Source organism: Ceratotherium simum, chromosome 22 (genome assembly GCF_057802395.1).
Source record: "Ceratotherium simum simum isolate JZ-2026a chromosome 22, ASM5780239v1, whole genome shotgun sequence".
Lineage (NCBI taxonomy): Eukaryota > Metazoa > Chordata > Mammalia > Perissodactyla > Rhinocerotidae > Ceratotherium > Ceratotherium simum.
This window is the reverse complement of record NC_141921.1, coordinates 22780037-22850741: the sequence shown is the minus strand read 5'-3', so window position 1 is coordinate 22850741 and position 70705 is coordinate 22780037. Positions and strand designations below refer to the sequence as shown.

Sequence of the window (70705 nt, the reverse complement as noted above, 5' to 3'; positions counted from 1 at the left end):
CTAATGCTGCTGGTATGGAGGCCGCGCTTTGAGAACCAAGGGTTTAGAACATACCTGGCTCATGGTAGGGAAACTGATCAATATTTGTTGAACTAATTAATTCCATCACTTGACAAGTCTATTCTTCTTCTTGAACCCCCTCTAGAAGTGAATAAATGAGATAGTCCTGATAGTAACATTTTCAGAACGAATTAGCATTTTCCTCTCTTTGGGGAGCACCTCTTCAGTCACCAGAGAAACTAAGAGAGAGAGCTCTGATTTGAACAATGGGTGGAAGGGGTGAGCTAGGAAAGAGAAACCTTTTATTCTATATTTTAATTTGTGCCATGCTAAAGCAAGTCTGTATTTGGAATTAGCAGTCTGTATTCTCAATTGTGGTGAGAGAATGGCGCCATAATCCATCACTCACCAATTCAGAAACCTGGGAGTCACCTTGACTCCTCTCTGTCTCTTGACTCTCAAGGTTAATCACCCAACAAGCTCTGTTTATGAAGTTGATAGATGGCAGCGAGGGGAAGATCTGGAGTGTTCACTTTATAGGAATTAGCTTGAACCTCTCCTGTAAGTGGCGTTGTGAACTTCGGTAAGTCATTTAGCTTCTCAGAGCCTTAGTTTCCTTGTTTGTAATTAGAACACATTGGTTCAGAACGGGCCGGCCCCATGGCTTAGCGGTTAAGTGCACGCACTCCGCTGCTGGCGGCCTGGGTTCGGATCCCGGGCGCGCACCGACGCACCGCTTCTGAGGCCATGCTGAGGCTGCCTCCCACATACAGCAACTAGAGGGATGTGCAGCTATGTCATACAACTATCTACTGGGGCTTTGGGGGAAAAAATAAATAAATAAAATTATTAAAAAAAAAAAGAAAACATTGGTTCAGATCATGATTCTCAAAAGAGTTCAATTGGCAGAGCACCTAGAAGTATGGTACTCTACAGGAAATACTTTGCAGTACTGACACACTTAATCTGGTCATATAAATTAGGAAATGTTTTCACTAGTAGGATCTATTATTATATCACACATAATCAATATAAAAAAGCAAATCTGAGATTACATATCTATGAAAAAGTAAACCATGGAATTTAACATGCTCAGCCCATTCCAAAGTTCTATTTATTTGTTTGCTGGCAGGCAAACAAAAGCAGATTCCAAAGGCTTACGGAAGTTTGGAGGGAGAAAGTTGGCTAAGTTATATCTTTTACTTCATCTTTTCTGCAAATTGAGAAAGGCTACCATATTAAATTTTATTACAGTACTACTATTCCTCTGGAGGAAAGTGTGAGAACTGCTTGCTTTTCCGGAGTCCTAGGCCACTAAATCTCCATCCCTGGAGAAGCACTGCCACCATGTGGCAGAGCTTAATCATATCAGTCTATTGCCTGTAGCCACTCTATCCTAAAACCTTTTTTGTTTTTCATTTTAAAATTATTCGAAGAGTTGTTTAAACTTCCCTTTGGAAGGGTGAAATAATTGCATCTCCCAGAATCTGCTTTCAAAAATAACTTCAGTACTGTAATTCCGTACAGTTATAAAGCTTCTCTTGGAGAGTGCCCTCCTTGAAGGCCTTAATGTTTTTTCTTGCTTAATGTAGTACCCCCGACCTTTAAAAATGGCCCAGGATATGACACATAGTGGGTGCTTAATAAATAATTGTTGAGTGAATGATTAAAATACCATGGCCTAAAAAAACAAAAACAAAAAATACCAGGGTCTTTTCCCAAGGCATGACAGCACATACACCATCAGCTATTTTGTATGCAGAAGTTCCTTTACCACAACTTTTGGCAACCTAAAGTACCTATCAAATATTCATCCAGTCATTCAAAAAACCTTGAGTACCAATTTTAAGTTGCTAGATATGGAGAATATAAAGATAAATAAAATACAGTCTTGTTCTCAGAGACCTTCCCATTGCTGATTGGCAACAGGCAAGTAAATAAGTGTGTGTAATAGTGGAAGTGTGTACAAGTATCTCTGGGGCCCTGAGAGAGGGGAAACTGACTTTGCCTAGGGTAAGTCAGGGGGTGATGACTCCTGAACTGAGTTTCAAAGATGGGTTGGAATTCTCCAGGCTGGCCCGGGGAGGAGAAGGTATGTGTAGGGGCTTGATAGTGCATGTTGTATTTGGGGAACTGAAAGGAGGTCAGTATGACTAGAGCATAGGGTGTGTGTTTGGGTGGGGGTGGGGGAGAAATGGCCAGAACGAAGGCTGAAAGTTAAACAGGGAACAAAAAGTCTGGAATGCTGTGCTTAGAGTTTAGTTTTTAGACAGTATGAACTGGGCAGCTGGGGGTTGGGAGGTTGTTAAGAAGGAGAGCAGGGCCGGCCCGGTTGCTTAGCGGTTAAGCGCGCGCGCTGAGGGCGCGTCCCACATACAGCAACTAGGAGGATGTGCAACTATGACATACAACTATCTACTGGGGCTTTGGGGCAGGGGGAAAAAAGGAGGAGGATTGGCAATAGATGTTAGCTCAGAGCCGGTCTTCCTCAGCAAAAAGAGGAGGATTAGCATGGATGTTAGCTCAGGGCTGATCTTCCTCACCAAAAAAAAAAAAAAAAAGAAGAAGGAGAGCAACATGGTTAAGATACATGTTTGAGAAAGATTATTCTGGCAGCGTATAAAGGATGGATTGGAAGGGGATTAGACTTGAGGCAGGAAGATCAGTTGTCTCGGTGGGAGATGATAGGGACCTGAACTAGGTCAATGGTAGTAACAATGGAGACGAGGAGATGGGTTGGAAAAAGGAGGCAAAATTGACAGGGCTTGTTGGATGATTAACCTTGAGGGGTGAGGGACAGTAGATTCCATGTGATTCTAGTGACTCTCAGGTTTCTGGATTGGTGAGTAATGGATTATGGTGCCATTCACCAAAATTGAGAAGATAGGTCACTAATTCCAAATACAGACTCACTTTAGCTTGGCACAAGTTAATATGTAGAATAAAAGGTTTCCCCTTCCTAACTCACCCCTGTCTGCACATTGTCCAGCTCTCTTTCTCTTAGCTTTTCTGGTGGCTGAAGAGGTGTTCCCCTCTTCATTCATTTACTCCACAAACCTTTATTGAGCACTGTGATAGAATGTTAGAATAATCACAGCTCTCTGTGTCCTTCCCCTTTTTCAATGTGATTTTGCTGCACCTCCCATCTAATTCTTAATCTCTTAAATCTGGGCTGTCCTTGTTACTTGCACTGATGAACAGAATATAATGAAAGTTACATTGTATACATAGCTTCTGAGGCTAAGCCTTAAGCTTTCACTTTCATTATCTTAGAACACTGCTGCCACCATTTAAGAAGAAACTCAAGGTATCTTTTTGGATGAGCCACATAGAGGAGAATCAAGGCATTTCAGCCAACAGCTAACTGCAAGACTTGACCATCTTGGACTATCCAGCCCAATGAGCCTCCAGATGAATGCAACCATGTGAGTGACTAAAAGTGAGACCAAGAGAAGAACTGACCAACTAACCCTAGCCAAATTACAGAATTGTGGGCAAATAAATGAGCCACTAACTATTAGTATGGTTTCTTATGCAGTGATAGACAACTGAAACAAGCTCCTACCATGAGTCAGGCATAGAGGATACAGTTTTTTAAAAAGTTTCTGCTCTCATGGAGATTATATTCTTGTAGCAGAAGATAGACAATAAACAAATAAGTAAATAAATATACAGTCATGCAGTGCATAATGACGTTTCAGTCAACGATGGACCACATATATGACGGTGGTCCCGTAAGATTAGTACCATATAGCCTAGGTGTGTAGTAAGCTATACCATCTAGGTTTGTGGAAATATACTATGATGTTTGCAAAACAATGAAATGATGTAACAAGGCATTTCTCAGAACATATCGCCTCATTAAGCAACATTTGTCTGTATAATGTCAGGTAGTGATAAATGTTTTGAGAAAAATAAAGGATGATAAGGGGTTAGAGGGTAGACCCCAAACAGCCAAAGCAATCTTGAGAAAGAAGAACAAGGTGGAGGCATCAGACTCCCTAATTTCAAATATATTACAAAGCTGTAGTAATCAAAACAGTGTGGTATTGGCACAAAAACAGACACATATATCAATGGAATAAAATAGAGAGCCCCAAAATAAACCCATGCATACATGGTCAATTAATTTACAGCAAAGGAGCCAAGAATATACAATGGGGAAAGGACAGTCTCTTCAATAAACGGTGTTGGGAAAACTGGACAGCCACATGCAAAAGAATGAAACTGGGCCACAATCTTACACCATACGCAAAAATTAACTCAAAATGGATCAAAGACTTAAACGTAAAAACTGAAACCATAGAACTCCCAGAAGAAAACATAAGCAGTAAGCTTCTTGATATTGGTCTTGGTGATGATTTTTTGGATCTGGCACCAAAAGCAAAGGCAACAAAAGCAAAAATCAACAAGTGGGACTACATCAAACTAAAAAGCTTCTGCACAGCAAAGGAAACCATCAACAAAATGAAAAGGCAACCTACTAAATAGGAGACTATATTTGCAAATCTTATGTCTGATAAGGGGTTAATATCCAAAATATATAAAGAATTTATACAACTCAATAGCAAAAAAAAAAAATCAATTAAAAAATGAGCAGAGGATCTGAATAGACATTTTTCCAAAGAAGACATACAGATGGCCAACAGGTACATGAAAAAATGCTCAACATCACTAATCATCAGGGAAATGCAAATCAAAACCACAATGAGATATCACCTCACACTTATAAGAATGGGTATTATCAAAAGACAAGAAATAACAAGTGTTGGTGAGGATGTGGAGAAAAGGGAACCCCTATGCACTGTTGGTGGGAATGTAAATTGGTGCAGCCACTATGGAAAACAGTATGGAGGTTCCTCAAAAAATTAAAAATAGAGCTACCATGTGATCCAGCAATTCCACTTCTGGGTATTTATCCAAAGAAAATGAAAACACTAACTTGAAAAGATATATGCACCCCCATGTTCACTTCAGCATTATTTATAATAGCCTAGATATGGAAACAACCTAAGTATCCATCGATGGATGAGTAGATAAAGAAGACGTGGTATATATATATATATATATATACAGTGGAATGTTATTTAGTCATAAAAAAAGAATGAAATCTTGCCATTTGTGACAACATGGATGGACCTTGAGGGCGTTTTGCTAAATGAACTAAGTCAGGCAGAGAAAAACAAACACTGTATGATCTTATTTATACGTGAAATCTAAAAAATAAACCAAGTTCATAGATACGGAGAACAGATTGGTGTTTGCTGGAGGCAGGGGGTGGTGTGAAGTGGGTGAAGGGTGTCAAAAGGTACAAAATTCCAGTTATAAAATGAGGAAGTCATGGGGATGTAATGTACAGCATGGTGACTATAGTTAATAATACTGTATTGCATATTTGAAAGTTGCTAAGAGAGTGGATCTTAAAAGTTCTCATCACAAGAAAAAAAATTTTGTAACTATGCATGGTGATAGATGTTATCTAGACTTATTGTGGTGATCATTTCACAATATATACAAATACCAAATTATTATGTTTTATACCTGAAACTAATATAATGTTATATGTCAATTATACCTCAAGCATAAGAAAATGTTTATTAAAAAAGGAGGGGTTAGACGATGACAGTTACGGTTAGGGGCTAAGGAGAAGAGCTGCTCTTTTATTTTATTTTTTTTTTTTTATTTTTTATTTTTTTAAAGATTTTACTTTTATTTATTTTTTCCCCCCAAAGCCCCAGTAGATAGTTGTGTGTCATAGCTGCACATCCTTCTAGTTGCTGTATGTGGGACGCGGCCTCAGCATGGCCGGAGAAGCAGCACGTCGGTGCGAGCCCGGGATCCGAACCCGGGTCGCCAGCAGTGGAGCGCGCTCACTTAACCACTAAGCCACGGGGCCGGCCCAAGAGCTGCTCTTTTAGAAAAATAAGTCCTTTGAAGAAAATAGGAGTGTTCTAGAAAAGACGTTTTCATGCTTGATGACCCTCTACCAACCATCAGTAAGTTTTTCCATGATCCTAACTCGGATCCTTCTAACTGCATTAAAGTCCATTTACAGAATCATGGAAGAAACTTTAGAAGTCAGTTCATCCTATCTCCTCACATAAACAAACTGAACCCTAGAGAAGATATTATGTTGTTGGTAATTTACTTATATTAAATATTATAGTATATCATATAAAATATATGATATATTTATCATATATTTTATATGATATACTATACAACATATTAATATTTTAAAATGTTTCAGGCTAGAAAGTTTGATATACGCGTATATTAACTAGTTTTAGTGTAAACTTTGGAGGCTATTAGTTAACTTTTGAAGTACCCTAATAAGAAATATATACTCTAGGAGTGGTTAGTTAGTATCTGAAAAACTCAAATCAGTAGTTCACATTCTAGTAGCAGTTACAACAAGAACTTCAACTATTTTTATCTCCAATCAGCACTAGAAGGCTGTTAAATATAGTTAGATGTTAGATATGGTTTTTCATGGATGAAATGAATGGTGTCAATACATGTGATTTAGCTAGAAGTACTGTATTGTACAGGCACCTCCTACCTTTGACCAAGATATAAAAATCTAGTAAGCCCAGCAACTAAGTTCTTCAGAGTGATTTATGGGCTAGAATCTATTCAGTCCTTTCTCCTCGTTTAGTGGAGGATCCTGTTACCTGATTCTGACTAGCAGGTTAGATGAATCCTGCTGCTGGAATAATGTCTTATTTACCTAAAGTAAACCTTTCATGCAAGGTGCTTGGCAAAGTGTCTAAAAGGATCAAGAGCGGGGAGTTCATTGAGCTTATAAGTTGTACGACTGGTTTTGCCTGCTTGTTAATAAATATTTTGAGCACGTGGCAGATTGCAGTCTGAGACTTGCTTTCATCATAACACACCACTTGGTAGTAAGGTTTGAAGAAAGAACATGTGACCCATCTCTCACCATTGGAGGCTACTGATATCTGCCCCTCACCCCTGCAATAAAAACAACAACAAAAACCACTCAATAATTAGCAAATAAATATTTATAAATTCACATAATATATAATATAATTAATAAAAGGGCAAATTGGCTTGGGTCATTTTGCAACAGAAGATGATTTTCCCAAGGTCACATAACAAATTGATTCTTGCCACCATTAAATGCCAAACAAACAATTTGAACCCATGCTACCAAAGAGAAGCTAACCAATGTTGAGTCAAGGTAAACAATGCAGTGTTTTAGGAAGTTCAGCTTGCTGCAGTCCGGAGAATGGGTTGGGAAGAAAAACACTGGAGACAGGCATACCAGTGAGGGGATTGTTGCTATAGCCCAGGTGAGGCAAGAGTCAGAGGTGCAGATGGTGCAATGGAACAAGCCTGGGCACTGGCATCAGAGAGAACCTCGTTCAGATGCTGGCTCTGCCACTTATCAGCCATGTAACTGTGGGGAAGTCACTTCTCCTTTCTCAGATTCAATTTTCCCCAAACGAAATAATGGTTAAACGAGATGGTATATGTTAAGACCCCTAATTCACTGATTGGCATGCAGTAGGCACTAAATAAATGCTCATTCCTTTCACCGCCATTAAACCATAAGAGGTAGCGATGGAATGGATGCAGAAAGACTAGTCAGTCTAGGGCTTAACTTCTTGCCTGTCACCAAATGTTAGAAGCAACATTTGGGCTATAATTTGCTAGAACTCTCTTACTCTTCTTGCCTGATAAGATCATTTCAAATCAACAAACTTTTGCTAAGCAGGGAACTTAGTTATATTCAAAGTACAGAGATGATAAAGAAATAAAGAAAATGTCTGATTTCAAGGAGATTTCAGTCTTAATATTCTTTTTGTGTCTATCAATGCTTTGATTTTCCCCCTCTGAGCTAGCACTGGCTTTCCAAATACTATGACATCAGTTTCAACTATTATTTTTGAGAATGAACTGATAAGTCAGGCACTAGACTAGACCCTTCATAGACATTATTTAATCAACACAACAAACCTACAAGTCGGTACAATTATTATCCCATTTTTATAGATGGAAACCAAGACCAAGAGACAGAAAGAGGGTTTATTATTCAGGATCACATAGCTAATTAATAGCTTAGCTAGGATTTGAATCTAGTCTCTCTAACTTCAAGTCCAATGCTCTTTTCACTGCTCCAGGGTGTTTCGTTTCAGTGTTTATGGATGCATGACCAAGTTATCTCATTAAAAGATAGACATCAACTCTGTTAGAAATGCCAAGTTTTTAGGAGGCTGTTAGATATAAGTGTTCCCAATATAAAGATACGTATTTGATCAATAAGCCCAGATGCTACCGCTATTACTTGGAAAAATCACCAAATGAAATGTCTGGCACAGCAATGCTATAATTTTTCCTTCTCATGGAAGCAAATGAGACTCATACATTGTGACAATTAATTACGGTATGGCTATCACAACCCCTCTGCAATTTCTTACAAGAGATCTGCATGTATGAATTAAGAGAGAAAGATGAACAAATGCAAATACCCCTTCTTTTTTTTTTTTTTTTTGTGAGGAAGATCAGCCCTGAGCTAACATCCGTTGCCAATCTTCCTCTTTTTGCTGAGAAAGATTAGCCCTGAGCTAATGTCTGTGCCCATCTTCCTCTATTTTGTATATGAGATGCCTCCACAGCATGGCTTGATGAACGGTGCGTAGGTCTACAGCCCGGATCCAAACCCGCAAACCCTGGGCTGCTGAAGCTGAGCATGCAAACTTAACCGCTATGCCACCGGGCCAGCCCCTGCAAATACCCTTCTTAAAGCTCCTTTATTTAGAAAGCCTTCTTGCTTGTTCTTTTTTTTTCCAGTATGAAAATCTTTATTAATTGGTGTGCTTGATCCATTTACATTTAATATAATTATTAATGTGCTTGAATTTAAGTCTACCATCTTGGTATTTGTTTTCTCTTGGTCTCGTCGGTTCCTCATTCCCTGCTTTCTTTTGGGTGAATTTAATATCCCATTTATTTCCTCTACTTTTATTTTTCATTTCTATTTCTTTTTTTTAAGCTGAGCTAACATCCACTGCCAATCTTCCTCTTTTTTTTGTACGTGAGCCACCACCACAGCATGACCACTAACAGATCAATAGTGTAGGTCCACGCCCGGGAATGGAACCCGGGCCGCCAAAGTGGAGCACGTGAAACTTAATCAGTAGGCCACCAGGGCTGGCCCTATTTCCTCTAATTTTAGCTATCCTTCTTTTAACGTGCATTTTTAACTTATCACAGTCTACCTTCAAATAATATTGTACTCATTTATGAATAAGGTAAGAAATCTTACGATAGTATAATTTCATTTTCTCACCTCTGCCTTTTGAATCCTTTTGTTATATGTTTATAAATCCTACAATACATTATACACACACACACATAACATTTATGCATATCTAAATTTAATCAGAGATCATTTTCGAAAAGGTCTTTTATATTTATCCTGATATTTACCGTTTCTGGTGCTCTTCATTTCTTTCTGCAGATCTGAATTTCCATCTGGTATCATTTCACATCAGCTTCTAGAACTTCTTTTTAGCATTTCTTGTAATGCAGGCCTGCCGTAAACAAATTCTCTCAGCTTTTGTCTACCCGTGAATGTTTTTATTTCATCTTCATTTTTGAAGGATATTTTTGTTTTTTTCTTCTAGCACTTTAAAGGTGTCATCCATTGTCTTTTGGCCTCCGTTTCTAATAAGTCATCCATCCTTTGTATTATTACTCTCCTGTATATAATATGTCTTTTTTTCTCTTGCTCCTTTTAAAATGTTGTCTTTATCTTTGGTTTTCAGTAGTTGGACTAGGATTTGTTTAGGTGTGGTTTTATGGATTTGCTAAGCTTCCTGGATCTGTGCATTTTATTTTTCATCTATTTTAGAAAAAAATCTCAGCTATTATCTCTTCAAATACTTTTTTTGTCATTGATTTTCTCTCCCCTCTCTGTATGGGGCTCCAATTACACATATGTTAGAACATTTAATGTTGTCTCAGTTCTTGGACACTCTGTTCCATACTTTTCACTATTTTAGTTTGGAAAATTTTACTGACCTGTCTTCAAGCATCTGATTCTTTCCTCTGCTGTTCAGTCTACTGTTAAGCCTATTGAAAAATATTCTTCATTTCTTACATATTTTTCATTTCTAGCACTTCCATTTGGTTCTTTTCTATAGTTCCCACCTCTCTGCTGAAATTTCCCATCTGTTCATACATTTTATCCACCTTTTCCACTAGAACTTTTACATATCTATCGTAGCTATTTTAAAGTTCTCGTCTAATCATTTTAAATCTGAGCTATCACTTCATCTGCTTCTAACACTATTTCCACTCTTGACCAGGGGTCATTTTTTTTTTTTTTTTTTTTTGGTTCTTCATGTGTCTCATAATTTTTAATTATGTTTTTGTGTAAAAGAACTGTAGAAACCAACATAAATAGAAAAGGGTAAACTCCTTTTCGTCAGGTCACCAGTGTGGGGGAAATTAGTCAATCTAACCTGTAGTTGAGCTGGATCTGAGCTTTGTTGCAGCCCTAGTTAGATTCAGTTCACTGCTGGTTTCAAATATTTTGAGGATGGATCAGGACTTTCCCTTCAGCAGAGCTTGGACTCTGAGCATCAGTAATAGTCTAATAAACTCTGTATGCTTTAAATCAGTTCCCAGATTTCTGAACTGTAGGACATCTCTTTCTACTTTACTGTTTAGCTGCTAGATTTGGGAGTTGCTGGAGATTTAGTCTCATGTCTAATTTTCTGTGCCTCAGCAGATCTCTCTCCACCCTGCGGCCTTGCCTCCAGCTTTTGCAAGATGGCTATGGTATCCTAGCTTAAGGCTGCAGTGCCCCTGCTCATCTTTTCTTTTTTCTTTGTTTATTTTTTCCCCCCAAAGCCCCAGTAGATAGTTGTATGTCATAGCTGCACATCCTTCTAGCTGCTGTATGTGGGACGTGGCCTCAGCATGGCCAGAGAAGCAGTGCATCGGTGCACGCCTGGGATCTGAACCCCGGCCGCCAGCAGCAGAGCGCGCGCACTTAACCACTAAGCCACGGGGCTGGCCCTCATCTTTTATTTTTTAATGGATGCATCCACAAATAGATTAAGAAAAGACTTTTACCTTTATATCCCAAATAAGAAAAAAAGAAATTGTAATTGAATTTCACTATGGGCCCACAAACTCTGCTATTTTTGATCAGAATGACCCTTCCTTCTTGCTGGAACTGCAACCTAGACCAAGCTTTTAAGTACTCAGAGACTCTGTTGTAATGTTGCAGACATCTACCCCATCCTGACCCCAACTATAGAGAAGCAGTACCACCTCAGGGTCTAGGACTATTCAGATGGTTGAAGACTCCCATTTTTAAACAGAAGGCTAAAATCAGTGATGGTACCATCAAGATAGGGTCCGGGTGTTAAATATAATAAGAAATAAATAGTATGGAAAGACTTTGAGGGCCGGCCCTGTGGCTTAGCGGTTAAGTACTCGTGCTCCGCTGCTGGCGGCCCGGGTTCGGATCCCGGGTATGCACCGACGCACTGCTTCTCCGGCCATGCTGAGGCTGCATCCCACATAGAGCAACTAGAAGGATGTGCAACTGTGACATACAACTATCTACTGGGGCTTTGGGGGAAAAATAAATAAATAAAATTATAAAAAAAAAAAAAAAGAAAGACTTTGATTGGTTTCTGAGACTTGGTATCCTAAAATTTTCAATTAGTGAGTTAAAGAAAGCAAAATACAATCCAGCCCTAAGAAGAGAGGCAGCATTGCCTAGTGGTTAAGTATCTGGGCTCTGGAGTTAGAATGCCTAGATTCAATTCCATTCACCTTAGTCTTGTATTTAACTCCTTTGTGCTTTAGTTTCTTTAGTAGTAAATTGGAGATAATAACAGCAGCTGCCTCATAGGGTTGTTGAGGATTATGTAGTTAATATCTAATTATTTACCTTGTAAGTTAATACATAAACACTTTGAATAGCACTAGCTCATAACAAGCATTACAAAAATGTTTTCAATTATGATTAGCACAAACTTTGGCAGATTCAGAAACACCAGGATGTGTGGACAGTGATATAAATAAAAACTTGTGGCTCAAGTCACCCCTACCTACTCCATATACATACTCTTAGCCCAAAGTTTCCAAATATTTCCCCCCTATAACTTGGAGATTCCTTTTCAGAACTACCATCACTTTCAGGACTTAATACAGTTGTGCACATATCCTCCTGTGTGGATATCAAGGATGTATAAGGCTTGACAACAGGTAGGAGTCAACCTTCCTTGGCAAGTAGGAAATGCCTCCACAGTCAGGTAGCTGGAAAATAGATGGATGGACCAGGCAGAAATCCTTCTGGCTCAGTTCTAGCCTCTGGGAAAAAGAAAACAAGAGATACTTTGGAAGACCAGAGACACCAAGAACTCTAAGGAATGTGGCTTCTCCAGGGAAGAACTCACATCTCTCCTGAAATTCTGGTCCCAGAACCTAGAAAATTGCTATACATTTGATGGTCTCAAAATATTATCGTTGAGAAGGAAAAATGGTAGTTTGAACACATATGTTTATCTCTTCTCCTTCTTGGAGCCCCGGAAAAGTGATAGCAAGTAAATAAAACTATAATAAACCCACAAGGATAAAGAGTGGGAGAGGAGACATCAGAGGATGAGAAGATGGAAAGCCAAGTGGAATAATTAGCAGGGCTGAGAAAGCTGCATACCAAGTGTCTGCAGAGGTGGTGCTAATGAGAAGCAAGCCATTTCCTGCCACAGAACTCCAGCTAAGCTCAAGTACTAGAGGACCCAGAAACCCAGGAAGAAAGACCCAAGGAGAAGAATGGGTTGAAGACAAGAGGATTGGATGAAAGTCTCTATAAGGATCCGTTAGCCGTCAACTCCCCTCTACAATCTTGCACCTGGCAGAGGACTACTTCTCCCTGGCAGGAGTCTGGAGGTTTAGTTTGTACAGCAATTGAACCAGAGAGGTGCCTTACTAGAAAAAGGGAGATTCATTGGAAGTCTACATACTGAACAAAGAGCAAACACACTTCTCTGTCCACCCTCACTCTATCCCCCACAGACTCCTTATTTGGTGGCTAGGGTATTCCCTCCCTAGGTATGAAAATGGGGAATTTTTCTCTGGAGAAACTGAACAGCCTCAGAGAAATGACCTAAAGTTGTAGCTTCTATTATGAAAGCCACCAAATGACAAACTCCACACATGGATACAGAATTCAAATCAACCTTATAATACCTGACTTCTCAATGTGAATGGACAAAAAAAGATCACCAGACATTTGATGAAAGCCTCCAGAATAAAGGAAGGAGACTAAAACAAACGAAAACAAGGGACTCATAGAACACTTGCCTCCCTTAGTTTCTGGGATTTCATATACTCTTCTTTTCCTCCTACCTCCTTAGCTATTTCTTCTCAATTTCCTTTGCTGGATCTTCCTCATTTCCTTGATCTTTAAATGTTACAGTGCCCAGGACCCTCCCAATTCCAGGACCTCTTTTCTTCTCCACCTACACTCATTGCTTTAGAGATCTCATCCAGCCTCATGGCTTTAAGTATTATCTATATGGTACTAACTCCCAAATGTCTATTTCTAGATCAATCTTACCCCTGACTCCAGACTGTATATCTTACGCTTACTCAAACTCTCCAGTCGGTGACCTAATAGGTATCTCAAAACTAATGTGTTCAAAATGTCCTAATGATTTCCCCCCAAGAATCTGCACCTGCCAAAGTCTTCTCTATCTTAATAAATGTCAATTTATTAAGAAGCAAATACTAATAAATGTCTTGCCAGTTGCTCAAGCTGAAAACCTTGTGTATTAGTTTGGGTTTCCCCCAAAGCAGACTCTGAGATAAGGATTCAAGTACAAATAGTTTATTTTAGAGAAGCAGAGGCCACTAGTAAGAGAGTGGGGAAGTGATATATGGAAGAGAAAGCAGCCGATAAAGATGTGTTGTTAAGCCAGCTACCACTGGTTGACTGGAGCTTCATCTTGTGGGAAATATTGTAAAACACATGTGTCAGAATTATCCCATCTGAGGGACAAGGGAGCTGGGGTATTTATATACCAACTCCTGAGAATCACTGGTTGAGGGTTTCCCCTAGGCGGGGTTAATTTCCCAACACTTCCAGGCTAAGGTAGGAATTGTTAGAGTGGCTTTCCTTTTGCACTTCTGGGAAAGGCCTCAGGCACAGAGATGCAGACACCTGGGGCACTAACAGCACTGAAACTTTGGAATTATCCTTAATGTCTCTCCTTTTCTTATATCCCATATTCAGTCCATCAGCAAATTCTGTCTTCAAAACATATCCAGAGTCTACAACTACCACCTTCACTCAGGCCACCATCAACATTCACCTGGATCATTGCAATAGCTTGCTTCTTGGTCTCCCTGTTTCCGCCTTTGTTTCCTGTATTAGTTTCCTAGGGCAACTGTTAACAAAATACCAAAAACTGGGTGGCTTAAAACAACAGACATTTACTGTCTCACAGTTCTGGAGGCTAGAAGTCCAAAATCAAGGTGTCAGCAGGGCTATGCTCCCTCTGAAACCTGTAGGAGAATCCATCGTTGCCTCTTCCTAGCTTCAGGTGGTTTCTAGGCAACCTTTGGTGTTCCTTAGCTTGTAGATGCATCACTCCAATCCTCCAACTTTACATGATGTTTTCCCTGTGTCTCTTTACATAGTCTTTCCTCTATGCATGTCTGTGTATGTGTCCAAATTTCTCCTTTTCATAAGGACATCAGTTGTATTGGATTAGCGCCCACCCTAATGACTTCATCTTAACTTTACTACATCTGCAAAAACCCTATTTCCAAATAAAGTCACATTCTGAGGTGCTGGGGGTTAGGATTTCAACATATCTTTTTGGAGAGATACAATTCAACCCATAACACTCTCACTCCCCATAGTCTCTTGTGATCCTTTTAAAGCTCGAAGTTATATTACTCCCGCTCAGCATGCTTTAATGGTTTTCCAACTAATTCAGAGTAAAAGCCCCAGTTCCTAAAATGGTCTACAAAGCCTTAATTATCAGCATGCCCATCACCTCTTCTCTGCCTTCATCTCTTATCATTCACCTTGTTCAATCAATTTCAGCCCACTATCCTCCTTACTGTTCCTTGCAATCCTATGGTGAACTATATTCCAACAGAAGATTAAGTGAGAGTCTGTATACTGAATGGTGATACTCTCTGCCTCCTTTCCTCACTCAGTTCTGAGAATACTAGCAGCCAAGTTTATATCTCCCAGTTTGGAGACTGGAAGATCTTCCCTAGTGAAACTGAACTGGCTAAGAGAAAAGCCTATGTGGGAGATCAAGATTTGGCCACCCTGAAATATATCTCTTCACCTTGATTGTTTTCTCTGAGGGACATTTGACCTCCCCCACTAACTGCCTAAAGAATTTGACATGGTGGCTCCTTCCTGGAACAGATCTTCTATCATGATGGCTGCAAAGATAATGTAGGATAGAGGTTATAATAGCAAAGGCACCAAGCCTCTTTTATCAAAAACTTTGTCTCTCCCTGACCACATTATCTATAGATGACCCTGAAAAGAATTGTCCTCCTGCCCTCTGAAGTCCCAGGCCACTACCCACCCCCAACACGTTCCTCGCCTTTAGCTGCAATACTTAAGCAAGCAGCTTAGACAGAGGGGCGAGTTGCTCATTTCTGAGTTTCTCCCATGTATACATGTTATTAAACTTGGTATTATTTTCTCCTGCTAACCTGTCTTGTTGATTATTTGGCCAGCCATAAGAACCTTAAGGAAAAGGGCAGAGGGAGATTCTCCCTCTTCCCCCGACACCTACAAATTCAGATAGTTGGGGGTCCTCCAATGAAAAGACCCAGATAGATCACCTTATAAGTGAAGCCCACCAGAAAGTAAGCCATGGCTATATACACAAAAATTCCAGTCAACTTTTTAATGCCCCACTCTAAAATTTGAATGGATAATCAAAATCTATAGTCGAGGTCCTCATAAATAAAAGAAGATATTATATCAATTTAAAAGCTACATGAAACTATGAAAGAGCTCTTGGAAGTTAAAGAATATAATGGCTAAAATTTTAAAAATTCATTAGACGTGATATAGAAAATATAAGAAAATGAAGAATATCAGTCTAGCACATTGAATAATCAATTAACAGGAGATCCAGAAAGGGGAAAAAGAGAAATTATCAAGAGAAATTTCAGAACTTAAGAACAGGATTTTTAGGGCCGGCCCCGTGGCTTAGCGGTTAAGTGCGCGCGCTCCACTGCGGGCGGCCCGGGTTCGGATTCTGGGCGCGCACCGATGCACCGCTTCTCCGGCCATGCTGAGGCCGCGTCCCACATACAGCAACTAGAAGGATGTGCAGCTATGACATACAACTATCTACTGGGGCTTTGGGGGGAAAAATAATAAATAAATAAAATCTTAAAAAAAAAAAAAAAAGAACAGGATTTTTAGAATAAAAGGGTGCACTGAGTGCATGATGACTTAAAAAAAAAAAAGCCACAACCACGTATATTATTTTGAAATTCCAGAACACCAGAGATAAAGAGAAGATTCTATAAAAAGTTCCAGAGAGGAAAACAGCTCACTTACAAAGGATCGGGAATCAGAATGGCATGTTTTCTCAGCAGCAACACTGGGAAACAATGGAGAAATGTCTTCAATATTCTGAAGAAAAATTATGTCTAACCCAGAATTCAATATCCAGATTTGGGCAGGAAGACAGAGACCTTCAAGGAAGTTGCCTCCTAGAAAAAAATTGTATTGATAATTATCTGATGTGTTTGGCCAAGAGGGAATAGTATTGCAAGGTATTGTTAATACTGTGAATGTACTAAATGCCACAGAATTGTCCACTTTAAAATGGCTAATTTTATGTTATGTGAACTTCTCCTTGATAAATTATTTTTTAAAAATAGATATTTTATAATTATGTCAGACAGTTGGGAGGAATAAGAAATATTGACTCATAGAACTCAATAGCAAAAAAAAAAAAATCCGATTAAAAAATGGGCAGAGGATCTGAATAGACATTTTTCCAAAGAAGACATACAAATGGCCAACAGATACATGAAAAGAGTGCTCAACATCATTAATCATCATGGAAATGCAAATCAAAACCACAACGAGATATCACTTCACACCTGTTAGAATGGCTATCATCAACAAGACAAGAGATAACAAGTGTTGGCCAGCAAGTGGAGAAAAGGGAACCTTTGTGCCCTGTTGGTGGGAATGTAAATTACTGCAGCTATTATGGAAAACAGTATGGAGGTTCCTCAAAAAATTAAAAATAGAACTACCATATGATCCAGCAATCCCACTTCTGGGTATATATCCAAAGGAAATGAAGACAGGCTATCAAAAAAATATCTGCCCTCCTGTTTTCATTGCAGCATTATTCACAATAGCCAAAATATAAAAACAACCTAAGTATCCATTAAAGGACAAATGGATAAAGATGTCATATATATACACACAACAAAATGTTATTCAGCCACGAGGAAAAAGAAAATCCTGCCATTTGTGACAATATGAATATACCTTGAGGCCATTATGCTCAGGGAAAAAAGCCAGACAGAGAAGAACAAATACCACATGGTATCACTTATATGTGGAATCTAAAAAATAAAAGTCAAACTCATAGAAACAGAGAGTAGAAAGTGGTTCCAGGGACTAGGGGTGGGGGAACTAGGGAGAGGTTGGTAAAAGGGCACGAACTTTCAGCTATAAGATGAATAAAGTCTAAGGATAATGTAACATGGCGACTATAGTTAACTATAGTTAACAATTATATAATTGAAATTTGCTAAGAGAGTAGAACTTAAATGTTCTCATAAAAAAAAAGATAAGTAAGTGAGGGTGATGGATGTGTTAATTAACTAGATGGTGGGAATCCTTTCACAATGTATACATATATCAAATCACCACGCCATACACTTTAAATATCTTACAATTTTATTTGTCAATTATAAATAAAGCTGGGGGAAAAAAAGAAATAGTCACATTGAAAACTATTTGAAAAAGAAAAACAAAGCAATTATGAACTCTAAGAAGAACAAAAAAGTTAAACAAGAAAGGAAGTATAATCATAGTAGGTAGGTAATTATACTAATGTAATAAAAATAAGGCAAAATTTTAACAAAAAATGTGATATAACTATATTGGGAAAATGGAGGGAAGGGGATAGGTTAACTGTTAAATTCACATCTTCCACAATAGTCATTAGATAGTGTTAGTAATTAATCAAACACTATCATAAGCACATTACTTCAAAATATGGCAGTAAATATCAAAAAAACACCCAAAAGAACGGAAAATGGTTGCCTTTGGGGAGCAAAACTCTGGGATGTAGGGGTATGGGGCATTTAATAATGTGTTATGTACTACTTTGATAAAACTGCTGTTCTGATTTTAGATGAGAGATTACTAAGGATGTTTCTCTTTATTTTCCAAACTTTCTATAACTAATTCTCTTACGTTTTATTACTCTTTATTTTAGTTTTATGCAAATACTATATGAATACATTACCTTTATTTTAAACATTTTATGAAAACAGGTGTATATATAGAATAAAATGGATAGTCCCCTTTCGCTGCCTTTCAATTCCATTAGAGGTAACCACTACTAATATTTTATGTGTATAATCTCTGACCTTTTTCAATGCATTTATAGTTGCACACATACAAGTACATACTGTGTTTATATCAATGAGATCATATTGTGCATCTTATCCTACAACTGGATTTTTCACTCTAACAATATATTTTAGAGATCCTTCCATGTCAGTACATGTCTGATACATTTCAACTGTTACTTATTATAACATAATATGAATATAACATACTTTTTTAACCATTCCCTTTGATGAATGTTAAGGTCATTTCTATTTTTTCCTATTGCAATCAATGCTATAATGAAGAAACATCCTTGTATACGTTATGTGTGGAGAGAAGTTCAAGTTTCTCAAGAATAAGACCAAAAATGGAATTGAGTCCAAGGGGAGCCACAATTAAATTTTTCATAGACACTGACAGACTACCTTCCAAAAAAGTTGTCCCAAATTACAATCCTACTAATGTTTGAGAGTATTAATTTCCCTCACTCTTACCAACTGGACGTAGTCAATTTTTTAAATGTTTTTCAAGCTATGAATTTTTAAAATATCTCCTTTTTGTATTTTGCTCTTCCAATTACTAATGATTGCACATTTTTTCATGTTTGTTAGCATTTGTATTTCTTCTGTGATTTGCCAGTTTTTCTACTGGATTGTTAATCTTTTACTTACGGATTTGCAGGAGCTCTTTACAGTTAATTTTATGGTGATTTTTGTGAGAAGTTTTAATTTTTCACATAATTAAATCTATCGGTCTTTTTCTTTATGGTTTCTGAATTTTGTGTCTTGTTTAAGAATGCCTTTCCTACCGCCCACCCCTCAATTTGGAAATATTCTATATTTTCTACTATTACTTTGTTTTTGGAGTTTATCCATTTTATTTTATTTTATTATTTTTTGTGTGTGTGAGGAAGATCAGTCCTGTGCTAACATCTGCCAATCCTCCTCTTTTTTTGCTGAGGAAGTCTGGCCCTGGGCTAACATCTGTGCCCATCTTCCTCCACTTTATATGGGACGCCACCACAGCATGGCTTACCAAACGGTGTGTCGGTGCATGCCCGGGATCCGAACCGGCGAACCCCGGGCCGCCCCAGCGGAGTGCGCGCACTTAACCACTTTCACCACCGGGCCAGCCCCGAGTGTATCTATTTTAATCAAACTGGAATTTATTTTGTGTGTGGTGTGAAGAATGGTTGGAACATATTATTTTTCCCAATTGGAGAGCCAGTTGTCTCCACAACATTTGTTATAGCCATTATATTCCCCTCTAATTTGAAACGCCATATTTTTCTTGTACTAAATTCTAATAGATAGATAGATAGATAGACAGACAGACAGAGATAGATAGATGAAAGAGAGAGAATCTGGTCTTGGACTCTCAATTCTGTTGTTTTTCTAATGTTCATCTATCCTTGGGCCAATAATGTTCTATTTGAATAATTATAGCTTTATAGCACATTTTGATATCTGATAGGGCAAGTCCTTCCTCTTACTTGGTCAACATTTTTGGCTATGCTCACATTTTTGGTCAACTTGCCAAATTTCATTTAAAAAAATAGATTAATTTGAATAGAAAGACATCTTTAAAATAAGTGGAATCCCACATGTCTTTATTTGTTTGGATCTTCTATATCTTAGAATAAAACCTCATAATTTTATTCATATAGGACTTGCACATTTCTTGCTAAGCTTATTTCTTGGTTCTTTACAGATTTTGCAGCAATTGTGAATTGATTCTTTTCTATGACATATTCTAGTAAGTTATCACCTGTCTATAGGAAAGCTACTGATTTCTATATGGTAATTTTATATTTAACCATTTTATTAACTTTCTTATTCATTCTAATAATTTTTCAGTTGGTTCACTTAGATTTTCTAGAGAGTATCTTTCATCTTCCAATAATGCTTATATTGTCTCTTTTTTTCCCAATATTTATACCTCATCTCCTTTTCTTGTCTCTCAGTAATAGTTAACTACTCCAATGTGATGCTGACTAGTAGAGATGATAATTGTCATGCTTTCCTTGTTCTTTTAGTGGGGTTTGTAGTTTGCCATTTTTATTGTAGCAGGTAATTTGGTAGATAGACTCTCAATTATCAGAAGCATGAATGCTTTTCTACTATTACTTTGTTTTTGGAGTTTATCTATTTTAATCAAACTGGAATTTATTTTTGTGTGTGGTGTGAAGAATGGTTGGAACATATTATTTTTCCCAAATGGATAGCCAGTTGTCTCAACAACATTTCTAACAAATTGTTTACTTAGAGTTACTTCATTCAGCAGACAGTGAGACATCATGGAAGAGATATTCTGCAGCTGACCTCCCTTGGTCCCATAGAAATATCCTGACCAGGGGACCAAGATGTTAACAGTTTATATGAGGTGATTTTCACGATGACTAAAGAGCTGCCCAAATACTTTCTCAGTTACTCTTTATACCCCTTCCTTGCATGGGTAGCACAGCTTGTGCATATTACAGTAACATGTTCAACTTAACAGGATACATCTGTATTTACCTTTTTTTTTTTTTTTTGTGAGGAAGATCAGCCCTGAGCTACCATCCATGCCAATCCTCCTCTTTTTGCTGAGGAAGACCGGCCCTGAACTAACATCTATTGCCAATCCTCCTCCTTTTTTTCCCTTTTTCTCCCCAAAGCCCCAGTAGATAGTTGTATGTCATAGATGCACATCCTTCTAGTTGCTGTATGTGGGACGCGGCCTCAGCATGGCCGGACAAGCGGTGCGTCGGTGCGCGCCTGGATCCAAACCCATGCCGCCAGTAGCGGAGCGTGTGCACTTAACCGCTAAGCCATGGGGCGGGCCCCACATCTGTATTTAATATGAAGTATTTAATTTAATAGAATACATCTGTATACAACATTTACATATTTATTTAGCTCTGGATGCTTGCCTTTATGGGGGTCATAGTGTGGGCATCTCCCTATGGGGAACCTCCACTACAAGTACAATGTTTGCCTTTGGTTTCTGGTAGATACTTTTTATTACATTATGGAAAGATAGTAGTAATAATAACAACAATTGCAAAAGTTATGTTTACCTTGTGCTAGTTACTGTTGAGAGTGCTTCATATATATTAACTCATTTAGTTATATGTATTAACTCATTTAGAAAATTCCTTTCTATTCACAGCTTACTAAATAGTTGTGTTTGTGTGTGTGGTGTGTGTGTGTGTGTCTGTGCATGTATGTTAACAGGAATGAAAGTGGGATTTTACGAAATGCTTTTTCAGCATCTATTGGGATAAGTGTATTATTTTTCTCCTTTATTCTGCTACTGTTGAGAATGATACGAATAAATCTCCTAGTGTTGAATCAGAACCTCACGGAGTCCTCTAATCCACCAATGTCATCACTTTTCACTAATTATCCCACCCTCCTCATGTTCTCGTTTTTTTTCTTTCCCAGTCTAGATTCCATGGTACATCATTGTAATTACCATATGGCAAATATTCTTAATTCTCTTGTCACCTTCTCTTCATTACAATCACTGACAAAACTCTAAATCCTCCTAAACCCAATTACCTGAGTAGTCCATGTCTGCATCTGAGCGGTTGGACATGGCTAGAGAAAATCACACAACGGTGCTGTCTCAACTGAAATTTCTGACTGCAAACCCTAAACGAGCACTCAATGTTGCCCAGCGATCTTGCTATACTCCCCAGTAGTTTTGTTTTCCCACTGTCCAATATGACCTTTTCTTCTCCCTTCAAATCTCCAATGTACTTCCCCGCCTTCACTCTCATATGACCTCAATTTAAAATTCATTGAGAAAATAGAAGCATTCAGATTCATCTTCCTCCAACCCAATCTACCAACTTTTCTGATCTGCATCAGGATCCATATTCTCTGCTTTTTCACCTGGGTCTGGACTATATCCCATATTTTTCTGCATTCCCAAGAATCAAATTCCTTCTTTCTGCTACATCATCAACTTCTCCTCTACTGAATCATTCCCATCACCAAACACACATGCCTTAGTATCTCTCATCTTAAAACACACACACACAAGCAAAACCCTCCCTTGACACCATATCTCTCTTCAGCTACCATTCCTCTTACTCCTACTCCTTGCAAAACTTATGGAAGGGTTGTCTGTGTTTCCTTTCTCTGCTTCTTAACCTTCCATCATCTCAGCACACTCCCACCAACCTTTTAACCTCTTCACTCCACTGAAACTGCTCTTGTCAAAGCTACCATTGACCTTTAGTTTACCCAATTCACTTCTTTGTACTCATCTTATTTGACCTCTAGGAAGCTTTCAACATGATTAACCACTTCCTTCTTGAAACACTTTCTTTTCTTAGCTTTGGTAGTATACCACTCTCCCTGTTTTCTTCCACCTCATTGGCTGATCTTTCTCAGTCTCCTTTGCTGGCTTCTCTTTGTCAAGCCAACCTCCAAACGTTGGAGTGACTCAGGACTCCATTTTCTGCCCCCATGTCTTCTCACTCCTTTGGTGATCTCATCCACTTCCAGTGGTTTTGAACACCTGATGGCTGACAAAGACTTTCTCCGTGACCAAACTTTAGACAGGCTCCTCTGAGCTCTCTTTCAACAAGGCCTCATCATTGGGCCCTGTCCTCAGCCTGCCTAGTCCATTTTAGCAAGAATTCTACTAAGTCAGTTTAGTGAGAATCCTCCCACCCTTAATATCTGATCAAGTTCTTTATCTCTCACTTTTGTTGTCTAAGTTCTTGGCTTGCCTTTAGCTAGAATCCTGTTAGGCCAGTTTAGCAAGAATCCCCCTACCCTTGATGTCTTCTCTTAGTAATTTTCCATTAACTGACCCCCTCACTCTGCTCATTAGCTATAAATCTCCAGCTGTCTTCAGAGTTGAACTCATGCTCTCTCTCCTGTTGCAAAAATCTTGAATAAAATCTGTCCTGCCATCTTTAACAAATGTCTGGTGAATAATACTCTTGGTTTCCAAGTTTATATCTCCAGCCCAGACAAGGCCTCTGAACTCCAGACTTATATATACTATTGTCTATTTGATAGACCCTTTCAGATAGCTAATAGGCATTTCAAACTAAACAGATCCAAAATAGAACTTTTGATTTTCCCCTCTCACTTCAGTAGAATATCTCCTTCTACCAGACAGGCTGGCTAGAAGAGAAGGTAGGAACTGAAAAGTTTGCAAATCTCCTAGCTTTCAGTTTTCAGGCTTCTTCCTCTCCCTCCAAGCTTCTTAACCATAGCAACTGTGGTGGTTTTAAAGTATGGCAATAAATTTTTTGACATCCCTTTCATGAAGAGGTAGGGTCTACATCCCCTCCACTTGAATATGGGTGGGTTTGTGTATGCTTTGACCAACAGAAAATGATGGAAGTGATACTATATGACTTCTGAGGCTAGGTCATAAAAGGCCATGCAGCCTCCACTTTGCTCACTGCAACACTTTGTGGGAGCTTTGAGCAGCTATGTATGAAGTCTGATTACCCTGGGGCCACCATGCTGGAGATGCCATGTGTAGATGATCCAGTTAACTGTCCCAGCTTGCAAGTACAAAGGTCCTTTTCTCCATACTAAATATTAGGGCTGCAGAAATAAAGGAGGCAGGTTCCCTGCTTTCAAGACTTTCCACTAGCTACAACCCCAAGAAGAGAATCTAATTGTCTTCTCCCACATACACACATTGCTTTAGTATCATGGAGACTTACTTCTCATTCTCCTACTCCTTCTCCTCCTCATGCTCTTCCTCCTCAAGCTCCTTCTCAACCTCTTCCTCCACCTTTTCTATCTCCTCCTGCTCTGCTTTCCCTTTATTGCCTTCCTTTTCCTCTTTCTCTTTACAACCTTTAGGTCATTCATACTTGCAGGAGGGAGATTCAGAATTGGGAATGGAAAGGAAAAGAAACTTACCTGTTGCTGTTATAGTTTTCTATTGCTGGATATCAAATCACCCTCAAAATTAGTGGCATAAAGAAACAACCATTTTGTAACAAGCATTGGCGAGGATGTGGAGAAAAGAGAACCTGTGTGCACTGTTGGTGGGAATGTAAATCGGTGCAGCCACTATGGAAAACAGTACAGAGGTTCCTTTAAAAATTAAAGATATAACTACCATATGATCCAGCAATTCCACTTCTGGGTATTTATCCAAAGGAAACAAAAACACTAACTCAAAAAGATATATGTACCCCCCCCATATTCACTGCAGCATTATATATAATAGTCAAGACATGGAAGCAACCTAAGTGTCCATCAATGAATGAATGGATAAAGCAAATGTGGTATATATATATACAATGGAGTATTATTCAGTCCATAAAAAAGAAGGAAATCTTGCCATTTGCGACATGGGTAGACCATGAGGGCACTATGCTAAGTGAAATAAGTCAGACAGAGAAAGACAAATACCATATGATCTCACTTATATGTGGAATCTAAAAAAAACAAAAACAAAAACTGAACTAGATACAGAGAACAGACTGATGGCTGCCAGAGGTGGGGGATTGGGGTGGGCAAAATGGATAAAGGGGGTCAAAAGATACAAATTTCCAGTTATAAAATAAATAAGCCCTGGGGATGTAATGTACAGCATAGTGACAATGGTTAATAATACTGCGTTGTATATTTGAAAGTTGCTAAGAAAGTAGATCTTCAAAGTTCTCATCACAAGAAAAAGATATTTGTAACTACGTGTGGTAAAGGATGTTAACTAGATTTATTGTGGTGATTATTTCACAATATATACAAATATCAAATCATTATGTTGTACACCTGAAACTAATATAACATTTATGTCACCTATATCTCAATAAAAAAAAAAAGGAGGGGCTAGCCCGGTGGCATAGTGGTTAAGTTTGAGCACTCCAATTTGGCAGCCCGGGCTTTGCAGGTTTGAATCCTGGGCATGGACCTACGCACTGCTCATCAAGCCATGCTGTGGCGGCGTCCCACATACAAAATAGAGGAAGATTGGCACAGATGTTAGCTCAGGGCTAATCTTCCTCAGCAAAAAGAGGAAGATTGGCAATGGATGTTAGCTCAGGGCCAATCTTCCTCACCAAAAAAAAAGGAAACAACCATTTTATTATGCTCATGAATTCTGTGGGTCAGGAATTCAGAAAAATAATAGTGGAAAGGGTTTGTCCCTGTTCAGCAATGTTTGGAGCCTCAGCTAGCAAGACTCAAATAGATGGGGGTGACTCAAATGGCTGGTGGCTGGAATCATCTAGAGGCTTTTTTACTCATGTGTGTGGCACCTTAGCAGGAACAGCTGGAAAGCTGGTCTTAGCTGGTATGGCCAACTGGAGCAACTACACATGACCTCTCTAACGTGGCGGCCCCAAGGTAGTCAGGCTTCTTATATGGCAGCTTTGGGCTCCCAGAGAGAGGGCTCCAGCAAGCAAGGTAAACACTACATGACCTTTATGGCCTAGCTGTGGAAGTCACATGGCATCAATTCTGCAGTTTTCTATGGGTCAAAGAGGCCACAAGCCCACTCATATTCAAAGGGAGGGGACATAGACCCCACCTCTTAATGGGTGAAATGTCAAAGAATTCGTGGCCATGTTTAAAACCACCACAAGTTCTCAGCTCAAATGTCACTGTATCAGAGAGGCCTTTCTGCTATTCCCAGAAGTGCCCCCCCTAGGTACTCTATCCCATTTTGTTTATTTATTCTACAACTCTCATCACAGTTTATAATTACCTTATTCTTTCATTTTGGTTTGTTTTCTTTTTATTGTTAGTCTCACTTCAAGACTGTGAACTCCATGAGGACAGGAACTCAGCTTCTCTGGCTCACTCTTGTATTCCCATTACCTAGCACAGGGTCTGGCACATGGTAGATACTCAATAAACAGTTGCTGAAAAAAATTTGAATAACACATAAGTCAATAAATATTTTCACATAACTTAATAGACTCTAAGGAACCACAAAAATCATCTGACCTTACCTTTTTGTCATCTCAAAGACGCTTGAACACCCCCTGGAGCCTGGAGCTCACTACTTCCCTAGAACCCTTCCTTTATTAAACTACTCTGGGTATTAGAAAAGTCTTTTTAAAATTCGTTATTTTCTCCAACCTACAAATAAAGGAGGCTTATTCAGGGCTGGAGAGGAAGTCAACAGGATTGGGCATTTTTTGAGCCCTTTCTAAGTGCCAGGCACTGTGTTAGGTGTTTTCCATTCATTATCTTCTTTGATCCTCTCAATAACCCTATGAAGCAGTTAGTGTCATCTCTGTTTTACGGATGAGGAAGCTGAGGTTCAGAGAGGTGAGGTGACTTACTCAATGTCACATGGCCTCTAGAATTGAAATTTGAGAATTACAATATAGAATTGGAATTCAAGTCCAGGTTTATCTCATTCCCTAATTCATTCCCTTTGCTTCATCTTGAAGAAGAGAAAGAAAAATCAATTGTCCTGGTTAAAATGTGTAGTAGAAATAAAGGCTGAAAGTAAAAACAAACATATTAATTGATTTGTTTATCAAGCCTCATGCATTGCTTTCCTTGCTAGCCATGCTGTCTCATTGACAGAGATGGCAAAATCAAATATAGTTGCCAAGTCTCTCCATTTCTGGCCCCTAGACCATGAATATGTAGAAAACTACCTGCAAAATACAAAAACAGGGCCACTTCTATTCAACATTGTACTGGAAGTTCTAGCCAGGGCAATTAAACAAGAATATAAAAGAGAAAGCATCCATATTGGAAAAGAAGAAGTAAAACTATCTCTATTTGCAGATAACATGATCTTATATATAGAAAACACTAAAAAATCCACACAAACAAAACTGCTAGAGGTAATAAGCAAATTCAGTAAAGTTATGGATACAAGATTAATGTAAAAAATCAGTTGTATTTCTATACATTAGCAATGAACAATCCAAAAACGAAATGAAGAAAATAAATTCCATTTGCAATAGCACTAAAAAAAATAAAATACTTAGGAATAAATTTAACCAAAGAACTGTAAGATTTGTACCCTGAAAACTACAAAAAATTGTTGAAAGGAATTTAAAAAGACCTTAATAAATGCAAGGATATCCCATGTTCATGGATTGGAATACTTCATATTGTTAAGATGGCAATACTCCAGAAATTGATCTACAGATTCAATGCAATCCCTATCAAAATTCCAACTGCCTTTTTTTTTTTTGCAGAAATGGACAAGCTGATCCTAAAATTCATACAGAAATGTAAGAGACCCAAAACAGCCAGAACAACCTTGAAAAAGAAGAACAAAGTTGGAAGACTTACACTTCCTGATTTCAAAACTTACTACAAACCTACAGTAATCAAGACAGTGTGATACTAGCATAACAACAGACGTAAGATTGAGAGAATAGAATTGAGCATCCAGAAATAAACATTTATATTTACAGTAGATTGATTTTAACAAGGGTACTAGACTATTCATTGGGAGAAAGAATAGTCTTCAACAAATGGTGCTTGAACAACTGGGTATTCACATGCAAAAGAACGAATTTGAACCACTTCCTCACATCATGTATAAAAGTTAACTCATAATAGATCAAAGACCTAAATGTAAGAGCTAAAACTATAAACCTCTTAGAAGACAACACAGGAATAAATCTTCATAACCTTGAATTAGGTTTCTTAGATATGATAACAAAAAAGCACAAGCAATCAAAGAAAAATTGGACTTCTTCTAAATTAAAAACTTCTGTGCTTCAAAGACACCATAAAGAAAGTGAAAGGACATCCCACAATATGGGAGAAAAGTTTTGCACATCATATATCTGATAAGGGACTTAATATCTACAACGTATAAAGTATTCCTACAACCGAATAATAAAAAAGATAACCCAATTTTTAAAAGGGCAGAGGATTTATTTATTTATTTATTTTTTTGTGAGGAGATCAGCCCTGTGCTAACATCCGCCAATCCTCCTCTTTTTTTGCCGAGGAAGACGGCCCTGGGCTAACATCCGTGCCCATCCTCCTCCACTTTATATGGGACGCCGCCACAGCATGGCTTGCCAAAGCAGTGCATCGGTGCGCGCCCGGGATCCGAACCAGCGAACCCCGGGCCGCCACAGCGGAGCGCGAGCACCCAACCGCTTACGCCACCGGGCCGGCCCCAGGGCAGAGGATTTAAATCAACATTTCTTCAAAGAAAATATACAAATGGCCAATAGGTACATCAATAGATGCTCAACATCCTTAGTCCTTAGGGAAATGCAAACCAAATCCACAGTGAGATACCATTTCATACCCACGAGGATAGCTACAATTTTTTTTTAAATCTGAAAAGAACAAGTGTTGGTGAGAATGAGGAGAAATTAGAACCCTCATACACTGCTGATGAGAATGTAAAATAGTGTAGCCATTGTGGAAAACAGTTCCTCAATAAGTTGAGTTACCATATAATCCAGCAATTCTACTCCCAGGTATATACCCAAAAGAATTGAAAACTTATATCTACACAAAAACTGGTACAGAAATGTTCATAGCAGGGGCCGGCCCTGTGGGGTAGCGGTTAAGTGCGTGCACTCCACTGCTGGCAACCCGGGTTCGGATCCCGGGCGGGCACTGATGCACCGCTTGTCAGGCCATGCTGTGGCAGCGTCCCATATAAAGTGGAGGAAGATGGCCATGGATGTTAGCCCAGGGCCAGTCTTCCTGAGCAAAAAGAGGAGGATTGGCATGGATGTTATAGCTCAGGGCTGAGCCTCCTCACCAAAAAAAGAAAAAAAGAAAGAGAGAAATGTTCATAGCAGCATTATTATAGCCCAAAAGTGGAAACAACCCAAATGTCTATCAATGAATGGATAAATAAAATATGATGTATACATACAATGGAATGTTATTCAGCCATAAAAAGCAAGAAAGTATTGATACCTGCTGCAACAAGGATGAACCTTGAAAACATTATGCTAAGTGAAAGAAAGTAGATACAAAAGACCACATATTGTATGATTCCATTTTTATGAAATGTCCAGAATAGGCAAATCCATACAGAGAAAATGTAAATTAGTGGTTGCCGGGGGCTGGGGAGAAGAAGGAATGGGGAGTGACTGCTTGTTAATGGGTACAAGTTTCTTTTTGGAGTGATGAAAATGTTTTGGAATTAGATAGTGGTGGTGATTGCACAGCCTTGTGAATACACTAAAAACCACTAAATTTTACACTTTAAAATGGTGAATTTTATGGTATGTGAATCATGTCTCAATTAAAAAAATGCAAAAGGGAGGCCAGCCCCGTGGCTTAGCAGTTAGGTGCGTGCGCTCTGCTACTGGCGGCCTGGGTTCGGATCCCGGGCGAGCACCGACGCACTGCTTCTCCAGTCATGCTGAGGCGGCGTCCCATATACAGCAACTAGAAGGATGTGCAACGATGACATACAACTATCTACTGGGGCTTTGGAGAGAAAAAGGGGAAAAAAAAGGAGGAGGATTGGCAACAGATGTTAGCTCAGGGCCGGTCTTCCTCAGCAAAAAAAAAAAAAATGCAAAAGAGCAAGGCTGTCGATGGAGTAGGAGCAGGTGGGCAGAAATTCTGTTTGGATGCCAGGTGGTGTCTCTAGTTCAGTAGTGTTAATGCAGGTCCCTGTCCTTCTCAGCCAGAATGGCTCTACTTCAGCTCCCACTTAAGATTTTTGTTTGAATAAGGGGTTCCCCAGCTAAAGAAGAGTGAAAGCCCCTGGCCCAATTGATTAATTGCAAAGAAGCTCCTCCTCTACTTCTAAGCTTCAGACTTGCGGAACTTTAGTAGGTGAGGTGAGGCCGGGGAGTCAAAACACCAACACAGACCAGTGGCCCAGAGGAGGGTTGGAATAAAGCAGTGTGGGTGGCTGGAGGCCTGCCTTCTGGCACGGTGTCCACTAGCGAGGCTCTCTCTGGCTCGATCTGGTCTCAGGCGAGAATTGACACATTCAAGAAGTTCAGTTTCATTCATAAACCTTGAGTATGTTCTGGCTCTCATCCTCAGATGGGTGAGCCAAGTCCCTGTCCTCAGGTGGCTCAGGCACAGGGCATGTAAACATGCCCAGTCCCTGAAGGCCCTGCGCCCCTCTCTTGGACTGAGCTGAGACCTTGAACTCACTGTCTCTCAAGGGACAGCAAGACAGAGGCAGAGGAGCAGCTTTTAGCTGGGAAAAAAGAGTGAAGGGAGGGGAATTAGTAAGTATTGGGTACTTACTCCGTGCCAGACACACAGGAATATGCACATATATGATTTAACTTCCTCCTCACAACATCTTTGAGCAGTTAAGTGAAGGGACTTGTCCCAGGTACTTAGAGCTAGTATGTTGTAGAACTGGGATTTGAACCAGGACCATCTGATTCGAAAGTATGCCCTGGAGAAGCTGAAAGTTCACCAAGAGTTTTTCACCTAGGCCCTTCCACTAGACCATTTCTAGCTCCCACTATTTATACATTACTTGCTCATTCATTCATTCATTCATTCCATAAATTTCCATGAATAGACATTTGGTGCCAGGTAATGTGTTAGGCAACAGAAACACAAAGCTGAAGACCTGAACAAGGCATAAGCCCTCTCCTCAAGGATTTATAATGCAAAGGGAGCCAGGCCTGGACTGAGACATAAGACCAGGAGCTGAGTTAATTATACCACCAAGGAAGGCCCTGTGGTGGTTTGGCCAGATGGCAAGTGGTTTTAATAGGAGAATGAGAATTCAAGGTTTGGTGCAATGGGGGCAAATATATTGCTGATTCTCTACCCACCCCCCACCCTATCCTGTAGATGTGTGGGGTGTGGGGGAATGAGCAACCACCATCAGAGAGAACTGAGGGGGAAGTGGTATTCTGGGGCATGGCTTCTCAGCCACAGCAGGAAGTAGAGGGAGGGCTTGCTGCACAGGCTGAGGTTTAGGGGAGTTTATTGACTATAGAACTTAGGTTTGGGAGGGTTCAGTCAGAAGGGTCTTTGGGAAGGGGGCCGTGGGTGCCTGAGTGGAAGTGAGTTTTGGAATGAGAATGTAGGTGATCAGAGTTTGAGATGATCAGGGATTGAGGCAATGCAATCTCGACTGAAACTGTGGGGTAAATACATTTCATACTCAGGTTTCTGAGGCTATTTTCAGTACAGGAAACAAGCTACGGTCTCTGCACAGGGTAGCAAATAGAATATGGGGAAAATTTGTCAGGAAGTAAGAGTGGGAAAGTCAGCTTCAAACCAGGCTGGAAGCACCAGCACTGTTTCAACTGTGAGAAGAGTTTAGCCTGGAGTGGAGAAGAAGGGAAGTGGCTACTAGGTTTAACTCAAAACTTGACCTCTAGTTGTTTTTTCTTAGCCTTTTAGCTGTAAACCAGTCTGTTCAGTTAGTGAATACTTCCTCCCCTTCAAACTTTCTGTCTCCTATTATTGTTTCCAGTTTATATCTGGTTTAATGGAGAAGTAGCATGGTGCTATGGAACGAACTTGGACTATGGTATCAGTAGACTAGAATATACACTTCATTAAAAGTCTCAATGATGTGCGCGCTCCGCTGCTGGCGGCCCAGGGTTCGAATCCCAGGCGCGCACCGACGCACCGCTTCTCCGGCCAAGCTGAGGCCGCGCCCCACATGCAGCGACTAGAGGGATGTGCAGCTGTGACATACAACTATCTCCTGGGGCTTTGGGGGGAAAAATAAATAAATAAAACTTAAAAAAAAAAAAAGTCTCAGTGCCATAGCCCATCAGGGATGGAATTGGCCAAGACTGGAATGCAAGATTTAGAACTCCAATTTTTCCATGCTTCACTGCTGTATCATATAATGCGTGCTGACTTCCTTAGCTTCCCCGAGCTTCAGTTTCTTCATCTTTACAAATACCTTTCTTAATAATATCTACCTTATAGGTGGCTGTGAAGATTAAATGACATGTGAAGCCCATAATACAGTGCCTGGCCATGGTGTGCTACTAATATTTTTTTATTATTACATACAAAAGTTACTTGGCTCTATGGCTGCACATGGTAGGTGCTCAAATGAATATCTCACTACACACGTTATGGGCTGAATTGTGTCCCCCTCAAAATTCATGTCAAAATCCTAACCCCAAGTACCTCAGAATGTGACTGTATTTAGATATAGGGTCTTCAAAGAGGTAATTAAGTTAAAATGAAGACTGTAAGGTGGGCCCTAGTCCAACACGACTGATGTCCTTATAAGAAGAGGAAATTTGGACACAAACATGTACAGAGGGAAGACCATGTGAAGACACAGGGAGAAGATGGCCACCTACAAGCCAAAGAGAGAGACCTCAGAAGAAACCAATCGTTGATCTTGGATGTCTAGCCTCCAGAACTATGAGAAAATAAATTTCTGTTGTTTAAGTCACTCAGTCTGTAGTTCTTTGTAATGGCAGCCCTAGCAAACCAATACAACACATACACATTGTACCTTTTAAACTGGCAGACAGAGGGCTCCTTCATTCTGCTGACTAGAAACTGCTTCTTGGCCTGTAGTCCTATGTTCTCCAACTCAAAGTCCCATCTAAAAGCCCCAAGGATGCTGGGCCTGCTGGACTGACCATGCTGCCTTGGCGAGAGTGTTCTTCCCTTGGCTCGTGGCTGCTAAAGTGAAGTCACCCGGGAAAGAAAGATTTTTCTCTTCTGAAGCAACTGGTGACTTGCTGACCAGAGGTGCTTGTCATGGACCGGGGAGAGAATGCATCATTCATCGTGGTCTTTTCTGGCAGCATGGGGAGGGAAGGGCAACTGGGTGTGTGGTGTTGCATGAAGAAGTGGAGGAAAAGAGCTGCGTCTGTAGTGACCCTGGTGTTCTCTGTCCCAGGACAGTGGAGAAAGAGGAGAAATAAGTAGTTTGAGGTGGGAGGAAGGAGGAGAGGTGCCCGATGTGAAACTCAGGACACTTTCCACCCACAGAAGGGGAGAACTGTGTGGATCAGCGGGATCTTGAATCCCAATCTTCTGCAGGGCACTTGCGTCAGGAGGCTCTGGGAGGACCGCACGTAGCCCCCCAGAGCCGTTTGCCGGGGAGGGCCGTCCTGGGCGGACAGGGCAGCGCGGGCGGGCGGGCGCGCACCCGACACGTCCTGGGGGCACTGCCCGCTCCGGGCGCGCGCCCGCCCCCGCCCCACCCCGCCCCCTGCCCCCCGCCGGGCTCGGTGGACCCGGCGCCCGGGGCCGCGCACGACCCCTCCGCGAGCCGGGACCCCGGGCCGCGCGCGCCCCGAGCCCCACGCCCCCTCCCCGCCCCGCGGGCGCGCGCGCTGGCTCCTGCTCCCGCTCCCGCTGGCAGCGGCGGCGGCGGCGGGGATTGTTTTTGTTGTCGCTGAGGCCGGAAGAGCCGCAGGAGCCGGGTGCCTGTCCCCGGGCCGGGCGCCGCCGCCGCCGCCCCCTGCCCAGCGTCCGCGTCTCCGCGGCGCCCCCCCCCAGCGCCAAAATTCCGGAGATCAAGCGTTACGCGGCGGCGGCGGCGGCGGGGCCCGGAGCGGGAGGCGCCGGGGACCGGGGCGAGGCGGCCCCCGCCGCCGCCATGGAGGCGCTGGGACCCGGTGAGGAGCGCGCTCGGGCCGGGGCCGGGACTGGGCCCCGGGACCGGTGGGCGGGTGGGCGGGACCGTCGCTCCCTGTCGCCCCCGTCGGCTCGCGCGTACCTGGGCTCGGGCTGTCAGGCCTCGGGGAAAGGGACCCGTGTCCCATTGCACAAGGCGAAGGGAGCTGACCCGGGCCTCGGGGGGCGGGGACCGCGCCCCAGCCTGGAGAAATGAGCCGATCTCGAGGTCTAAGGGAGGGAGGCCCAGGAAGGTGACCCGCGTCCCCAGCTAGAGGGGAGACCAAACCCAGCCTCAGGAGGTGGTCTGTCCTCCAGGTTGAGGCGAGGCCAGTTTGGGCCTCAGAAGGGACGGTCTGTGCCAGGTGCTCAGCGGAGACCTGGCCTGGACCTCACTGCGAAGGACCCGCACCCACTACCAGGGGCATTCTTGGTTTGGGGCCGCACCCCTATTTTTCTTTGCCCTGGCAGATGGTCTAGAGCCCTCAGATAAGGAAGAAGAAGAACTTCCCCTAAACACTTCTCATGATCCCCGAAGGCCAAGGGGCAAAGTACCCACCCTTTCTCTAAGGCCCTGAAGTCTCTGAATATGGTCCTATCTGTCATTCTGTGTGACAGTCCCAGAGTGATCTGGGCTAGCGCTTTAGTGACAGGCCAGTTACCAGCCAGCCTGCTCCAGCACAAGCTTTAATGCCCCGAGTTTTCTTCTAACTGGGTTATGGTTGGTTGTGAGGATCAAATGAAGAAGAAAGCCCTTTGGAAACTAATTCCCCATCTTTACCAATCGCCTCTGGTTCTCTCTCCCACTCTGCACAAACCAGAGGAACCATTCCAGGTTGTAATTAATGCCCTGCAGATTGGAGCCTGGTGCTCCCACCTTGAACCCCAACAGGTTTCTAATGCCTTAGCTAAGTAGGGCAAGGTTTAGGGGCTGTGATAGAATTAACTTTAATATCAAACCTTATCTACATAGTGGACTTAGTTGTACAGCATTTCATTTTTTCAGTGCATAGAAAATTCTGTTTACCATTTGAATTTGGAAAGTTTGTAGGTTTGTTTACTTAGAACTTTTTTACATAGCTGAATGATTAAACTCCACCTTAATTTGCTACTTAAAGTACTTTTTAAAGACCCTCATGATCAAATTTCATATGGCTTTTAAATATAAATTGGTTTTGTCATATTAATATTATTTGATAAGCCCAATGTAAATATTACGCTAGGTTACTTCAGCTGTGTCCCCCAGCTAAAGGCATGATCAGGTCTTTAGGAATGTAACAGACTTCTGTTCAAATCCAATCTAATAATTTAACAGTTGTATAACCTTGGGCAAATTACTTAATTTCTTTGAACTTTCATTTCCTCATCTATAAAATGAGGGTAATAATAATTATGTGCTGCAAGATTGTGGTGAGAATGAAATGAGATAATGTATGTGAGAAGTCTTATTTTAGGCCTAATGCATTGTAGATATTCAAAAAATGTTTCTTCCCTCCTCTCCTGTTAGTAACTCATAATTGAAGCAACTGTTGCATTTATGAGCTGATATTGAAAGAGACTGTGTAACTGTGTGTACAAACTGAATTTCATGGAAAAGATCAACTTGGTGGTGTTAGGAACATACCAGAGACTCTTTCTTTGTTTGATTTTAGCTTTTGCAGGTTTGAAGACTTATCAGTTCACCCAGGATTGTGGAAAATTAGTTCTCACTAACCACATTTATATGACACTAAGGAATAAACCAAAATGTCACATAGATCTTTTCTGTTGATTGGAACATTTTCTTGTCTGCTGTTTGGCAAACTCCTTTTTTGGTGTCACGGTACTTTGGAAACCCAATTAATAACAAGAAGCTGCTTGCTGAGCATAGAATCAGAACAAAGGGAGTTGCTAGTCTTGTGGGATATTTCATCCAGGCTGTTGTAGAACCTAGAGAACCTTTCCTGCTTCTTTGTTAAAGCACACCGATCTAGTGCCTTGTGCTCTCCTCACTTGAACAATCATTGAAGCATTCTTCATCTTGCTCTGCTCTCCCTCACCCCATTTCGGTTTCTGACAATAATAGCTTGGAAATATATTTATTTCCATTTATTTTGGTTATATTAATGATAACTTTTATTTTTACAGTGCTTTACAGTTTGAAAAGTGCTTTCATAGCTCTTAGCTCATTTGATCCTCTGTGAGGTGGGCAAGGCATGTATTATCCCCATTTTACAGATGAGAAAAGAGGTTCAGAGAGCTTAAGTGACTTCATCAAGGTCTGAAGGCTGAGTGGTGAAATGAGGATGTCTGGGTCATCCGACTTCTAGTCTAATGCACTCCTCTTCATTTAAGGCTGACTTCATCCAGTCTGTGTTCATTCTTATTTGTTTCCTTTTCGGAAGATGTAATTTGCTAACTTTGTCACCAAGTTTTGGAGATGCTGCCAATATAAAGCCCAGGGATCTTTGATCACTGCCGGTAACACTTATGCAAGTGCAATCATTATAGCTAACATTTATTGAGCACTTACTATTAAGAGGCACTGTGTTAAGCCTTTTGTATACTTGTCTCATGGGATCCTCACAACAGCCTTATGAGCTACAGGCTGTTATTAGCATACCTGCCCCATTTTATAGATGAGGAAACTAAGCCATAGAGAGGCTAAGAAACTAGCCCAAGGTCATGCAGTTACAGAGTGGTAAAACTGGATTGAAACCCAGGCAGTTTTGTTCCAGAGCCTTAGCCACTGTGCTTTATTTCTTCATAAGTAGTTTGCTAAATTCAAAGAAAGCAGCTTTTGGAATGGAAAATTTTAGAATATAGTTTTCTAAATAAATCTTCTAAATTTATTAAAAGAATTGGTCACTCACCTTCTAACTTTTCTCTCTTGCCAGGGAAAAGAAACACATTTACTTTTCTCCACTTCTTAATCCCTTTTCTTTCATTTCCTCTGCTTCTGTCCCTTTGGCATCAAGTTCTTCAGAGAGATATAGATACCATAGGTTTGTGAAGTATATTCGGGAAGAAAAAGCATGGGACTGGGAGTTAGGAGACCTAGATTCTAGTCATGATTTAAAATCAAAGTCATGTGTCCTTGGGCAAGTCATTTGATCCAAATTTCTGTTTCCAAATTTCTATCATAAAGCTGGATTTGTGATACAATGATTGCTTAAGTGTATCTTGCAATATGCAGGGCTGATTTATCTATATGATTTAATTGGGTTAATTCAGTATGCCTTTTACCTCTTACCTTGATTGTAAATGTCTCATCACACCCAGAGTAGATCCTCTTGTACATAAGAAGTGGAGTCAACTCCAAGCAATAATAATATTTTTATTATAAATTTTTTGCTTTAATGAAAAATAGTTATCAGCTATTGGGTTTTAGAAATGACTGAGTTTCTGTTTAGTTTCTATCTGGAACTGCTACAAGGATTATCGGTACTGTTCAGCTCGACATTTATTGAATTCCTACATTGTGCTAGTTGTTGAATACTGAATACGGAGGAGATGATAATAAACCGGAGATCCATTTGTTCTAAGAGTTTACAGTCTAGTGGAGGAGACAGAGTAAATAACAAGTTGTTTCTAAGTCCTTATGCTAAGTGCTGCCTTATACAGAGGGTCTTGGGAACACAGAGGATGCATCCTACAGTCTAGGAGATTCCGGAAAGGCTTTCCAAGGAGGTCACACTTGACCCGAGGTTTGAACGATGAGTAGAATTTAGGGGAAGAGTGAACAATGAATTTAATATGTGAAAAGATTTTCAGTACTTTAAGAATTAGTATATGGTGATATGTTAACACAATTCATTAAAATGTTTGCTTTGATTTTCATAAGTGATGTTGGACTAGAACAGCTTCTTGCTTCAGTTTTCTCTCCTTAGTGGATTGTCTTTGTTCTTGGTGAAATGCCATTGCAATAAGAGAACATGTTGTAACTTTCCATTGGAATCACAGCCCATTTTACTCAACACCTATTCATAGCAGAAAAGATGTTTATTTTTTAGGCCAGTGTTCACTTAATGTTATCATCAAGAAGGAGTAAGGTTTTCTGTAGACAAATATTTTCCAGACTGTGTTTCCCCAAATCCTTATCTACTGAATATTGGTAGATGTTTGATTTTAAAAAGAGAGAGAGAGTTCTGGGGAAAAATAAGTTGGGTAAACAATGAATTAAAGTTAAGCAGGTTTATTTATTACGTGACTTGTTAGAGAATTTAATACGATAATGTACATTGGAATTTTAAGAAGGGAATATGCAGTTTCTTTAGCTTATGGAATCCTTTTTTTTTTTTTTGTGAAATAATCTTGTGAACCATCAACGGAATAATTTGGAAAGACTGCTCGTCTACACCAGGGTTTCTCAACCTCAGCACTATTGATATTTTGGACTGGTTACTTCTTTGTTGGGGGGGGAGGGGGCTGTCCTGTGCATTGTAGGATGTTTAGCTGTATCCCCAGCCCCTACCCACTACATGTCAGTAGCACCCCCCAAGCAGTGACAACCAAAAATGTCTCCAGACATTTGCCAAATGTTTTCTGGGGGACAAAATCTCCCCCAGCTTGAAAACCACTGGTCTAGACTGTAGGTTCCTTCAAGGCAGAGGCTCTGTCTTTTTCCTGAGTCCATAGTGCAGGTTAGACATTTAATAAATGAATAAATGTTTGTTAAATAAATAAACTAGACCTTATGATCTATTGTCCAGATTCTAAAAATACAAGGTTATAAACAAGAAAGTATATCATTATTGGTATTGTTTCACTTCTAAATTAGCAAGTAAATTGATAAATATAGCAGCTGTTTAATCTCCTCCTGTCTGTACAAACTAAAATAATGCAGGCTAATTTGTGGAGGATTAATGGATCATCTCCACCCTGAACAAGGTGATGGCCCCCAGAATTTAGAGATGGTCTTGTTTTAAAATGCATATAATTTTGTAAGCCTCGGTATAGATCTACTGATGCTCATAAAAGGTTTTGTACAGTAGCCTACCTCTGAGAGGAGTTCATCATACTATCTAATTTTGATGTCCCCCATATTCAAAATAATAGCAACATGGCAAAATATTTAGAAATCTAGAGAAGTTTAGGTCAAAAGACACTCCAAACTCTTTATGTCAGAATATGTTCAGTGAATCATAAGATCTCAATAATTGTAGCTATTGTTATTATTACCATCATGATCATGAAGGGAATATTATCCTTCATGACCAAATAGCACGTCAAATGTTTTTCTGTCTTTTTAGGACCTCCAACCAGCCTGTTTCAGCCACCTCGTCGTCCTGGCCTTGGAACTCTTGGAAAACCGATTCGACTGTTAGCCAATCATTTTCAGGTTCAGATTCCTAAAATAGATGTGTATCACTATGATGTGGATATTAAACCAGAAAAACGGCCTCGTAGAGTCAACAGGTAAGGATTAGAATGAGTAGACTTCAATATATTTAAATACACATAATTTATTATGTATCATATTGTTCTCTAAATTCTTTCAACATGTAGGCTTTATTTTTCTCTGAGATGGTGAGTTTCTTAATAGCAGGTTTGCTGTCTCATACTTAGGTTTCCTCCACAGATTCTAGCAGAGTGCTGGATACATCATTGTTCAATCAGTAAATACGTATTGAATGAAGAAGAAAGGTCACTCTTTCATTGTCCAAGGGTAGCAGAAATTTATAAGAATAGGGAATATGGGAAATAGAACTATCTGGAAATTCAAATTTTATTAAGTAGTGGTATTAGACATGAGCAAAATATAAGTATAAAGACAGAATCATCTTGGAGTATTGAAAAATGTAAGCTTAGAGAGATCTGTTTAATTCTAGCATTGTCCAAGAGGGGTCTAGATGATACAATTTAAGCATCGTGGTCTATATGGGAGGAATTTACCAAGTGTGAAGACATAGTCCTGTAATAGATATTCTTACAGTGCACTGAGAACACCCACTTTCCTTTTCTGTTTCCACATTGTGATAGTCAAGCAGTCCTTGATATTAAGATTCTTGCTTTTCTAAGAATGCCCTTGCTGTCAAGTGAAATGTTTTATACTGCTTGATTTTTTTTTCTCATTATAGATCAATAATTTGGCTTTCTGGTACAGTTCAATCTCATTCAAGCCCATAATTGTTTGGTTATTGTATAACTGAGATCAATTGTAATAGAAGTGATGTTCATAGCTAACATTAATCCATTTAACTAATATTTTCTTGGATGCTTACTATGTGCCAGGTATTGTTCTATTTTCTGGGAATACGACATGAACAAAACAGGCAGAAGTTCTTACCCCTGAGGAGCTTATATTCTTATGGGGGAAAAGACCAAAAATAAATGAATAAACAAACAAAACATATTACTTGTTAGTGATAAGTGCCGTGAAGAAAAATAAAGCAGGGATGGAAGATAGGGAATGGGGGTGGGGGTGAGCCACTGAGATATTATATATATATTATATATATGTAATATATATTAAATATATATAATATTTTAATAGAATGGTTGTTTTAATAGTATAGTTAGGAAAGGCCTCACTGAAAAGTGACATTTGAGGACAAACCTAGAGGAGGTGAGCAGTATCTGGGTGAAGAGAATTCCAGGCAGAGGCAGCAGCTTGCATAGTATATTCAGGGAACAGCAGATAGGCCTGTATTGCTGGAGTGAGTGACAGGAGATGAGGTTAGGGAAACTCCAGAAGGTCCTATCATACAGAGTCTTATAGACAGTCATAGACTTTAGCGTTCACTCTGATTAGATGAGTTTTGAGCAGACGTGATATGACTAACCTAGATTTTTAATGGATCGCTCTGACTGCTGTGGTGAAGGTGAACCCTACTAGGAAAAAGTGAAAAGCAAGGAAATCAATTACAAGGCACTTGTAAGGGTGAAAAGTGATGGTGGCTTGGACTTGGGTAGTAAAAGTGACAGTGATAAGAAATGGTCAGATTCTATGAGTATTTTGAAGGTAGTGTCAACAAGATTTGCTGATGGATTGAACATGGGGTATGAGAGAAAGAAGTGAGTCATGATTGATTGATTCTAGGTTTTTTGTCCTGAGCAAGTACAAAAATGGAGTTTCCATTTATCAGAATGGGGAAAACTATGGGAGAAGCCAAGAGGGCTGGCAGATCAGGAGAGCCGTTTTGGGCATTTTAGAGTTGAGAGGTCTATTAGACATCCTTGTGGAGATATTGAACAGGAAGTTGACTATATGAGGTTGGCTGCTGGGGAGAGGTCCAGGCTGAAAACAAATATTTGACAGTCTTCAGCGTATTGATGGGAAAGCCATGAGGCTGGATGAGATCATGTAGGCAGTGAGTGTAGTTAGAGAAAGTGAGATTCCAGGACTGAGTCTTGAGGTATCCCAATATTTAAAAATTGGGGAAATGAGGTAGTATCATCAAGGAGCCTGTCATGGAGAGGTCATTAGGATAGGAGAAAACCAGGACAGAGTGAGGAGGCAAGTGAAGAAGATGTGTTAAGTTGGGACAATTTATACTCTAATGTTCAAGAATCGTTGAATTTAGCAACGTGGAGCTCATTGGGGACCTTGATAAGAGTAGTTTTGGTGGAGGAAAACCTTAGTTGAGAAGGTTTAAGAGAGAAAGGAGAAGAGCAGTTAGAGAAAACTCCTTCAAGGGATTTTGATGCAAAGGGGAGCAGAGAAATGGGATGTTGAGACGCAGTGGAAGTAGAGTCAAGAAAGTTTAAATTTTTTTTTTAAGACAAGAGAAAGTATAGCATATTTGTATGCTGAAGGGAATAATCCAGTAGAGAGGAAAATTTTGATGATTCAGAAAAGAGGAAAATTCCTGGAGTGATATCCATGAGGAGACCAGAGTAAGTCAGTTGGCTTATGGTGTGACAAGCACTGTTCTAAATATTCTATGTATATTTATTCACTTAATACAACAAACTTTTGTGGTAGGTAATATGATTATCATAATTTTACAAATGAAGAAATTGACATGTGAGAGATTAAGTAACTTCTCCAAGTTCATACAGCTCTGACACTTAATCATTGTGTGACCAGGGACAGGTCCCTTTCTCATTCTGAATTTTTGTTTTTTTCCTCTTTAATATGAGGAGAATAAGCATTGCCCTACTTATCTCACAAGGTTATTGTGAAGATTAACTGAGAATAGAGGTGAAAATATCTCTTCACTGTAAAACTCTTTATGGTTATATTTTAAGAATGTAAGATGAGAAATTACCCTTCCAGTATGAAAATGTACAGTTCTTAAGTTAGCTTTTTTTAATTGAGAATATATGATACTACATTTCTCCATCATTTTTTTTCAGTTGCATGATTTGGTTTGAAAACATGTGACTTTCTCTCAGATTTCATTTGTGGCAATATTCATACCTTAGCTAGTTGTGATCTGTCCATCTTAAGCTGTATACTCTGGTTTTCCTGCAACTGCATTTATTTCAGGGCTTGCATACAGCGTAATGTGGCATATATGCAAGAACACTTAAGTAAAGCTATGCATACTTGATTGAGAGAAAGGCTTTCATTCTAAAAGGAAAGAAACTATGTTGGTAATCTTTATAGAATGAGGATATTTTACAACATTCCCTGCTCTACACTTCTACACTGCTTGGGAGCACTTTGGAATAAAACAAGTTAATATGCAAAATAATAAATTACCAACATTAGTCAAAGGGGTTGACTTATTCCTTTGAGTATGATGGATCTTAGATTTATTGACCTTCAGATTTCTGAATTTCTGCCCACTGTCTTTTCCAAAACCAGTATACTTGAATAAGGATGTTTATTTGGTAACAGACTTATCATCGTTCAATTATGAACATGCCAAACTTCAATACCTAAAATAGGTTATTCTTATAAGGCTATGTTTATCCTAGGAGAGGATTTTGGAAAGCAGGAGTTTGAGAGGATGCCATAAATTTTATGCCCTCTTTCCTTTTATTCCTCTTTTTTTGTTATCATCTTGTAGCTGCTTTTGTTTACTTGTCACTGCCATTCTTTAGTTAACTATTTTTTTTTTAATTATTTGAATCAATTGTAAGTTTAACTCTTACTTTTTCCAAGGAGTGTTGAACTGAATTAGATGATTAAGGTATGGTGATAATTTCTTCACTGTTCACCATTTCTCAAAGCTAACCTCCACTGTCTCCATTACTGTTAAGGGAGGTAGTAGATACAATGGTGCGGCACTTCAAGATGCAGATATTTGGTGATCGGCAACCTGGCTATGATGGCAAAAGAAACATGTACACAGCACATCCACTGCCAATTGGACGGGACAGGGTATGTGTTAACAGCAAGAAATATTTATTAGACTTAGGTCATTTAGTGGTAATTACATAGGACAAAAATGTTTCCCTTTCTAATAACAATTCAATTCTTAGAGCTGTTTCTCATCGTGATGATAGATTTGTTATTTTGTCTATATTCTCTTGTCCCTTAGTTAATCAATAATTGAAGATGAGATGAGCATTAGCATTTAGGTTGATTATGTAATCTTTACATATATTCCAAAATTTTCACATTGTTAAAGTGCTACCTGAGTCTGAACAATGGAGTTTTTATAAATTATAGAATATTATATAGCACCCACTTATGAAAATATTCATAATACCACAGTAACTTTTTTAAACATTTATTTTTAAAATTAGAAAAGCAAAATGTAAATATATACTCATTATAAACTTATTCAGGCAATCTAGAAATGTGGTGGTTTCCTGCCTCCCCATCTGCCTGCACCTCTCAATCCCATTTTCCTTTTTAGAGGAAACTACTATAAAAGTATCCTTTCAGATATTGTGTGCATTAGCTATTTATGCATATGTTTATGTATGTTCTTATTTGTTTGCACGTTGTTCTATGATTTATTTTTTCATTTAACAATATGTCTGGGAGATCTTTCCATTTCTGTACATTTAAATCTACCATATTTTTTAATGTAAATTTTTTGTTGTGGTAAAGTATACATAACATAACATTTATTGTTTTAACCATTTTTAACTGTACAGTTCAGCGGCATTAAGCATATTCACATTGTTGTGCAATCATGACCACTATCCATTTCTAGAACTTTTTTTCATCATCCCAAGCTGAAACTCTGTGCCCATTAAACAATAACTCCACATTTCCTCCTTCTCCAGTCTCTGTTAACCACTATTCTACTTTCTGTCTCTATAAATTTGACTATCCTAGATACCTCATATAAGTGGAATCAAATGATATTTGTCATTTTGTATCTGGCTTATTTCACTTAACATAAAGTTTCAAGGTTCATCCATGTTGTAGCATCTACCTTATTTTTAAGCTATTGTATAATATTCAATATTAAATTATTCACCTATTGATGGACATGTAGGTTGTTTCCAATGTTTTACGATTATCCAAAGTGTTAAAATAAATATCCTTATGCATATACTATATTGAATATTCCTGGGATCTTTCTGTCAGCCTTTGTAAATATGTGTATATATATGTATTTTTCCTTAGGTTGATATGGAAGTGACCCTTCCAGGTGAGGGTAAAGACCAAACCTTTAAAGTGTCTGTTCAGTGGGTATCAGTTGTAAGTCTTCAGTTGCTCTTAGAAGCTTTGGCCGGACACTTGAATGAAGTCCCAGACGACTCAGTACAAGCACTTGATGTTATTACAAGACACCTTCCCTCCATGAGGTTAGTACCTTAGTTTGAATTCTTGGCCACAAATGTCAGACTTCTTTTTGGTAGGTTGCACTGGAGCCATTGAAGGGTTTTTGCATAAGTCATAGTTCAAACTTGGTTTCAGTTTACAAAGTTGAGAGTGGAATGCAAGACCTTTCAAGTTTTTATTGTGAAACATGCAAACTCTTATTTCTTCAGGTACACTCCAGTGGGTCGTTCCTTTTTCTCACCTCCTGAAGGTTACTACCACCCTCTGGGAGGGGGCAGGGAGGTTTGGTTTGGCTTTCATCAGTCTGTGAGACCTGCTATGTGGAATATGATGCTCAATATTGATGGTAGGATGGAACTCTCTTTCCCCTTTACTCTTTTGGCTGTTTTTTTTTTTGGTCTTTCCCTTTCCCTGAAGCTAAGTATCCTTCTTTTCTGTTCATTAGTGTCTGCAACTGCTTTCTACCGGGCCCAGCCTATCATTGAGTTCATGTGTGAGGTTTTAGACATTCAGAACATCAATGAACAGACCAAACCTCTAACAGACTCCCAGCGTGTCAAGTTTACCAAAGAAATCAGAGGTAGGTATTTGCATTACTGTAGTCCTGGAGAGGCAGCTCAGCATGGTGCAAGGAACACAGCTGGGAGTCCTGCACGCCTGGGCTTCCATCCACCCCAGCCAGTTCTATCAATGGGACCTTGGGCAAGTTACTTAACCACTGTGAGCCTTAGTTTATTCATCTCTAGGGTAAAGATAATAATATGTATCTTGTAAGCTTGTTGTGAGAATTAAATGCTTAGACGTATAAAGCACATAGTACCCAGCACATATCAGGCACTCAGTAAGCCTTACCCACTTAAAAACTTCCATTTTAATGAAATGTGTTATTTTAATAAAATAACACAAGTTCATTTATTCTCCTTTTGGAATTTCTTTTCTTCTTTACTTGTTATTAGCTATCTTCTCTCACTAGAATATAAGCTTCTCTAGAAAGGGCTGTCTCTAGACCCGGTAATAAGTGCCAGGACATCGTTGATGCTTAGTAGATATTTATTGAATGAATTAATAAATTAAAGTAGGTTGCACATCTTAAGTCTTCTGGGTTCTAACTTTTTTCTGCTTAGCTGAGGCTTTTTGCCTTACATGATGAAATTGTTCCTATATCCTTGCAACTTTTGTCCTGTACAGTGTCATGGCTTTCTGAAGACAGCATTTGAACCTGTTTTTGTCACTTTGATTTTAATAAATACTGATGTTTTGACTTTTTTTTTAACTTCAGGTCTTAAAGTTGAGGTGACCCACTGTGGACAGATGAAACGAAAATATCGAGTTTGTAATGTGACTAGACGGCCAGCCAGTCATCAAACGTATGTTAACCACATCTGAAATGATACCATTACATTTTTCGTAACAGAGGAAGCTACTATAATCATCTGAGAAATTGGTATCCCATATTGTGATTTTCAAAATCACCGAGATCAATTTTAAGCACCAAAGCTTTAAAAAATATTTAGATATTTTTGAGAGAGATATTTATAAAACATATTTCGTGGCTTTAATTCATTCCACCTCTTAAACAGAGTATGCTAAACATAGATCAACTTTTATATAATGATACAGAGTCATCATTATAAGCATCATTTATTATACCGTTGTAATTCTCAGTGCTGGCCCGAAGGGTCTATTAAGGCCTCTAAGTCATATTAAGGCCTCTGTCATGGGAAGATTTGCTTTGTGATTTGTTTGGATTTTTCTCCCTCCGTTTGTAGCTAGCTGCCACTTCTTCTAGCTGCCAGTGTGTATGGCATGCCTCCAGCGGCACACTCATTTCCACTTCCTCAATCTCATTTTTCTAATCACCCAACTTCTAATCCACTGAACTCTGCCTAAGGAGAAAATATATATGAAAGTGCTTTTAAAATGACTATATATGTAGTTTTATTCTTGTAATCAAGATCTTTAAACTCATGTCTGACATAAATAGTGGCTCTTCTAAGTAAAGAGCGTGAGCTTAAATAAATAAACTTTACATGATTTTAGTTAGTCAGAAGCCTTTTGTTTGTTTGTTTGCTTATATTCTAGTCTGACTTTGGTTTAGATCCATGGTTCTCAATTTTTTTTAAAATATTTAAATACTTTTTATTTGGAAATGATCTATATATTTAATGAATATCCATTATTTACCTTTACTTAGTATAGTTTTAGGATTTCAAGTAACCAAAATAGTTTGTGAAACTATTTTTAAGTAGACATATTATAAAACATAGTCATTGTTGAGAGTTCATTTATAAACTATCCCACTTACATCTATCTATTTTATTCATTTGACTTAAAAATTACATTTGAATTGATCATAAAATTTATGAGCTAAACAAACAAATCTAGCCCTCATCCTAAGTTTTCTTTTGGCCCATGTTTTCATGTGTTTATTGGCCTTTTTTTTTTTTTTTTTTTTTAGTTTTTGTGTGTGTGTTTGAGGAAGATCAGCCCTGAGCTAACATCCATGCTAATCCTCCTCTTTTTTTTTTTTTTTGCTGAGGAAGACCGGCTCTGAGCTAACACCTATTGCCAATCCTCCTCTTTTTTTTTCCCCCCCAAAGCCCCAGTAGATAGTTGTACATCATAGTTGCACATCCTTCTAGTTGCTGTATGTGGGACACGGCCTCAGCATGGCCGGAGAAGCGGTGCCTCGGTGCGCGCCCGGGATCCGAACCCGGGCCGCCAGTAGTGGAGCACGCGCACTTAACCGCTAAGCCACGGGGCCGGCCCTTTTTTTTTTTAATGATTTTATTTATTTATTTATTTTTCCCCCAAAGCCCCAGTGGATAGTTGTGTGTCATAGCTGCACATCCTTCTAGTTGCTGTACGTGGGACACAGCCTCAACATGGCTGGAGTAGCGGTGCATTGGTGCGCGGCCTTTTTTTTTTTATTGCGGTAGCATTGGTTTATAACATTATGTAAATTTCAGGTGTACATCATTATATTTCAGTGTCAGAGTAGATTACATCATGTTCACCACCCAAAGACTAATTACAGTCCATCACCACACACATGTGCCTAATCATCCCTTTCGCCCTCCTCCCTTCCCCTCTGGTAACCACCAATCCAATCTCTATCTCTATGTGATTATTTGTTGTTGTTTTTATCTTCTACTTATGAGTGAGATCATATGGTGTTTGACTTTCTCCCTCTGACTTATTTCACTTAGCATAATACCCTTAAGGTCCATCCATGTTGTCACAAATGGCTGGATTTCACCATTTCTTATGGCTGAGTAGTATTCCATTGTGTATATATACCACATCTTCTTTATCTGTTCGTCCCTTGATGGGCACCTAGGTTGCTTCCAAGTCATGGCTATTTATTGTGAATAATGCTGCAATGAACATAGGGGTGCATGTATCTTTACACATTGGTGTTTTCATGTTCTTTGGATAAATACCCAGCAGTGGAATAGCTGGATCGTTCTATTCTTAATTTTTTGAGGAATCTCCATACTGTTTTCCATAGTGGCTGCACCAGTTTGCGTTCCCACCAGCAGTGTATGAGAGTTCCCTTCCCCATATCCTCTACAACATTTGTTGTTTCCTGTCTTGTTTTTTTTTTTTTTTTTTTTTTTAAAGATTTTATTTATTCAGTTTTTTCCCCCCAAAGCCCCAGTAGATAGTTGTATGTCATAGGTTCACATCCTTCTAGTTGCTGTACGTGGGACTCGGCCTCACGTTGGACGGAGAAGTGGTGCCTCGGGGCGCTCCCGGGATCCGAACCCGGGCCGCCAGCATCAGAGCGCGCACACTCAACCGCTAAGCCACGGAGCCGGCCCTGTCTTGTTAATTATAGCCATTCTGACGGGCGTGAGGTGATATCTCATTGTAGTTTTGATTTGCATTTCCCTGATAGTTAATGATGTTGAACATCTTTTCATGTGCCTGTTGGCCATCTGCATATCTTCTTTGGACAAATGTCTGTTCAGGTCTTTTGCCCCTTTTTTAATTGGGTTGTTAGGTTTTTTTTGTTATTGAGATGATTGCTTCTCTATTTTTTTTTTTTTTTCTTTAAAGATTTTATTTATTCAGTTTTTTCCCCCCAAAGCCCCAGTAGATAGTTGTATGTCATAGGTTCACATCCTTCTAGTTGCTGTACGTGGGACTCGGCCTCGCGTTGGACGGAGAAGTGGTGCCTCGGGGCGCTCCCGGGATCCGAACCCGGGCCACCAGCATCAGAGCGCACGCACTTAACCGCTAAGCCACGGAGCCGGCCCTGCTTCTCTATTTTTAAACTTTAATATGCATCAAAATCACCTGGAGGGCTTTGTTCTAGACAGTTGAAGTTTTTGGGTGACCTCTGGATAAAAGTGGTATGTGAATTTCTTTTTTTTTGTTTTTGCTGAGGATGATTTACCCTGAGCTAACATCTGTTGCCAATCTTCCTCTTTTTTTTGCTTGAGAAAGATTAGCCCTGAGCTAACATCTGTGCCAGTCCTCCTCTATTTTGTATATGGGTCGCTGCCTCAGCATGGCTGATGAGTGGTGTAGGTCTGCACCTGGGATCCGAATCCACGTACCCGGGCTGCTGAAGTGGAGCGCACCGAACTTAACCGCTACGCCACGGGGCCGGCACCCATTACATGAATTTCTTTCTTTCTTTTTTTTTCTTTAATTTTTTATTTATTTATTTTATTTTTTCCCCCAAAGCCCCAGTAAACAGTTGTATGTCATAGCTGCACATCCTTCTAGTTGCTATATGTGGGATGTGGCCTCAGCATGGCCGGAGAAGCGGTGCGTCGGTGCGCACCCAGGATCCGAACCCGGGCCGCCAGCAGCGGAGCACACGCACTCAACCGCTCAAGCCACGGGGCCAGCCCACATGAATTTCTTAAGAGTTATAAAATGGTATTATGTGTATTCTTCATATTCATATTATAACATTATAGCATATAACATTATAGTATTCATATTATAACATTGACTTTGTTCTCTAGGAAAAAAAAATGACCAAAACCCTTTATGAAGTCACTATTGAGAATTGTAGCATTTGTTTCAAGAAGAACTTTGTCTTTTTCATTTTTTAATTACTTCACTTAACCCTGTAACAATAATTATTCTTATAGACCTATATAATCTTTGCATGCAAGTTAAAAGCACATAGATTTAAATATCATGTGGGTGATCCTCACTGCATTGTTACTTTGTGAGGCTGTGATAGTTAAGAAAGTAAGATTAAAGTTATCATTGTGCCAAATATTTGAGATAATTTGCCCACTGGAAGAACCAAACATAGAGTCTCTTAAATGATGCTCCCCAATTTATACCAAATATCCTGGCACAGTCTCAATTTCGTGTATTTGGTCTTATTGCCTTCAAATCTATGTGTATTTGTCCTAGTTTGGGGATCTAAAAATGTGGCCCCATAACTATGCTACATTCATTTTACAAAAAGTTCTCTTAAGCAAACAAAACTCCTATCTGGATGACTCCAGGTCCTTATTTGAATTTAAACATCTATAAGAAGCCAGCCAATAAGAGATTGTGTTTGTATCTGTGGGTGTTAACTGACCTCTAATGAGTCTGTGTATTTTCTGGTTCTGCAGCTTCTTCTTGTTTTAAATTCTTTTTAAATTTTCATTTAAAATTTTTCTCATCCTAGTCTCAGCAAACATGGAAAATTCCAACAGAATCACTGTTCTGATTAAAGAATGAATTAAGTGAAAATGTTCACATAAAGATTGACCTTTGTTTTTTAAGTGGCTGATCAAGGTAGAAAGTGTTAGTAGGCTTTTGTTTGTTTGCTTGTTTAAAAAAAAGTACTTGAAGAAATTTCTAAAAAGACATTCTCTCCTATAGTTTTCCTTTACAGCTAGAAAATGGTCAAGCTATGGAATGTACAGTAGCTCAATATTTTAAGCAAAAGTATAGTCTGCAGCTGAAATATCCCCATCTTCCCTGTCTCCAAGTAGGACAAGAACAAAAGCATACATACTTGCCACTTGAGGTAAGCTAAACTAAATTTTCTTTTGCCAATCTGCCAATCTTTTGAATGAGTTAAAAAAAAAAAAAAAGTCATGTTCTCAGCTAGTGATAGAATTTAGTATTAATTTCTAAAATATTTTGGGCAGATAACTTCACTATATAACAGAATTTTCTTTCTTTACTTTTTTTTTTTTTGGAAATGGAAGATGTAAGATACAGTTGGCAAAGGCTTAACATATAGAAGCCCATTGCACAAACTAATTTCTCTTTGCCTCTCGGTAGGTCTGTAATATAGTGGCCGGACAGCGATGTATAAAGAAGCTCACAGACAATCAGACTTCCACAATGATCAAAGCCACAGCAAGGTCTGCTCCTGACAGACAGGAAGAAATCAGCAGACTGGTCAGTAAGGCATGGTCTTTAAGATAAGCTTGCTTTAAGATGAAAAAACGAAACAATAGAAAACTCCTGATGGGACACGGTTACTCTTTGGTTTTTATATATGCAGGCTTTCCTGTTCTTTAGGTGAAGAGTAACAGCATGGTGGGTGGACCTGATCCATACCTTAAAGAATTTGGTATTGTTGTCCACAATGAAATGACAGAGCTCACAGGCAGGGTACTTCCAGCACCAATGCTGCAGTACGGAGGCCGGGTAAGCTTTTTATTTTGTTCAGCAAGCTTCTTCCAACAACCAGTCGAAAAGAGAATCATCCATGGTTTTTCCACTATACCACACTGAATTTGCCCATAGTTTTGCTCATTATTGCTTTTTGTCTTTTGGCTAATACAAAATAGAGTTCTGTTTATCCCCTCATCAACCTTAAAATGGCCTTAGATTGTAATGTCTTTTCTCTTTTCTTTTGTTTCTTTTTTTTTTTTTTTTTTTAAAGAATAAAACGGTAGCCACGCCCAACCAGGGTGTCTGGGACATGCGAGGAAAGCAGTTTTATGCTGGCATTGAAATTAAAGTTTGGGCAGTTGCTTGTTTTGCGCCTCAGAAACAATGTAGGGAAGATTTACTAAAGTGAGTATCTTCATATTTTCAGCTTAGTAATATCCCTTCCAGATATGAAAATACCATCTTTATGTGAATGTGCTGTGTGCACTGGCACTAAACCCCTGACTCCTAGTGACACCATCTGGCTATAGGAAAAAGACCTTGTATTATAGTAAATTGCAAACTTGGGAATTACATTAAGAATCTGACTCAGCTTCCTTACATTTAAAGCAGAAATTTGTGACTAACAAGGCTGAAGCAGTGCTGTTTGGCAAATTTTTGGGTTCTTAGTGAAGCTTCCTTTGGTATTAATTGTATCTTTTCAGCTAAGATAAAAACTGGTTCATTTTTAATCATTATAATTTACTAGCAAGCCTGTTTTACTGGAGGGTCACTGACTAAGATCATTGGTTCATGTCTTGCAGATGCAGCTATCTATATAAAGGAAGTTAGTGAGAAGGGTGGAAACATTAAGGCAGGAAAAGGGAACTGGGATGAAAGAAAGGAATCGTACCAAATATTGGCAAACGCACAAAAGAAATTATTCCGAAAGCTTTAAACATAGATTGAAGTAACTTCTCAAATCCAAAATTTAAAATTTTACAATGAATTTTGCTTTTTTTTTTTTGTGAGGAAGATCGGCCCTGAGCTAACATCTGCCAATCGTCCTCCTTTTTTGCTGAGGAAGACTGGCCCTAGGCTAACATCCATGCCCATCTTCCTCCACTTTATATGGGACGCCGCCACAGCATGGCTTGACAAGTGGTGCGTCAGTGTGCGCCAGGGATCCGAAGTGGCGAACCCCGGGCCGCCGCAGCGGAGCGCGCACACTTAACCACTTGCGCCACTGGGCCGGCCCCGAATTTTGCTTTTTTTAAAGTGGTGATTTCTTTTGACATTGTCATTGAATCAGATTTGTTACAAATTTGAATGTAATCCTAAATACGCTGATTTTGTGACTGCGTGTTTCTGTGTTCTCAATTGAACACAAGCTTACCCAACTATTCTCGTATCAGGGTTCAGAATGCATGTTCCCTGAAATTTTGACCTTGCTTCTCTTCAGTCCAGTATTACTGACTTGAATGTTTAAAAAAATCCTTGGACAAGAATGCTATTCTAGTCCCTGGGGCCCAGCTGAGGCATAATTATTTAAAACTTTGAAATAATAATCTGATATCTTAATAATACTGATTCTTCTGCATTATAATTGCAGTGATACATCTGCCAGTCTATTTTTGGCAACCAGTTAAAGATGGGTTTTCTGTTTATTTGTTTGTTTCTAATTTTGGCTAAGCGTTTGCAGAACTGAAAGAAGTATCTTAGAGGGAAATAAATGCTAAGAATGTACTCTGAAATGAAAGCACTGTGCCACTGATTCTATCTTGACAGAAGTTTCACTGACCAGCTCCGTAAAATCTCTAAGGATGCAGGAATGCCCATCCAGGGTCAGCCATGTTTCTGCAAGTATGCACAAGGTGCAGACAGCGTGGAGCCCATGTTTAAACATCTGAAAATGACATATGTGGGCCTACAGCTCATAGTGGTTATCTTGCCTGGGAAGACACCAGTATATGGTACGGACCCTTTTATTGTTGAATGAGACATGATTTCAAGTAGCAGGTGTAACAGTCAGGATAATCTAGGTTAAGCTGCACTCAAAACAACCCCAAACTCTCAAAGCAAAGGTTTATTTTTGGCTCAAAGCAACAAAGGTTTATTTTTTGCTCCTACTGTGTCCATTGAGGGTAGACTGCAACCTCTGCTCTGTGTCATCATATCATTTTCACTCTGAGACCCAGGTTGGCAGAGCAGTCGCTATTTGGAATGTTGCTGGCCCGAAGGCAGAGAGAAAAGAGAGCTCTGGAGAGTTCTTAATGTCCCCAACTTTTTGGCCACAACCAGCTGTATGGCCTACCCAGCCTGTGTGGGGGATGTGGGAACGGGAGCCAGGGAATGTGGTGGGAATGAGGGCCAGGGCATACAGTGCAATTCTACATAGTACCCAAAGCAGAGATAACTGGAATGTTTGCTGAAAAGCACTTAGGAGTATCAGAGTGGGGAAGAATGAGAGAGCCTACCACTTCCAGAAAAGGAGCTGTTTAGTTTGTATCTATTATAAGAAGAATGATACAAAGTTTTTTTGGCTATCATTTAAGTAAAGGATTTGGGAACTACAGACCAGCTATTTGAACTTTATAAAATGTCTTCAACCCTCTCTATATTTGTTTCTTTTGTTACCTTCTGTTTATCTCTAGTGTTTAGAGAAAAAAATAAGGAAGAAAAAAACTTAAAATTCAAAGGGCTGGCATGTGTAATTAGAGAGAGGAGCTGGGGAGACTGATTCCTATGCCAGACCAGTCCTGTGGGAAAAGTAACCTCAAGGGACTGAGCGGTGGCAAGCAGCATCTAAGAATAAAGGAAGTGTGCCAGCTTCAAGGCCTGCAGGAGGGAAGAAAAGTGGAGGGGGAGGGCTGGTTTATCCAAACTGAAAAAAATTGCCCTGGGGGTTTAGCAGATGAAAGAACCACAGATGAAAAGCATCTAGCACAGTGTACAGTATATAGTAGGCACTCTGTAAATGTCCATGTGTGGGGTTTTTTCCTCTAAGTAATTAGGAGGATATTTAAACATTTTAAAATTAATTAATTAACTTATTTTTGTAGCGGAGGTGAAACGTGTTGGAGATACCCTCCTGGGTATGGCCACACAGTGTGTCCAGGTAAAAAACGTAGTGAAGACCTCACCTCAAACCCTTTCCAACCTTTGCCTGAAGATAAATGCAAAGCTTGGAGGAATTAATAATGTGCTTGTGCCTCATCAAAGGTAAGGTTCTGAACTCTGTTTTTCCTACTTTTTTATTAAGATGTAACAATGTAATTTACGGTAAAGGACACAAATCTCAAATATGAATCTTGATTACTTTTTCTTATATATTTTTACACTCATGTAACCACCACCCAGGTTGGATATAGAACATTTCCAGCACCTCATCAGGCTTCCTTGTGACCCCTCCCAATAGATAACCCCCCAAAGTAACCACTGTTCTGAACTCTGTCACCATAGATTAGTTTTGCTTGTTTTTAAACTTCATATAAATGGAACCATACAGTATATAATATTTTGTGTCTGTCTTCTTTTGTTCAACACTGTGTATCTGAGTTTCATTCATCTTACTGTATTAAGTAGTAGTTTATTCTTTTTCATTGTTGTGTATTATTTCGTTATAAGAATATACCACAAAATTTTTATATGTTCTACCGTTGATGGATATTATTGTACATTCATTATACAATTCTACGTTTTTGGTGGACTTAAGTCTTTCTGTTGTGTATATATCCCAGAGTGGAATTGCTGCGTTGGAGAATACATATATTTAGCATTGATAGATACTGCCAAGTACTTTTCCAAAGTGGTTATACCAATTGATGTTTCCATTGAGAGTTGTAGTTGCTCCATATTGTCACCAACACTTGGTGGTATCAGTCCTTTTAATTTTAGCTGTTTTGGTTGGGGGTAATAGTATCTCATTATGGTTTTAATTTGCATTCGCCTGATGACTAAACATGTTGAGCACATTTTCATGTGCTTATTGGCTGTTTGGACATCCTGTTTTGCGATGGGCCTGTTCAGTTCTTTGCCTGTTTCTTAGATTGGGTTGTCATTCTTTTCATTGATTTGTAGTTTCTTTATCTATTGAGATAATCTCTGACTTGTTAACTCTAAAATGTTTTTATGTGAAAGTGCTTTGAAAAGTTAAGTTTAGTCATTGCTATACTTGAGAAGAAGATAAAATTGAGTGCCTTACTCTTTTTTTTTTTAAACTATTCACATTTTTTTTTTAATTTTATTTATTTATTTATTTATTTTTTCCCCCCAAAGCCCCACTAGATAGTTGTAAGTCATAGTTGCACAGCCTTCTAGTTGCTGTATGTGGGACGCGGCCTCAGCATGGCCGGAGAAGCAGTGTGTCAGTGCGCACCCGGGATCCGAACCTGAGCCGCCAGCAGCGGAGCGCACGCACTTAACCGCTAAGCCATGGGGCCGGCCCGAGTGCCTTACTCTTGCACAATCATATCACAATTCTCATTTTTGTCCTTGAATGAAACTTCTAGGTAAATAAGTCCTTCCTGCAGCATTGGTAGATGAGGTATACAGGCCACAGGGGAAATTAATCTAAAGGCTGAAATCATTTAGTTTTACCCCAAACATGTGAGACAATATAGCATAGTGGCCTAGTGTGCATACTTCAGTGTCAGACTTTCTGGGTTTGGATTCCTGCTTTACCACTTCCTAGCTGTATGATCTTGTGCAAGTTCCTTATCCTCTTATGTCTCGTTTTTTAAATATGGAAAATTGAGATAATAGTTGTACCACCCACATAGAATTGTTGTGAGGATTAAATGGATTAATACATGAAATGCTTAGCACTGTGGCTGGTACATAGTATATGTAAGTTGTTATTATGTCATATATATGTGTGTTATAGATACATGTTTGCTGTTATACTGCTTTGTGCCAGGTTCATGTTGTATGATGATACGTGTAGAGAAATACAATACAGCCTCTGCCCTCATGGAGGTATCTATCCTTTAGTACCTATTACATCTTTATCACCACTTACGTTAGATTTTCAGATTTGGGATGCCTCCTATATTACACTTTAAGAATCAACACTCAGTCCCAAATCCTACCTTTAAGAATTTACCGGAGAGCCAGCCATGATGGCCTAGTGGTTAAAGTTCATTGCTCCCCACATCGGCAGCCTGGGTTCATTTCCTGGTTGCGAAACCATGCCACCCAGCTGTCAGTTGCCATGCTTTGGTGGCAGCTCACAAAGAAGAACTAGAACGACTTACAACTAGGATATACAGCCATGCTTGGGGCTTTGGGGAGGAAAGAAAAAAGAGGAAGATTGGCAACAGATGTTAGCCCAGGGCAAATCTTTCCCTCCAAAAAAAAAAAAACAGGAGAAATTCCTATCTGTCACAGATTAAAAAAAAAAAAAAGAATTTACCAGTGAAGCATGATATTTTTTCCTTGATTTCTTTGATAGAGATATCAGTGCTAAATAAATGAATTCATTCCTTCAACAAATATTTATTGAGCACCAACTGTGTGCTAGGCAGTGTTCTAGGCACTAGGGATACAGGACAGAAACAGTTTTGTCCTGTAGTGAACAGGACAAAACAAAATTCCTGCCCTAGTGGAGCTTACATTCTTGTGTGTGTTTATGTGTGGGTGTGTATGTGGGTGTGGGTGTGTGGGTGGACAATAAATAAGTAAAATATGTGGTGTAAGTGATAAATACTATCGATAAAAATAAAACAGGGAAGGACATAGAATGATTCTTTTTCCTAAGTCTCACATCTTAAAAAGAATTGGGGCTTTTATCCCAGTCCATGTAAATCCTGCAATTCTGTATCTGTTGTAGAAATCCCAGGATTCCAAGAAAGCCTGTTCTGAGAAAGTTTTCCCTTTACACATAGAGATTTTCTTATCTTTGGGTCAGGTCCTCTTTTTTAATTCTTCCCTTCCTACTATTACAGAGGAACCATGTTGACTTCTTCAGTCAGTTCAGATGCGTTGTACTGGGTGGCACAGATTCTCGGTGGGCCTTAGAGTTCTCTACCAACGGGCATAAGTCTTCATTCTCTCTTATAAGATTCTATCTGTGACTGTATCTGGTGAGCTTGCTGAACACAAACATTTTCATCTGTGTGTCTGAGTGGCAACGTCTCCTTAAATCTGAGCAGGCCCTCGGTGTTCCAGCAGCCTGTCATTTTCCTGGGAGCGGATGTCACACACCCGCCGGCAGGGGATGGGAAGAAGCCTTCCATTGCCGCTGTGGTTGGCAGTATGGACGGCCACCCCAGCCGGTACTGTGCCACCGTTCGGGTGCAGACTTCCCGCCAGGAGATCTCCCAGGAGCTCCTCTATAGTCAGGAGGTAATCCAGGACCTTACTAACATGGTTCGAGAGCTGCTCATCCAGTTCTACAAATCCACACGCTTCAAACCCACTCGGATCATCTATTACCGTGGAGGAGTATCCGAGGGACAAATGAAGCAGGTACTCTCATGATCTCAGAGTTGCCCTTTGGGGCTTCCTCACATCTGCCAGTCTGGGTAAATCAGATTCGAGAGATATTAGGTGAGTTCTCAACTAAACGTCATTCCATTTCTAACTCCTAGGTAGCTTGGCCAGAACTAATAGCAATTCGAAAGGCCTGTATTAGCTTGGAAGAAGATTACCGGCCAGGAATAACCTACATTGTGGTACAGAAAAGACATCACACACGACTCTTCTGTGCAGATAAAACAGAAAGGGTAAGAAAACATAGGATAAGCTTCATTATGTGATACAAGTAAATGTGTTTTGAGTGGGCATACCTATAATTTTTTTTCTAAAAGCATAAGTGTGTAATAATAATTTACTAAATATGCTAACTACTGTTCATCTTAGATGACCAATTCTGAATTATACAGGTTTCAAGACTGAATATTTCTCTCGTGTGACAGAAATGCTGGTTTCTAGAGTTTTTAAGGGGAGATCAGAAACATTCCAGGAACACTAGGGTCATACAGGCAACCTCCAAAGGGCACGTTTATCTATTTGGACTTTACTGCCACTTGCTACTTTTTGCTGACAGCGCCTGAGGCATGGTTCTAGAGGGTAAAGAAAAATTTCTCTTCCAAATGATTTTATATCAATGCAGGGGATTCTTAGGGTACAAACTTTGAATGTTTATGATGTCACACTTACTAACCATGGGCAAGTTACTTAACTTCTCTAAGCCATAATGTTCTCAACTGTAAAATGTGTTAGGAACAACATTTATTTCACAGGGTTGTTGTAAGGATCAAATTAGTGAAAGAATATTAATTTGGAGTACAATTCCCAGCACTTGATAAAAGACGTTTTGTGTAATCTATCTATAATCTTATATTTGTATATAATCTAGGTAGGTTTAGGTACATAATATTGGATGACTTTGCTTCTATGATATTTTTATGACATTACTTCATCTTTTCCAGGCCCTCCCTGATCCACCCCCAGGGAGACCAGTTCTTTCTGTTGCCTAATCTTATAATCTTCTGGGTCACTCCCATTATATTCTAGTACGCCCTTAGTTTTTGTCTCTAATCCAAAGCTGAGCTGTTTTTGTTTTGTGAATCATTAGAGAACTAAAGTTTTCTCCTTGGGCTCCAGGTCCACCAGATTCCAAGCGCTGTTTTGAAATTGCCCAAACTCTGACTCAGTAGTACTTCTTAGACTCTGCTAATACAAATTCTCTGAACTCTTGCCTGAGCTCTGGGCACAAAACATCCTGCCATTCGCTCCCTAATTGCACTGTCACCTCTTCATCCCTTTGTCAACTTGCTATCCATGTAGCTTTAGGACCTGTACTATCTTTCTAAAACCCCAGGCTATCTCATAGTTTTGTTCTTTACCATCCAGTGTCACTCCTACCCTTTCAAGATTGACAGTCCCAGCCTTTGGTCTACTTTACACCCCTCACACTTTTCAGCATCGTCAGTTCTCTAAACGTGCCTCTTGCCAATCTCCAACTCTGAATTAGTCCACTTGCCCATTTTCTTTACTTCTGCTCTTAGGTTGATAGAGGTTACTGAGGAAAAAAAGTCATTTGTTTAATAATGAACCTTATTACAAATTCATGATAGCAAATTTCAGCCAAGTCTTTGATGCTGCAATTTTTTCATTTATCCTATTTGCCATAGCATCTGTTCCAAACCTTTACACTCTTCTCAACTCCCCAACCCTATCCATGACGATTAATTGCCAACAATTTACATTGCCAACAATAGAACAACCTTCTATTTCCCCCAGAAAACAAAATCTAGAAGGCATGAATTTTCTTGGCTTCCTCTCCTCTACGTTCAAATTTAGTTAAATCTTGTGTTTTCTTATCTCTTTCCTCACATCCTAGAGGCGAATCTCTCCACTTATGCTTTGTCGTCCCCCACCTATGCTTGTGTTCCTAATCCTTCCTGCCTTCTCTAGAGCCTTACTTCATTGATTATCCGTCAGTTTCCAAAATTTCAATCTTTCCCGTTCTATTGCCTCCTTCTCCTCACCCTCTAAAGTTTCTTAACTCTTCCTCAGTCACCCCAATAAACTTCTCTTCACTCTGCCTCTCCCTCAGTGTACCTGCCACCTTATCTTTCCTTCCTTTCATGACCGAACTTTTAGGAAAAAAAATGACTTAACTTTCTGTCTGTACCTTCTCACATCATACGTCCATTCTCTGTAGCCTGAGGTTGATTTCAATGACTCCATCTAAGGTTTTCCCTCAATGACTTGATCATTTTGAACCTAGAGATATCTTGTCAGGTTCCTACACTGACCTCTTTACAGCACTTAGGACGGTTGCCTTCTTTGGCCTTAGCAATGTGACTTTCCAGGTTCACTACCCACCTCTATCATCAGGCTTTTTTTGACTCGTCTTCCTCCTCTGTCCATTAAACACTGGTGTTTCCTGGCATTTCATACTTCTCCCTCTTCTTTTCTCAATTTCACCTCTCTTTAGTCTCACCTAATTTGCTTATTTGCTTATAGATTCCTAAATCCGTATTTCCAGCTCTAAACTTTTCTATGCCGCTCCTGATCTGCACTTCCAATTATCCACCAGACGTATTTACTTAGATGCTCTATAGGCATCAAATCAGTCAAGATAGGCTAGGCTGTGCTGTGGTAACAAAAAACTCCAAAGTCTTAGTGGCTTACAAAGATTTATTTCTTGCTCACGTTACACTTTCATTGTGGCTCTGCTGCAGCTGTGACCCTGCTGTCCTCCCTTTGGAACCTAGGCTGACATAGAAGCATCTATTTGGAACATGGCCAGTCATTGTAGCAGAGGGGAAAAAAGATACACAATAAGCCATATGCTGGCTCTTATGCTTCTGCCCAGAAGTAACACATTTCAGGACACATTTTATCAGTCAAAGCAAGTTACATGGCCACTCCTGAGTTAATTGGGTGGGGATGTATAATCTTCCCCCAGGGAGGGGCACAGGAATATTTGGCACCAGCGATACAATCTACCACAGACATTTCAAGCAAAACACCGCTAAACCTTCTACTTATTGTTTTATCCTCTTCCAAAACCTATTCCACCCCCAGTTTTCCTTTTCTTCTGTTACTTGGCATCACTGTATATTAAATATGTCAGCCAAGCTAGAGACTTCAGAGTTGTCTGTAAATTCTTCTTCTCGTTTACTGTCCTCCCATGTCCAGTTGGTCAAATAGTCCTCTGTGTTCTGCCCTGAAATCTCTCGTTTCAGTTCTCACTCTTGTGTGTTCCCTCTAACTAGGCAGAACTCTTCTGTATTGCAGGAGATTCCTAGAGGTCTCCTTGTCTCCATTCCTCCTTCACAAATGCATCCTCCATCTACTGTCAGGGCTAGTTTCTTTTTTTTCTTTTATTTCATGCATTTATCTTTATTGGTGTCTTTGCCTCCTTTATTTTTTAAGTATAATTGACATATGATATTATATTAGTTTCAAGCATACAACATAGTGATTCGATAATTATATACTATATTACAAAATGCTCACCACGATAAGTCTGCTAACCTTCTGTCGCCATACAAAGTTATTACAATATTATTGACTATATTCCCTATGCTGTATGTTGCATCCTTGTGACTTATTTATTTTGTAACTGAAAGTTTGTACTTCTTAATACCCTTCACCTATTTCACCCATGCCCCCGTACCCCTCTGCATTGGTAACCACCAGCTTGTTCTCTGGGGCTAAGTTTTTAAAATACAGACCTTATCCTGCCACTCCACTGCTCAAAAATCTTCACATATCCCCCATTGCCTGCCAGATGCTTTCTTATGGTGTTCAGTGTTTTCCCAACATAGCCAAAACGTAACATTTTAGTTTCATCTCTTTCCATGCCCTCCTACACCTTCCATTTCCCATATACATAGTCTGTTTTTATCCCTGGAGTGACCACATCCATCCCACTCCTTTTTTTCATTGTTTTTGTTAAGATATAATACAGATACAATAATTTGCCCTTTTAAGTGTACTGTCCTGCAAATTTTGACAAATGCATATAGTTATGTAACCACCACCTCAATAAAGATATAGAATGATTCTATCACACACAAAAATTCTCTTATGCCCTTTTGTAGTCAACCCTTTCCCTCACCTACAGCCCCTGGCAACCACTGATATGTATTCTGTCCCTATAGTTTTGTTTCTTCCAGAATGTCATATAAATGGAATCCCATATCCTTTGAGTCTGGCTCCTTTTACTTAGCATAATGCATCTGAGATTCATCCAAGTTATCATGCGTATCAGTAGTTTGTTTCTTTTTATTGCTGAGTAGTATTTCATGATGTAGATGAACCACAGTTTGTTTATCCATTCCTGATGTGAAAGGATATTTGGAGCATTTCCCGTTTTTATCTCATCCCCTCTTTCAACTGCTACTTATCCTATAAGGCATGGCTCCACTATTTCCTTCCACCAGCTTTTCCCAGTGCTTTTTATAATGCCCTTATCACATTGCATTGCAGTTCATTGTATATGGTTTTCGTGAAGGGCGGGAGGGCAGTTCACTAGTTTTCTCTGTGCCTCTGTTTCTCCCTCTCTCTGTTTCTCATCCCCAACATCTGCTGCAGAGCCTTGCACATGGGTGGTCAAGCAATAATTGTTGAATTGAACGTGCCTGGATCCCCTTTTCCCCTTTTAGGCTCTCATCTGTAGATTCCAAGAGATTTTTTTTTAAAGAGATTCTATGGTCAAATAAGTTTGGGAAATGCTATATATTTCATCTCCCTCTTAAATTACTAAATAAAAGTTCTAAATCCCTCTTTATTATAAAGTAAAGATTCTGAGAAGTCATACAATAGAAAAGCCTTTTTAACTTTGGTTTAACCCAGTATTTCTCAAATTTGTTTCATCAAAGAACACCTAAACACATCCTGCAGAACTAATATTCCTAAAGCATACACTTTGGGAAACAATACTGGATGGGGCCGGCCCGGTGGCACAGCAGTTAAGTGTGCGCACTCTGCCTCGGCTGCCCAGGGTTTGCAGGTTCGGATCCCGGGCACACACTGATGCACCGCTTGTCAAGCCATGCTGTGACGGCGTTCCATATAAAGGAGAGGAAGATGGGCACAGATGTTAGCCCAGGGCCAATCTTCCTCAGCGAAAAAGAGGAGGATTGGCATTGGGTGTTAGCTCAGGGCTGATCTTCTTCTGCACACACACAAAAAAAACCCACCAATGCTGGAACTATTATAACTCAGTTACATTTTCTCTTGTCCACCTAAGAAGCCAAGTTCACATATGAATTTGATGGAATGAGACTTTTCTGTACTCATGGATGTTCTTGTATGCATTGGTGTATGATAGTCAGCTGAAGTTTATAGTAGTTAGAATGGTGCCAAATACACTCCCATCAAATTTGTGGCTATATGCTAACTAAAATTCCTCATATGGAACCCTGCTGTACAGCAGAAGAGGATGAAAATTGACCAAATAGCAAGATTTAATTCCTTTCCTTATAAATGCATTTCTGAAGTTTCCCTCTCTTCTTTCCTAGAAGTTTGATTTTAGAGTTTTGGCTATAGAAGAACTTTAGAATTTTTAAAGTATAAGAGATCATCACCTAATTTTATAGCTGGTTAAATTTAGACCCAAAGATATTATGTTTTGTCCGAGGTGTGTGATTGCAGGGCTAGGCCTAGCATTGAAACTTTGGTTCTCCTAATTCCCCTTTCAGTGCACTCCTCCTGATAATGCATGTGCCAGTGGCTTATTGATCCCATAAGAGTATTCATTTTGTTGAACCTGGTGAACCAGTTCAAAGATTCCTTCATCTTAACTTTTACTGAAAGTTGTGGATTTTTTTTTTACTCCAAGTAAGGGATAAAACTGATTTTTTTCTCAGGAAGCTTATCTTCCGTAAATGTCTTTTTTTTTTCCCCTCTGCGAACATACCAATGTGTCATCTGTGAATAGGTGACAATAATGCAGCTCAAAGCCACAGGTAAAATAATTCTTTGTCTGGATTCCCCTAGAGAAACCATCGAATAGAATTGTTTGAAAAAATACTTAAGGGTGAAATGGTTGGGCTAAGGGAAAGTTACAAAAAATTCAACATCTTGAATTAAACTGGTTTTCAAGACTTCACTTAAGAGCAATTTACTAACTTGTTATCAATTAACACATAAAAGAAAAAAATGGCCTGAGCTCAGTTTGGCACTTTGATGACTAGTTATACCTTTTTTTCTTTGGTAGGTTGGAAAAAGTGGCAATGTACCAGCAGGCACTACAGTGGATAGCACCATCACCCATCCATCGGAGTTTGACTTTTACCTCTGTAGTCATGCAGGAATTCAGGTAATTTGGAAGCTGGTCCAGATCTTTGACTTGATAGGGAGATGTTTGCTAATTTAGCAACTAGCTTGAGTAGACTTGTTATTAAACCCTGTGCATAACTTTGTTAATGCTTATATCCTAGAGCTGTTATCTTTTGGTCTAGGTATCTGCTTGTAGGTGTGCTAGGTAGGAATACTTCTGAATTTAGGGAGTAGGTTTCAATTCTTCTCTCTTCTCAGGTAGTCAACCCATATCAGAAATATATTAATCATAAAACTCTCTCTCCAGGGAACCAGCCGTCCTTCACATTACCAGGTTTTGTGGGATGACAACTGCTTCACTGCAGATGAGCTCCAGCTACTAACTTACCAGCTATGTCACACCTATGTGCGGTGTACACGCTCAGTCTCTATTCCAGCCCCTGCATATTATGCCCGGCTTGTAGCATTCAGGGCAAGGTATCATTTGGTGGATAAAGATCATGACAGGCAAGTTTCTCAGGCACAGTAAAATCGCTTTCTGTCTATGTTAGCAGCATGTTAAAAAAAAAAATGAGCTACTACAGAAAACTTTTGGGAAGAGTTAAAATTCCTTTTAGGGTTTAAATTTCAAGAAGCAAATAAAATTGCATTTGCCTTCAAGAGCTTATAATGTGACTTTTGGTCCAAGAAGTGTTCAGGCTCGTTCATACTTGTATGGTGTGTCTAAAGTCTGCCCAAAGAAAGCAGTCTAATTTGGAGCTGCCTGTGGTTTTCCGATGCAGCCAAATGCGTTCAGTTCTGCTCAGCTCCTGAGCACCCTCAAAAAGTGGCCAACACAGTGCCCTGGCTCCAATCAGAGCAGTCACAGGCCTGTGGATTCCACTTCATGAAAAGGGAAGTCCTGACCTATTCACTTTGCTTTCAGGACACTCTGGACGAATGCACCAGAGTGAACCTGGGTGTGTGTGTGGGAGGAGGAAGGATGCCAGACCATTCTCATCCCCAAATAGGGATCTCAAGAGAATCAGACATTTTGACCCATTACTGAGCTACTATTAAATAGCTAAACAAGCTCTCTGCATTAATTTGCTTTTCCAAATGACCGTCTGTGAAGTGTAGCAGTTTCTGGGCTCTTCCCCAAGTCTGAATTCAGCTGCTAAATAGTAGACATTCCACTGCGAGTCTATTTCTGTAAGGGTTGAAAATACGCTGTTATGGAAAACGCCCAGCTGTAGCTTTGTACCTTCCATTCGGTAATACACATCTGTTCATTCAACACGTTTATGGGGTATTGACTGTGTACCCAGCACTGTGCTAGGTACTAAAAACATTAAGATGAGGAAGATACGTTTCCTGGGATTTTATGTTTCAGTAAGGGAAACGATACAGGTAAACCTAGAACTGACAGTTAGCCCAAAGCAGTATAAATAAAAGTGCAATGGGACATCAGAGGAAAGGCTGTTAGAGAAGATTTCATAGCTGGATGGGTAGGATTTCGCTCTACAAAGAAGAGAAAAGGATTTTCCAGGCAGAGGGAACAATGGACACAAAGAAGAGAAAACAAGTGACATGTTTGGACAATAGCAAGTTTTCTTTGGCTGGAGCGTATGAAAGGGGAATAGCAGGCATGAAGCTGGGGAAGTATGTTAGAGCAAGATTGTCTCTGTTAAATGTAAAAAGCTATTCCTGGGATAAAATAGATAGTACTTAACAGTGAATTAGGAGTGAGTGACAGAGAAGAGGATGAAGTAAAAGATAACTAAGACTTTGAGTCTAGAAGATAAAGATAATAGTAATTTAAGTAGAGAAAGCAGAAGAGGGATGGTGATTTACAGTTTACCAAGCCCTTTATATCACATGGTACCCTTAAGAGATATGTTCAGGAGTTGTTATGGTTATCCTGAAAGACCAAAGTTCAGAGGAGTTGTTACTTGTCCAAGGTCATATACCTGGTGAGACTGGTGACATAGCCACATTTGTAGTGTCTCCTATGTTGCAGCACTGTGCTAGGCACATATATTCATTCATTCCTTCAACAAATGATTATTGAAGCTATACTATGTGCCAGATACTAGGGATTCAGAGGTGATTAAGATAGATGAAGTTGCTGCTTTCTTGGAGTTTACATCCCAGTGGGGAAATAAATAATTAGCCAATTAATAACTTAATTTCAATTGCTTCTTTCAAATGAATGAAAAGTAGAGGATTCTGTGAAAGGATGTTCCAGGTGGCTCTGACCTAAACTTTGGAGTCAGGCAAAATTTCTTTGGGGGAGATGACACTTGACTGAAGGCTGAAGGACCAGTAGGCATTAACCAGACATAATGGACAATGGAAGTCCTTACGTAGGCACCGTTAAGGATTTGGGTCTTTGCAGACATTATTTTATTTAATTATTGCAACAACCCATTAAATAAGTTGTATTGCATTTTTCAGTTGAGCAAACTGATGTTTAGAGAGACGTTACAAATTATTTAGGGAGCCACAGCTTGAGCCTAAGATCTTGAATCCAGTACTATTCGTGCTATTTGAAACATGTGATGTTTGAAGCGGTCTTTTGTTACAACTGGTTTTTTGCTTTATTCTCGTTACAGCGCGGAAGGCAGTCATGTGTCAGGACAGAGCAACGGCCGAGATCCTCAGGCCTTGGCTAAAGCTGTGCAGATCCACCATGATACCCAGCACACAATGTATTTTGCCTGAGAGTCTCAGAAAAAGAACTCGACCAATTTGGCACCCCAGCCTCAAAATGTTTCAAATGCCTACCGCCTCTAGAGAGAGCCAAGTTGACTTCAGGTGGTCTTCTACCAGCAGCTCGGAATAGTTGCACTGAATCTATACTTCGCAGCACTGTCTGATGCGTCAACAAAATTGAGCCATTTTTTTAAAGTAATAGCTACTCATAGATTGTCTTTTCTGATGCACTGGACTGAATTTTTACCTCAACTTGCAAAGGCTGATCAGCCTGAACTTTCTAAGGGACTTTACAAGAAAGGTTTCTATGGAATATTTTGCTAGCTGTGGTGTTCACCGCATCCCTCTAGTCTTATAAGAGATTATTCCTTTTTTCTGTATTCATTGAGTGGGGTGTTTGCATAAGTGGGAGAGAAAAACCAAACAATCTATTTCAGTTCAGCATAACTATTTAATTGTGTGGGTCCATAGACTTTTTAATGGAGGTTTCCGACTTCGCCACTCGTAAATGCCTTTAACGAGCATTAATTTTTGAAAGTTTTACAGAGTTTTATTAGTTTTACTACTTTATCTTATTGATCTCTACAGACTTGTGCTGGTGTAAGTACGGGCTGCCAGGCAATTGCACTATATGTGGCTGCAGATTCAGACAGGCAGATCTTTTATTTGGTTGACTTTTGTGAATGTGTAATGCAAACAGATGTGACACACGTCACAGTGACAGATAACACTGCCATGGCAAAAGTACTCACACTTTCCCCTCTTTGGAAAAAAAAAGTTAGCTTTTAGTATTTTTCAGAGTTTTCAAAAGTGCCCATTTTATGCTGCTGTGTGGTTTGTTAGATCTAAATGATTTTTAAACTTTTCTCATAGAAAGTTACCTTTGGCAATAAACGTTTTTTAAGGTCCCTTCTCTTCCTCCCCCAACAGTATAGTTTTCTAGATGAGATTTCGGTATGATTTTATCAGCTATTTCTTATAGATCATAATCTGGCAATTTCTGAAACCGGTCAGAAAAGACATATATTTCCATGCCTTTTTAAAAAATTATTTTTATCTGTTTTATAGTCACAGTTGGTGTCCTGTCACTTTGTTTTAAAATAAGCTAGAACCAGGATGCTTCCTTATCGGATAGGCTTCGCCAATCCTTAAGGTACATTGAGTGATGCTGCAACTTGCAAAAATGTACCAGCATTTAAAACTTTTTTTCCTGGGAATCAAGGTTACTCGCACAATTACTTGTGGTGCAAATTTTTTGCTTCTCTTTCAACCTGAAATGTGCTTGGTGGGGTTCCCTTCCTTTTATTAAACTAAAACTGCACAGAAAAGGTTGATTTTTCTTAATAGATTCTGGATTCTGTTCACAGAGAGACAGGATTCCTTTCTTGTCCAAACAAAGGGAGTTGATCTAAAGCAAGCATCAGTTAAAGTGTAGGGGAAAATGTATTTTGTATTTAGTGTAGATAATACTTTGTGAATGGACGACAGTTACATAGAGTCTTGGTAGTTCCAGCCGGTGTTTCCTAGCCCAGATTTTACTGACTTGTAATTCTCTGTCCTGGAACCTCAGAAGTGAGAGCTGGAAAAGGGGATGAAAGGCCCAGAGCCACACTCCATATGGCTGAGGAAGGTGCTAGGGGAAGAGACAGACACAACGTGGTAAAACGATTTGCCACCTCTTTCTGGAAACTGCTGGTGGGGAAACACTGGATCTGATGGTGAAAGGTGTTTGCTTGAACTCATTAGCCAGTCCAAATCTCTTAAACTAGCCTTTTCAAAATCCCAGCAATATAAAGCACTGTTTTTCTTCAGTCTTTTAAACATGCTTGTAAATACATTGAGGTTTACATTTCCATGTGCTGCTGATCAGCGGCGCCACCAGTGTTTGCTGAGACTGGTCTCTGAGAGTTTTATAATGTGTATCAAGTCCTCTAGCTCATTAAGATGAGTGCAGACTTCCTTATCCTCCGCAGATAGTGGGATGAAAGCAAGCTTTGTAATTGAGGCACAACATAGGCAGGAGTGAAGGTGGCAGATGTTAATTTCTTAAAATTTTCCTTTTTTGCAAATACCTCACTTGGATACTCCAAATCAGGACATGTTGGTGAGGGGTTGGCTGCTGCTTTTATTCACACTTGTTCAGGGAGAGCACAAGATACCCTTCAGCATGGCCACCCTGGACCCAAGAGGAGGAAAGAAACAGGAGCTTTTTTAGGAGGAAGAGGACTCACTGGAGTCCAGGATGTGAAGAACTCTTGGTGGCTGGCAGCCGGGCCAGCGGGCACCACACCTGCACTTGAGTGCCTGGGCCTTGCTTGTTAATAACGCACAGAAGAAACGTCACTTCTCACCATCTCCTGGCATGTATGGAGCAGGGAGCAAGGCAGGAAGCCCTGATTTGCTTGCCTGCAGTTGGGCTATACGCTTGACTTGAACTCTACAGTTTGTACGACCTCAGTCAGTCGTAGTACACTGGGGCAAATCAGTGTGGTGGTGGAGGAAAAGCCGGGAGGCCTATTTTTATAGGAAAACAGTACCTTTAAAGGTGCAATGCTGTCATTTGGGATGAAAGAAAGAAATATGGAAGAACTAGGATTATTGGGAAAAGTTTGCTGAGGGGTGAATCTTTAAGAGGTAATCACTGCAGAATGAGAGTTGCAGCAGTACTATTGCAGGCAAGTCTGAATGCATAGTTTTAATTTGGCTTGACAATTTGAGAACGTAACCCCTTGGGACTGACTGAATCGTTATGCATGTGTCAATCAATGGGAGGTGTGCATTCTCTAGAAGTAGGTTTAGGCTGTTTGGTTTTTTAAAACACAGCCTGTTTAGGCACTGTCATGTGGTGTGAAAGACTTAAATGTAGCAATGCTAAAGAGTAACAATTTGGGGATAAGGCGTGGGGACATTAAGAGTGGTGAAGATCCAAATGTTGAACCGATTATGTTTGTTGTTGTTAGCTGTTGAAACCTGAGTGGTTTATAAAGTGAACTAGCTGGGTAATACAACCAGCAGTCTGGGCAGGCAGGACATATTCAGTCTTACTGAAAATTCTATTTGCTGCTTCCAAAGGTGGTGATTTACAAGCAGACATATTCTATATGGTCTGTATTTTAGGATCTGGTGCCCAGCCTATATCACAGCTTACCTACGTGGCTCAGCTGCCTACCCTTTTTGTGGGAAAAGGTAACCCACTGTTTAACAAGGCTCACCCTCTCCGCCCTGTGCTAGCTACCCTTTATGGATGTGCTGTAAGATTTTCTTGCTCAATAGCAAGGCGGTAGCTCTGCTTTCATTTTAAGAAAGTGGAGACTGAGGGCATTGTATCAATACTGCTTCAACTCCAAGGATTTTTTCCTTGTAAAATTAAAGGGAAGATCTTATTATTGATTAACCATTTTCTTATCCCTTGCTATTGACGTATTCATGCTCTTTCTATGTCTAGTGGCTAAAAAGTTTGCATTTGTTCATTTGACTAACAGTGTAATTTTTTTTATATATTGTTAGGCCTGTAATGTTTTAAAATGTATTTTATTAAATTTGGACTGGATGTATGTCTCTAGCAATACGAGGTACTTTCTAAACTATTAAGAGAGAGGTGGTATCCCCATGTTGAGATAAGATGATGGTTGTTTAAATTTTGCAACTTTTTTTGGCCTGCAGGGATATTTTGTGTTCATGTGTCCAAAAAAGAATAAATTGGCATTCTTGTGCCAAAAGTTGTTTTTCTTTTGTCTAATTTTCAATTGTCTAATAAATGTGGAATATACTATAATGGCAAGTATTTTATTTTTCCTTTTTTTTTTTTTTTTTGTGAGGAAGACCAGCCCTGAGCTAACATCTGATGCCAATCCTCCTCTTTTTTGCTGAGGAAGACTGGCCCTGAGCTAACATCTGTGTCCATCTTCCTCTACTTTATATGGGACGCTGCCACAGCATGGCTTGACAAGTGGTGCCTCAGTGCGCGCCTGGGATCCGAACTGGCGAACCCCGGGCTGCCGC

The 70705-nt window shown here is 39.7% G+C and overlaps 1 protein-coding gene across 3 annotated transcripts; it reads left to right on the top strand.

The window, feature by feature from the left end:
- Positions 1 to 33800: 33800 nt before the first annotated feature.
- On the top strand, positions 33801 to 70431 carry LOC101400430 (protein argonaute-4). Of its 3 annotated transcripts, XM_014784139.2 has the most exons (18): positions 33802 to 34082; positions 39312 to 39477; positions 43213 to 43333; positions 44537 to 44718; positions 44905 to 45041; positions 45141 to 45275; positions 45975 to 46062; positions 50540 to 50687; positions 50948 to 51067; positions 51191 to 51319; positions 51558 to 51691; positions 53054 to 53238; positions 54328 to 54487; positions 57418 to 57733; positions 57856 to 57990; positions 63948 to 64049; positions 64317 to 64516; positions 66604 to 70431. In XM_014784139.2, exons 1-18 carry the CDS (start codon positions 34064 to 34066, stop codon positions 66710 to 66712), a joined length of 2586 nt encoding a protein of 861 aa, XP_014639625.2. In that variant the 5' UTR covers positions 33802 to 34063; the 3' UTR covers positions 66713 to 70431. The 3 variants fall into 3 exon arrangements, with proteins under 3 accessions (XP_087302420.1, XP_014639625.2, XP_087302421.1); XM_087446294.1 differs by lacking the exon at positions 64317 to 64516 and having other exon boundaries at positions 33801 to 34082; XM_087446295.1 differs by lacking the exons at positions 33802 to 34082; positions 39312 to 39477; positions 43213 to 43333; positions 44905 to 45041 and having other exon boundaries at positions 44639 to 44718.
- Positions 70432 to 70705: the final 274 nt, after the last annotated feature.

What these genes read in the sequence shown, in the direction of transcription:
- LOC101400430 (XM_014784139.2), top strand. An exon ending in GTTTACCAAAGAAATCAGAG is followed by an intron (nt 45,276 to 45,974) that starts GTAGGTATTTGC and finishes TTTTAACTTCAG; the next exon opens with GTCTTAAAGTTGAGGTGACC. An exon ending in ATACATACTTGCCACTTGAG is followed by an intron (nt 50,688 to 50,947) that starts GTAAGCTAAACT and finishes GCCTCTCGGTAG; the next exon opens with GTCTGTAATATAGTGGCCGG.